This window comes from Syngnathus typhle, linkage group LG6 (assembly GCF_033458585.1).
Source record: "Syngnathus typhle isolate RoL2023-S1 ecotype Sweden linkage group LG6, RoL_Styp_1.0, whole genome shotgun sequence".
NCBI classification, from domain to species: domain Eukaryota; kingdom Metazoa; phylum Chordata; class Actinopteri; order Syngnathiformes; family Syngnathidae; genus Syngnathus; species Syngnathus typhle.
In genome coordinates, this window is record NC_083743.1 from 16,297,564 (window position 1) to 16,358,511 (window position 60,948).

At 42.9% G+C, this 60,948-nt stretch overlaps 1 protein-coding gene across 1 annotated transcript; it reads left to right on the plus strand.

Moving 5' to 3' along the window:
• The first annotated feature begins 13,878 nt into the window (after positions 1–13,878).
• On the plus strand, positions 13,879–60,625 carry efhd1 (EF-hand domain family, member D1). Its single transcript, XM_061281001.1, has 4 exons — positions 13,879–14,275; positions 49,506–49,653; positions 57,333–57,467; positions 59,927–60,625. The coding sequence occupies exons 1-4, from the start codon at positions 13,992–13,994 to the stop codon at positions 60,059–60,061; spliced, it is 702 nt and encodes a 233-aa protein (XP_061136985.1). The 5' UTR covers positions 13,879–13,991; the 3' UTR covers positions 60,062–60,625.
• The last annotated feature ends 323 nt before the right edge of the window (positions 60,626–60,948 follow it).

Genomic DNA, 60,948 nt, shown 5'->3' on the forward strand with positions numbered 1-60,948 from the left:
ACCATGGCAACCTAGCAAAACTGGGGACAAGACATGAGAAGCACACTGACATGATCCACGGACATACGGACAAAACAATGACAACATGGACGTGACCGGGGACGAATCATGACAGCTGGGGGAAGAAGCTGTCTCTGTGTCTGCTGGTTTTGACGTACAGAGCTCTATAACGCCGTCCGGACGGGAGTAGTTCAAACAGACTGTATCCTGGGTGAGAAAGGTCTGTAGAGATGTTACTTGCACGTTTCCTGGTCCTGGACAGGTACAAGTCTTGGACAGATGGGAGGTTGATTCCAATTATCTTTTCTGCAGTCCTGATTGTCCGTTGCAGTCTGTGCTTGTCTTGTTTGGAGGCCGATCCAAACCAGACAGTGATGGAGGTGCAGAGGACAGACTGGATGATGGCAGTGTAGAAGGTCTTCAGCAGCTCCCGCTGTCTCAGGAAGTACAGCCACTGCTGGGCCTTCTTCCGGACAGAGTCTATGTGCCCGGTCCATTTCAGGTCCCGAGAGATTGTGGTTCCCAGGAACTTGAAGGTGTCTGTGGAGAGAATAGTATTACTGCGGATAGTGAGGGGTGAAAGTGGTGAAGGGTCTCGCCTGAAGTCCACTGTCATCTCCACGGTCTTGAGCGGGTTCAGCTCCAGGTGGTTTTGGCTGCATCAGTGGACGAGCCGCTCCACCTCCTGTCTGTACGCAGTCTCATCACCGTCCTGGATCAGTCCGAAATATGTTTTGAGAACTATTTTATTATTATAACAAATTTTCTATAACATGGTACAACACTGTAAATATGTTTTTAGAACTCTTATTATAATAACAATTTATTATAAAAAGGTACAAGTGTACGCACTGCAATTGTATGGGCACTCCTTGCCTTCTGTTGGCGTGTGGGCAAGTTTTGTGCCATAATTCCTCAATTTAGAAGTTTTATTTTGACTTTTACATTTTTTTTTAATTTGGAAAACAAATCCGCACTGTAGTGAAACCGCGCTAAACGAACCGCGATGTAGCGAGGGATTACTGTACTGCAGATTCTTTTACTTTTATTACGGTACTGTTTCATTTTTTTACTATTATCACTGTTTTATTATTGTACTTTTTATTATTGTACTATTATTTTTCATTTGTTATTATTTTACTACGACCAAAATCCGGTTTACATCGCATACATAGGAACAGATCGACGTCGTAAACCAAGGACTCCCTGTACAGCAGTAAGAAATCAGGCACGTGCACTCATAGGAGGCAGGTGAGGCAGTGCCTCACCTTGCCACCAGGGGTAGTAAAGGGCTCAACATGGTTTTCTCAGCTGTCACCATAAGTTGTTAAAAAATGAATAATATAACAAAACAAAATATAATATCTGTCCTGTGGTCTATGCTTTTAATGCAATTTTGGTGTGTTTCCTATACATTTGGATCATTTTCATAGTCAAAATAGCTGTATTTCTTGTTCAAATAACAACGGGAGACGAGAATCATGGAGGCTGAGGCAGTGACAGGTAGTGCCTCTCAGGTCGTGCGTGTGAGAGTGTGCACCACTCACACACTGTACTGAGCGCGTGCAAACGGCGCGTGCTTGCAGTCAGCGGGAAAATACGGGCCTTGATGCAGCCAGTATCTTTGCCTCGAAGATGGGGCGATACTGAGCCTGCCCCTAATAGTTCACGACACGAGTTAATGCGAGAGTAAATTAACAAGAAAAAAAAGAAAAGAAAAACAACCAACAACATTCGGTGCTAACGCGTTGCTATTTGGCTTTATTTCCCCTGACAATGGAGGATATAATCTCGAAAATAAGAATTTTTTCAAAACTTGACTTTCAGTCAAAGCAAGAAACCATAAGTAAGGGAAGACCAACGCCAGATTTGCGAGGATTCATTCAAACTACGGGCCTCCCTGGATGGACTACAACACGTTCGTTTCAAAAGGATTGGTACTCTAAAAAAGACTGGCTTTGTGGTTGTGCTGCCAAAAATCGACTTTATTGCTTTCCCTATCATCGAGATCTTCGTCCAGAAGGACAGGAGAATGGACTTCATTTACAAGTAAAGGTAAGAATACTGCAGTGGTGTGTTTAAATGTACAGTGGTGTGTTTAAAATGTTATTAAATTTAATCAAGAATGGGATAACAACCATGTATGCATGTAAATCTGACTTGTGAGTCAGTGCCTTAGCGTCATACAGTACGTTTGTAAATCTGACTCTGAGTCAGTGCCTCACCAACTCCAACCCTCACCGCTCGTCATTGTAACAAATAAACCGAATAAAAGTTGAAAACAAAGGAAAACAGAAATTTGGCCAGTATAACATGATTTGAATACAGCAATACCTATATAAACTGGAAGTTTGAATAACAATTTATATTAATCGTTTTAAACATGGGTGGCTCGATGGTGCACTGGTTAGCCAGTGTGACCGCCTCACAGTTAGGAGGGTGCGGGTTCGATTCCACCTCCGGCCCTTCTTGTGTGGGGTTCCCATGCTCTCCCCAAGCCCACGTGGATTTTCTCCGGGCACTCCAGGTTTCTCCCACATCCCAAAAACATGCTTGGTAGGGTGATTGTATTGACATACTGCGCCACCCTGTGGAAGCCACAGAACCTGTGTCACGTGTGGTTACTCCAGTTGTATTTCCTACCTGCAGCATGAATACACATAGCGGGACTCGTGTCGTCCTTATCATGCACCACACTTTTTAACATGGTGACAGAAGTCCAAGCAGGACCCAATTATGCCCCAGTTTCAGTCTGTTGTTGAGACAGCGTGCATTTATTTGTTTATTTGAGTTTTAGCAGTTTCAGTTAGCCTGTTAGCTATAGCACCGCCTTGGTAACATTATTACTGTTATATCCTTACTATTTTCCAGGTCCTTAGATAGCAAGAATAGGTCGGACAACGACGTGAAGGATAACTGCTTTATTCCTTACTCACAGTGCGTTTACAGGGCGTACCACGACTACACAGAATGCCCATCCCACTTCCGGGGTTTTTCTACTACGGAATTTGAGTTAGCCCAAAATACACAACATCTCCTTCCCTTTTACAATCAGGGCCGGTTCAAGGAATGCACGTAAGAGGGGGCAGTCAGAAATGTGAAGGGGGCATGTTCTTTTTTTTGTTTGTTTGTTTTTCTTTTTTTTACACATTTTTAACACTGTTAGTGTTTTCTTCACGGCAGTTGTTAGCTGTGTGTCCAGATCTCGACCTGGAGAAGTGGATTGCACTCTGTCAAGCTTCTACACTAAGACCTGTCCAGCTTGGGTGTCCCACCTGAAGATTAAAGCTTCTGTTCAGTGAACAACAGACAGCGCACCCTGACGGTTTCACCATCTTCGCTGGGGATTTTAATCATGCTAACCTGAAGTCTGTTTTTCCGAGGCTTCACCAGCATGTTAATTTTCCTACGCATGGCTACAGCTTCCTGGACCTGGTCTACTCTTTGCATAAAGGAGCTTTCAAAGCCGCCCCCCTCCCCCATATTGGACTTTCTGACCATATCACTGTTATACTTTTGCCCGCATACAGACAAATGGTGAGAACATCCAGACCGGTTCGCAAGTGGATACGGGTGTGACCAGCAGAATCGCGGTAAATTCCCTCAGCAGGTAAAAAGGACGGCACTTAATGATCACAAACTCCGCCAGTGGCGAGCAGTGCTTGCACACCACTACAGAGTCCCGGCACCATTCGTCACGGATGTAGACGCATATTCCACCCCCACGAGATTTTCCCCCTTGTACAATGGCCCGGTCCGCCGGATAGCACGCTAGCCGCTCCAGACGTACAGCAGAGTCCGGAATGTTGACGGTCAACCAAGTCTCAGTGAACACGAGCACACAGCAGTCACGCACTGTCCGGTTTGTAGATCTCACCAAGCGAATGTAATCCATTTTGTTGTCCAGCGATCAAACATTCGCCAGAAGAATGGAAGGCACGAGCTGGGTTGGCCGCCAGCCTGGCCCGGACGCCCCCACGCTTGCCCCCTCTTCAGCCTCCTCGCACACCGCTTTCGACGCCTCCCAACCGGGGGAGGAATAGCAGACGAGTCCGGCGACGCTTCAGGACGTAGCAGTCCGAGCTCCTTTAATGTCCCCGCATCAAAGTCCAGAACTTGACAAAACTCGCTTTCGCCGATGTCGAGCAGAACCTGCCTGCCGTACTTGTAGCACGACTCAGTACGACGAGACGAACACATAAAACTGCCGGACAAACACTAATTTGACGAAGAAAACACCGTACGGGCGGGACAGAGAGAGGTCGCTGCGTATGCACGCGCCGCCATCTTGATTGCCTATAACTTGACATCTTCAAGATCTATCAATAACTACCATTAAACAATTATCATATATGGTCCAGACAATTATGACAATAATGTTCCGATGAAACCTTAACTTTGGGTGAGGGTGGACTACCTCGAATTATACCCATGGGAATATTCTGCATCCCCATAACTCGGGTCATTCACTAACCTATAAATCCAGGCGTGCAGGAGCTCGCCGCTCTCTGGTAGGATATCTTCTATCTGGAGGCACAGTATTAGCCCTATGGTCGTCCAACGGTGAACTCGTTGCAGGGGCTTCTGCAAAGGATGATGTCTCTGTTTTGGTCACATCCTCAGCTGGGACTGTTGGCGCTGGTGCGGTTGAGTCCTGCACTTGTGAGGGTATGTGAACCGGTGTTTTGACATTGGCAGGGCCATCAGGGAAATCTTTGAGGGACAGCTCAGCTGGCACTAACGGAGTCTGTAGGAGTTGATCAACATGTCTCCTCCATACACTATCAGACGTTTGGACAGTATAGGATACTGGTCCAGTTTGCGGAATAACAGTGGCAGGAATCCACTTTGGTTCGCCACGGTAGTTCCTTGCCAGCACAGATTCTCCTGGTTTGAAAACTCTTTCTTTGCCCTTCTGTTCTCTGCACCAAACCTGTTTTCCTTGTTGACATTGGACAATGTCCTTCACTGCTGAGGGCTTCAAAAGGTCAAACGTGGTGCGCAGGTCTCTCTTTAGCATCAGGCTAGCAGGAGATGTCTTGGTGGCTGCATGTGGACTGTTGCGGTAATTTAGTAGAAAGTTGTGCAGTCTCTGATGTAGTGTTCCTTGTCCTTGTGATGTTTTCAAGGCATGTTTCATTGTTTGAACAAACCTCTCAGCAAGCCCATTTGTTGCGGGGTGGTAGGGAGCTGAGTTAATGTGTTGAACACCGTTAGCTTGTAGGAACCCTGCCATTTCCTGTGAGACAAATTGGGGTCCATTCTCAGAGACTAGGTGGGCAGGAGATCCAAACCGACTAAACAGTTCTCCTAACTTTTCGATCGTCTTCTCTGCAGTGGTTAGCCACCTCTGGCCATTTACTGTGTGCATCAACAGCAACAAGGAACATTCTGTCCTCCACTGGTCCCGCAAAATCAATGTACACACGGTGCCATGGTCCTTGTGGGAATTCCCAGGGGTGAAGAGGCGCTAGTGGAGGATTGTTTCTGCACACCATGGACAGCTTTTGGCCAACTCTTCAATCTGTTGATCCATGTTAGCTTCTCGCTATTTCTTTCATTCGTACTATTCCGCTGTGTCCCGAATGCAGTTGCTGCAGCACTTTTCTGCGAAGTGACCGTGGAATGACCACCCTCCTCCCCCACAGCAAACACCCCGACTGGACAGACAGTTCCAATCTCCTCCCGAGGAAAGGCTTCAGGTTTGCATTATCGCCAGCAGGTCGACCCTTGACGACGACGTCCATGACCGCCAATAACTCCGGGTCATTTCGAGTCTCCCTTTTCACCTGCACATCCGAGACAGGTGCTCTCTCCATCTCCCTGAAGTAGAAGAGGTCCACCGCGTCCGACTCCGGCTTTGTGATAGGCAAAGGCAGTCTGGACAAGCCATCCGCATTGCAGTGGAAGTCTGATTTGCGATATCTGATGTCATACGCATGCGCCGACAACAACAGAGCCCACCTCTGCAGCCGAGATGCAGCAAGAGATGGTATCCCAGTGTGTGGATCAAGGATGGTTGTGAGGGGTCGATGGTCCGTCAGGAGCGTAAACTTCCTCCCATACGAGTATTGATGGAATTTCCTCACTCCAAAAACAATGCTCAGTGCTTCTCGTTCCAGCTGAGCATAGTTAGACTCTGCCTTGTTCAATGTCCTTGATGCAAAAGCGATTGGCTGTTCCTCACCACCCGGCAGGACATGAGAGAGAACCGCCCCTACTCCGTAAGGACAGGCGTCACAGGCGAGCTGAAGTGGAAGTGATGGGTTGAAGTGAGTGAGGACCTTGGATGTAGTCAGCAGCACTCCTTTAGCCTTTTCAAAAGCCTCCTGACAGCTAGCTGTCCACTTCCACGTTTTGTCTTGGCGTAGCACTTCGTGCAGCGGTTGAAGCAGTGATGACAGATTGGGGATGAAGCGTCCATAGTAGTTCAACAGTCCTAAGAAGGATCGTAGCTGGCTGATGTTTTGTGGTGGGGGCGCCACGACAGCTGCCACCTTTTATGGTGCAGTGTCCAGCCCTTCTGCATCGATCACATGCCCCAGATATTCCACAGATGGTCCGAAGAAGTCACATTTGTCCTTACGGACTCTCAAGCCGTAGTCCTTCAGCCTTTGAAGGGTAGCATCCAAGTTGCGCAGGTGCTCGTCATCGTTTGATCCAGTGCACAGGATATCGTCAAGGTAGCACTGTACCCCAGGCAACCTGCTAAGGATCTAATCCATTGCTCGCTGAAAAAGTGCCGGGGCTGACGTGATGCCGAACGGCAGTCTGCAGTATCTAAAGAGACCCTTGTGTGTGTTAATGGTCAACATTTCACGTGACTCTTTTTCTACATGCATTTGTAGGTAAGCCTGACTGAGATCTATCTTACTGAATCTTTGTCCCCCACTCAGTCCAGCAAACAAGTCATCAATTACGGGAAGTGGATATTGCTCTGCTGCTAACACAGAGTTAATTTCCCCCATCTTTTTTTGGTCCTGGAACGATGGGCGTGGCCCACTCACTGATGGCAACTGGTTCCAAAACCCCATTCTTGACCAGGGCGTCCAAGTCAGCTTCCACCTTGGATCGGATGGCGTATGGCACTGGTCTAGCTTTCATGAACACAGGCTTGCTATCAGGTTTGACATGTAACTTAATGGTTAGATCTTTCATGCTGCCTAATTCATCACGGAAAACCTCTTTGTGTTTCTCCAGTATTTTCTGTAGCGGAGAGGAACTGCGTGACAGCTTCCTTATCGCTTGCCAGTCCAGCCGGATTCCCTGTAGCCATCTACGCCCCATTATAGCAGGATGATTTCCCTTTGTCACATAAAGGGGGAGCTTTTTGGTTTGCCCGTGGCACTGAACAGTCACATCTATCATCCCTTCCATGTGCACTCGATGTCCCGTATATGCCTTAAACACTGTGTCTGATGGACGGAGTGGGAGGTGCCTCATGTGTTTCCTACAGATCTTGTGTGACACTAGTGATGCCTTTGACCCTGTGTCTATCTGCATTTTCACCACATGTCCCTCCAACTTGGGTTCAGCCCAGTAACCATCTGAGCTCTCACCTACACTCATCACCCGTATCATATTTACAGGCACTTCTTCCTCTGAAGAATCACTATTTCTGTCATTATCATGGCGAATTGTGCGAACATGCCTTTTCTGTTTATATTTCACATTGTCACTTTTGTTTCCAGCCCTTGAGCTTTTGTCTGTGCGTGTTTACTTCTGCATGCCCGCTCTATGTGGCCTTTTTTCCACAGTTACGACAATCCATCTCTTTACACCAGCATGTTGATGCAAGGTGTCCAGACTTGCCGCAGCGAAAACATGGCCCTTGCGTGTTTGGTTTATCGTTGTTGAGTTGGTGCACTCTTCCTGTGGCACTTCGTTGCTGGGCTTCCCGTTTTGCCATTTCCATTGTTACACTGATGTTAATGGCCTTTTCCAAAGTCAAGTTACTTTTTGTGAGTAATCTCTTCTGTGCTGTTTCGTTTCTGAGTCCACATACCAGCCTGTCTGTCAAATTGTCATTTAACACATCTTGGAACTCACAGTGTTCAGCCAGCTTGCGTAGGGCTGCTACAAACTGGGTGACCCACTCACCCTCCTCCTGGCTGCGTCTGTGAAATTGGAATTGTTAGTGTGGTGCTTACTCTAACTTATTTTGCAAGAACCACACTGGAGACAAGTTAGTCGTTTTAGACACCTGCAGTCGGAGAGTTCACTCGTCGCTGTGCTTACAGCGATGGTCGAATGAAGTCTGACTCAGGCCTCATCAGGTGCATATTTATTGAAAGAAACAGAGTGGGGTTGAAAGTGGGGGTGTGGGAACACAGGATGGGGTGAAGCCGCTCCCCTGCTGATCAAAGCATAGCAGGGGGCCTTTTACGACGTTCTGTAAACAAAGCAACTTTGATTGCTTCCTCTGCAGCTAGTCAATAAGTTGAAAAGATCTTAGCACTTTGGTCTACTACTTTTGTTCAGACAGGACAAGCTAGTTAAATTATTACAGGTTACATTCCAACATAATCATACGATAAAGATATTCTGTAAACCCTAACAGGAATCTTTCTGCGATTACCAGGGGTTTCGGTGAAAGATGGTTTGCCAATACATCCACTATTTCTTGGTATGTTTTACTGCCCGGCTTTGCTGGTTGAAGTTGGTCACGTTAAACCTTTTCGGCCCTATTACACTCAAAAAAGTGGGTACTAACTTCTCCTCCTCTATATCATTAGCCATGGCAAAGTAATCAAAACGCTCAGTATATGAGCTCCATTGTTCAATACTTTCGTCAAAGGACCAATTGAGCCAATTATTCCCGCCATTTTAAGGTCCTGTGTGTATGGGGCTGCTTTCCCTTCACAGACGTCTCCCACCAGTAGGCTACTCCCTTTCACTCTTCACCACACTACTCATGACGTTGCCGACAGTCCACCAATCCACTCCTCCCCTCGAGCTGAAGCTGGCCGTCCGGAACAAGCACACCCGACGTGGTCACAGCGACTACTTGCCCACCATCCGCAGCAGCGCGAGGCATCAGCAGGGAAGAGAAATAACTGACACTTTCCACAGACTGGATCAGCAATCTGGTCATAGTGAAAAAGCCGGACAAGTTGAGACTTTGCATTGACCCAAAGCCACCAACCAAGCCCTGAAACGGTCCCACTACCTTATGCCCACTTTAGATGACTTGCTGTACAAGCTGCCAAAGGCACCTATATTCACGCTAGTGGATGCGCGTGATGCATTCCTGCAGTGCCGATTGGATGAGTAGAGCATTCTGGACACCATGGGGCAGAAAACGGTGGCTGAAGCTCCCCTTTGGTGTGTCAGTGTCAGGTCTAAATACCATCAGACATTAAACCACACGGTGGAAGGAAGAGGAGAAGACAACCAGAACAGGTTTACTCGCGAGGAGAACGATAGAGAAAGAAACCTCAGTTACAATCTCCATCAATTCTGAGTCCTTACTCCGCGTGCCCCTCTTTTTAATGTTTTGGTTGCCCTGGTTACAGAGGCGTTGCTACACTAAAGGGAGGCGAGATTGTGGCTGTAGCAACCCTGATTAGCTAAGGAATGTAGTGTGGTGTGAATTAGCACTTCATTGTCGGCCCGTGACCCCCGCAGAGTTTGTCCTCTTTCCTCAACCAGCTGTCTTCCCCCATGGTTGGCTGACTCGTCCTCGACTGTGATCAGATAACTTGAATTGCCGCTTTCCTGTGGAACAATGCAACTAAACCTTTGCTAACTTTATCTACTTGGTAAATTAACACACAATAGTAATGAGTAACTTGTCCTAAACACTTCAACACACATTAAGTAAATGTGAGGTAACTGGTACGCAGTTCCTTAAACAAACATTGATTAAATATGGGATAACTTGTATGCAACTACTTCAAACTGTATATAACACTTAAAGAAAAACAGTTCTGATCAACAACAACCTATGAACCAAACCTACAGTTAACTAAAAGGAATGAAGTTTCTTTGAACCAAACAAAGAACATTTCGCCTATGCAAATAAGGTCTGCTCATTGTTAGTGAAAGCCTCTTACAGGAACAAAAACACACAGACAACATAAGGACAGGAAGGATACATATGGCTGACAGGGATCAAAAGACATCCCTGTCACTAAAGAGGAAGAACCTAGATAAAAGGAAAGTCATAAACTCGTAAAGACAAGGCCTCCAGGTCTGGCAGGCCAAGGCTTTACTTAAATTATTCCAACAGTCAGTTGCTCCGGAACTGTACCAGAGAAAGCAACATGAGCTCCTAGCTGGATTAACAGGGATTGAGCCCATAGCCGATGATATCCTCATAGTCGCCTGCGTGGATACGGACGATGAAGCTAACTGCGACCATGACACAAACCTCATTGCCCTGATGCACAGATGCAGGGAAGTTAAGCTCAGGCTGAGCCTGAAAATGTTGCAGTTCAGTGTGAAGGTGGTCGGCTTTCACGGCCACATACTGTCCGCCAGGGGCCTCAAGGCTGATCCTGAAAAGGTTAGGGCGGTTCTGGACATGCCGAACCCCACAGACGCTAAAGGGGTCCAGCGGTGTGTCGGATTTGTGAACTATCTCTCCAGATTTATGCCCCGCCTGTCAGAGGTATGTGAACCATTAAAGAGGCTGCTGGAAAAAGATGTGCCGTAGCACTGGCTGCCAAAACATGATGCTGCCATGAAGGAAATGAAGACACTGGTCACAGCAGTACTGGTCGTGCGTTATTATGACGCCAACAAGCCAGTCACCATACAGAGCGACTTCAGTCAGACAGGCCTGGGCTGCTGCCTGCTACAGGAAGGGCAGCCTGTCACTTTTGCCTCCCGCGCCCTGACCCAGGCGGAACAAAACTATGCACCGATAGAAAAGGAGTGCCTGAGCATCATGTTCGCCTGTCAACACTTCCACTACTACCTATATGGACGTGGTGATGTGACAGCAGAAACCGACCACCGCCCGTTAGTGTCCATCTTCACTAAGCCCCTCCTCAGCGCGCCTAAGCGCCTACAGAGCATGCTCCTGACACTTCAGAGCTACTGCCTTACGGTGGTGTACAAGCCAGGCCCTGAAATGTACATCAGTGACCCATCACCCTGCCGCGGGAAACAGACACACTGTACCGATGAGAAATGGTCTGCAGCATGCAACAGGAGCAGTGTGATGCAGCGGCCATTCAGCTGGCAGACTACCTCAATGTCAGCAGCCAGCCCCTGGCACAGATCCAAGCACACACAGAGGAGGATGTGTGTCTCCTAACGCTCAAGGCGGTCGTACTGCAGGGATGGCCAGAACACAAAGAGAAGGGCCCCGTGCTCATCAGGGACTACTGGGCCATCAGAGATGAGAAAAGCGCACAGGATGGCGTGCTCTTCAGGAGTCAGCGCGTCATCATTCCGAAAGCTATGCATCCGGAAATGCTGAGGAGGATCCACTACAATCATGTGGGGTCCGCAGCATGCTACAGACATGCCCCCAATACATTGTACTGGCCCAGCATCCAAGGGGAAGTCAAAGACTATGTACAGCAGACCTCTGTGTGTAACGAGTACACGCATGAGCAACAGAAAGAGACCATGATGTCACACCCGCTCCCCACGTGTCCATGGCAGCTGGTAAGCATGGACTTGTACAGCTACACAGCACAGAACTTTATGCTTGTGGTGGACCACTTCTTCGACTTCTGGGAGATTGACCTGCTCCCTGACTTATCGACCGACACCACTATCCGACAAATCAAGGCACAGTTTGCACGTTATGTCGTCCCGGACAGAGCCCTTTCGGATGGGGGGAGCCAGTTTGCGTGCAGTGAGTGACATTTGCGAGGGAGTGGGGCTTCGAACACGTCATGTCCTTACCGCGGCACCCAAAAGCTAATGGCAAAGCAGAGTCAGCAGTAAAAATTGTGAAAGGCCTGTGCAAAAAGGCTGACCGTGCCAAAGAAGACCCCTGGAAGGCCATTCTGCATTGGCGAAACACGCCCACTGAGGGCATGCATTGCAGCACAGCACAGCGGCTCATGTAACGAAGGCTGAGAACCCTTCTTCCGATGGCCGACCAGCTCCTTGCACCTCAGGTCATCACAGGGGTTCCCAACAAGCTGAGGGGGAAGCATCAGGCGGCGAAGTTAGTGTATGACAAATCTGCGAGGGATCTGACGGAGCTGAACATCGGCCAGCCCATCAGGATGAAGCCGCTCCCGGGAGACAGAAAGGTCAGATGGAGGGGTGTGCCTGCAGCATTTGGGACTCCAGTCTTATCTGGTCGACGTGGAGGGGACAACATATCGACGCAACAGAATTGATCTTCGACCAGCCGAGGCGACCCCTGCGCAACCGCCGGCTCGACCAGAATTGACCCCAGAGCAGCCTGCGAATGGAGTCGGCAACGGAGGCGGCTTTGGCGGTGCCGGGGAGTCTCCACTGTCTTCACCTGCCCCAAGGTCACCGCTGTCTTCTCCGCAGGGCAGAGACACACCACGCCGCGTGCTACAGGCCTTCTCCCGGAGTGGGAGGCTGATTAAGCCTCCTGACAGACTTGACCTCTAGGTCACACGTGGACTGTGACACGCACACACACACACACTGACATACACTCGAATAAAACATGCAAGGACTGGGTGCACTCTCAAACACATATGGACTGGGAATTCTGTTGAGTTCAGAAAAACAAAAGAAAAAAGGGAGTGATGTAACAAACAAAAAAAGTGATGTCCTGATTTATTGTAATTTTGATGACAGGTGTGTTCTTATCCTCCTTCTATGTAGTGTCATGTTCTATGGCCATATAGCTGATATTTGATGTTGAACCAGGTATTGCTATCTGAGGTTGAATCTGGTGTTACTAATATGTTGGTCTACAGTTTTGATTTACAGGCAGCATTGTGCCAATGTGGATGGATACTTTACTAAAGGAAGGGAGATGTTACCGGGTGATTGTATTGACATACTGCGCCACCCTGTGGCAGCCACAGAGCACTCACCTATAATATGCTGGTCACGTGTGGTTACTCTAGTTGTATTTCCTACCTGCAGCGTGAATACACGGGACTGAGACATAGCTGGACTTGTGTCTTCCTTATCATGCACCACACTTTATAACAATCGAGCACTCCAAATTGTCCCTAGGTTTGAGTGTGAGTGTGAATAGTTGTTCGTCTCTGTGTGCACTGCGATTGGCTGCCAACCAGTTCACGGTGTCCCCCGCTGCTGCCCGATGACTGCTGGGATAGGCTCCAGCACGCCCGCGACCCCCCGTGGGGACAAGCGGTACAGATGATGGATGGATGGATTTATGGATGTTTTAAACACAGCAATGAGTTACATTTTTTCAAATGTAGTTGGTAAGTGGTTTCGATTCCACCTCCCTGTGTGGAGTTTGCATGTTCTGCCCATGCCTCCGTGGGTTTTCTCCGGGCACTCCGGTTTCCACCCACATCCCAAAAACATGCTTGGTATACCAATTGAGCAGTCCAAATTCTCCACAGGTGTGAGAGCAAGTGCGGATGGTTGTTCATCTTTGTGTGTCCTGCGATGGGATGGAGGATGGATGGATAACAGTAACAGTTTAGTATGCTTCTAATATAAATACAGCATTTAACTGGAAGTTTGCACAACAATTAATATCAGTTTGTGCATTCTGCTTGTCCAAGTGGAACATTTTACAGCCAAAAAAACAACCATTTTGAATAAAATCAAAGTGCCCTAAACTTTCTGAAGGCAGTATGATCGCGGGTGTTTTTAAATCTTTTAAATCTGATAATGAGCGGAGGAGCCTAAACCCGATCACCAAATACTTCGTCCCAATTTCCGCTCATGCAGTTTTGCTGTCTGAACTTTATTTTGAAGCTTATAAACGGAAGCTGCTTGCGTCATGCAGGCGGGAGACACGTAGTTTGACAGTAGCACTACAAGCGGATCCCGAGCTCCACAGTCGTTCGAGGTTGGACAATCTAGTCAGTCCCTGTGAGCAACGTCCCCGAAACAGTATGGCGTCAGAAGAGCTCGCAAAGAAGCTACAGACACGACTGGCCGCGTCGGAGGAGCCCGAGCAGAGGCCGGAGCCGGAGGAGACCATCGTCACGGACAAACAGCAGGAGACCGAGGCAGCTTGTGGCGACACCTCGTCCGAGCTGTCTGCTAAACTAAACCGACGGCTGGACATTAACGAGGGCAACGCTCCCCCCCGGGCTAGCCGCGTCTTCAACCCCTACACGGAATTCAAGGAGTTCTCCCGAAAGCAGATTAAGGAGATGGAGGTGATGTTTAAACGGTAAGAAGGAGACTGATTTAAGTACTGGCCTATAGTCCTATAGTAGACATTTGTCCACGAACACGCCGAAGTGTCGCCGTGTCGTGTGGATTGAAACGAATGAGCCGTGGAAGCTCGTGATGGGATTATGATGGAGATGCTGACGCGCAGCTTCCAGTTGAAAATACTTGGTTGTTTTGATCAAGTTGATTAATTCTTCAATTGCTAGAAGCAGGCCTATACGCACGTGTAGACAACATGAAGCCTTCCCTTCCAGTATGTACTATATGGTTTGGCCAATTGTGTCGCAGTTAACAGACTATTCCACTGATACCGTCTTTTTTCTTTTGTGGTACAATTTAGTTGGGGGGCAAAGTAAAAGTGCCATCTGGAAAAAGAAAAAAAGAAATACATAACAAAAAAAATACCAAGTCATCAAATTAACGAGGCTATTACGTCACACTCTGGGTATACAGTAGGGGGTTGACCAGGAAAATTACAGTTTGGAGATGGGAATCAGTTGAAACAAAGCATTTGACATTTAGACACCCAACATGTCTGTCATTTCCCATTTTTACTCTAAATGGTTAACTTCTAAAGCGGAAGTATATTTCCCTAAGAAGACAAGTGAATAATTATTTTAAAAAAAAACTTGATCACATGAATGGCTCATACTTGTGGTTTGGTCTTGGTTCACTGTGTATTGTGGTTGTGGATACGCGTTTTTATGTTTTTAACATAGACAGACATTTGAATGTCAAATTGTGTTATTAAAATGAAGAAATGACATATTTTAAAAGACAACTGTTTCACACAAACAGATAAACAGACAACTAAGTTAAGAGCTCTTACAGCTGGATGAAAAAAAAAAAGTCGACCAAGTTGACGCTTTTTTTTGCATCAAGGCATTTCTAGGCCATTCACGCAGACATTTTATAGGGCATATAAGTCTCCAGCAGTTGTTCTTACCTGGGTTCGATCAAACCCTAGCAGGGGTGTCAGGATCCTTTCCTCGGGGGCCGAATCCCTATATGTTTTCCAAGTTTCCCTCGTTAAACACACCTGATTCAATTAATCAGGCTCCTGCTGAAAGTGAGGACGAACTGGTCATTTGAATCAGGTGTGTTTAACAAGGGAAACTTGGAAAACATGTAAGGATTCGGCCCCCGAAGAAAGGAGTTTGGCACCCCTGCGCCTAGGGCAGGGGTGGGCAAACTTTTTGAATCGCGGGCCGAACTGGGTTCTAAATTTGGACCGGAGGGCCGGACCAGGAGCAGATGGACGTAGGCGTTGTGTGAAGTCATATAAGCGACCTGTAAAGGTCATTGCATAAAAGATCTTGGCCTTTAGTAGGTAGTAAAGCATGGATATTCCAAACAATTTTTTTGAGAACAAATGCATTTATTAACAGCATTAGAAAAATAATAATTCACTAAAAAACTGCTATCAGTGATTCTCATAAAATACGACACTGTTATTATGAATAACAATTTCCATCACTTCAGTGCCTGCAGGTCAGATTAATGAAAAATGTTTATCTTATGAGATCACATCAAACGGCAAACATTCTGACCAAATATATCATCTTGAAGAATCGGTGAAAGCATACATCCAAATAAAGTAATCAAAACAGCAACACGGTGAGGGGTATCTGAAAATCAGAGCAGAGTTTTAACTCGCAAACACCTGGTAACAGAGGTGAGGAAACGGGAAACACCTCCTTAAAGTAAGCCTTAAGAACTTTACAGGTTAAGATTAGTCGCAAATAGGTGGTGCATCAATGTCCTTGAGCATCCTGCATTGTTTGAAAATGAGAATGGTCGCTAGTTTCAATCCCTGCTATGTGTACAAATCATATTCAAAATGCATTTTTTTACAATAAACTTGAGAGCCTCCCGTTTATTTTCAGTGGGAACAGTGTTGTTGGTCTCCCTTTTTTGCTAGTGCGTCATAGTCTGGAGTAAAATTTGTTGTGGCAATTCTTAGGCGAGATCCGAGGTGTTGGTCCGTTTACCTTGATCTGTGACGGGTTGATGTTGATGTGGCTGAACGTCACGTCGCGTACGTCGAGCCAAATTGGCCACTCTTTTTTAACATTCGGCACTCACTTCTTTTTTTCGGGCCACTCATTTTAATGGAAGGATTCCAGGGGAAGGTTTGTGGGTGGCTTTAGCGCAAAACTGCATCTGAAAGCTCAGCGCGCGAATTATAAGAATGCGGTCGTCAAAGCCCACGCTCTAAATTCGGGACTGATACGAATAGAGCGAGAGTGCGCCAAGTCCGTACTACTACGTACACGCACTTGTGAGTGTGCACCGAGCTTTCTGACACGGCTTCCGGTAGTAAATGCGCAGGCGAGCGCTTCGCCATCTACTGGGAAAACGCAGTCATTGCAGGCAAAATGACCAAAAAAAAAAAAGTTTAATAATACAATTTGTTCAGGGTTGGCGGGCCGGATTAAACGGTCCCGTGGGCCGGATGTGGCCCGCGGGCCGTAGTTTGCCCACCCCTGGCCTAGGGGTTCGGTGAGTCAGTCTCAGGGATTCGGCAGAGCCTCGTCTGAAGAGGACCCAGGGCTCGAAGCTTATTTTTTGCCCAAGTTGCCCTCGGGCAAGTTGGAGAAAATTTTACTTGCCCGAAACAAAATTTTACTTGCCCAAATTTTTTTGGAGTGGATTTTTACTTGCCCGACACATTTTTGCAATAAAAAAGACAACACTATAAGTTTTGCCTTCATATGCCTTCGTATCCGCCAACCGGAAACAAGCTCTGCTGGTGCGCAGGCGCAGAAGAGCCAGGGACGGGTGAGCGAGCATGCATTTAATTACGAAGCGCTTTGCCGTTATCAATGTATTGCAGACTTACACGAGAAACTAACCGCTCCCTAGAAAACAAAATGTCGGACCAGAAGCGGCAGAAGTTGCGAGAAATTATGCACAAAATCGTCTTTTTACAGCTTGAAAACATGGTATTATGGCAGGGCAAGTGAGGAAAAAATTCTACTTGCCCGTCTGCCATCGCTACTTGCCCCGGGCAATCGGGCAATCGTTAGTTTCGAGCCCTGGGACCGAACACCTGATTTATTGTGTAAATTCGTGATGACGCATATCTGAACTGGTCTCGCAAAGGCAACAGCAGAAGTCATGGTGATTTGCAGGTATGTAATTTGTTTTGAGTTCATGCATTGTGTTGGTTTTGTTGAACAAGGGGATGTTCATTAATAGTTCATTTTGTGCACCAGTAAAAACATTGATGTCTTCTATTTGAAAAATATTATTTTATTTTTCACCAAAGAGGGGCTCTGGGAATGCGCATACGAAACTGGTGGGGTTAGGTACCTCCAACAAGGTTAAGAGCCACTGATCTACAGTGTACTTATCTAAACCATGTACATGGTTTTTTTTTTCTTCAGGGTTTTAGCATCCTCTTTTGGTGAAAAGTTGACACTGCACTTGAAGGCAGTAAATTTTTCACAACTGACTTGCCATGATTTTTCACGTGATCACGTCGCAGTTTTTTGCACTCTCAGAAAGATTACCCCTAGCATCCTAAAAATGTGTTTTCTGCATCTACAGGACTGTTTCAGAAAATTAGAATATTGTGATAAAGTTCTTTATTTTCTGTAATATAATTAAAAAAACAAAAATGTCATACATTCTGGATTCATTACAAATCAACTGAAATATTGCAAGCCTTTTATTATTTTAATATTGCTGATTATGGCTTACAGCTTAAGAAAACTCAAAAATCCTATCTCAAAAAATTTGACTATTTCCTCAGACCAAGTAAAAAAAAAAAAAAGATTTATAACAGCAAAACAAAATCAAACATTTGAAAATGTCCATTGATGCACTCAGTACTTGGTTGGGAATCCTTTTGCACGGATTACTGCATCAATGCGGCGTGGCATGAAGGCAATCAGCCTGTGGCATTGCTGAGGTGTTATGGATGCCCAGAATGCTTCAATAGCAACCTTTGCATTGTTGGGTCTGGTGTCTTTCAGCTTCTTCTTCACAATACTCCACAAATTCTCTATGGGGTTCAGGTCAGGGAAATTGGCAGGCCTATCGATGACAGCAATGCCATGGTCAGTAAACCATTTACTGGTGGTTCTGGCACTGTGGGCAGGTGCCAGATCATGCTGGAAAATGAAATAATCTCCATAGAGCTTTTCAGCAAACGGCATGTACTGCTCTAAAATCTCTTGGTACACAGCTGCATTTACCCTGGACTAGAAACACATTGGACCAACGCCAGCAGGTGACATGGCTCCCCAAACCATCGCTGACTGTGGGAACTTCACACTGGATTTCAAGCAACTTGGATTTTGCTTCTCTCCAGCCTTTCTCCAGATTCTGGCGCCTTGACTTCCAAATGAAATACAAAACTTGCTTTCGTCTGAAAAGAGGACTTTAGACCACTCTGCAACTGTCCAGTGCTTTTCCATAGCCCAAGTCAGACGCTTCTTCCGTTGTCTTGAGTTCAGAAGTGGCTTGACCATGGGAATACGGCTATTGTAGCCCATTTCCCGGACACGTCTGTGAACACTGGCTTTTGATACCTGGACTCCAGCTTCAGTCCACTGTCTTTGAATCGATATGTCGTTATATAATCGATATGAGTCTTTTCAGTCTGGTTTTAGAGCTAATCATTCCACCGAGACAGCACTTGCTAAAGTGACTAATGATCTCCTCATTGCTATGGATTCTAACACTTCATTGGTAAGTTATTAGTCGATCTTAGTGCTGCCTTCGACACTGTAGACTTTGATATTTTATTAGAGCATCCTAAAAGCTGTGTTGGTATTTCAGGGTCAGCCCTAGGCTAGTTTTATTCCTATTTATCAGACAAGACGCACCGAGTGGTCCATGGCAATGCGTCCTCTTAGCTCTATAATGTTACATGGACCAATTCTATTTAATATTTATGATTCCGCTTGGGGACATAAGACGTAAATATAATATTAGTTATATTAGTATTATATTACAACACTTATTTAAGGAAACCACTATAGCTATAGATAACTACTATCACTCAGAGCGTTACTGTAACTAATCTCGGGGGAATATACGACTAAACGCTCTCCTTTCAAAAGCACATTAAGAATACAACCTGAATTGCGTTTTTTCACCTTCGTAATATTGCTAAGATTTGTCCGATCCTCTCGACCGGTGATGCGGAAACTATTATACATATGTTTATTACGTCGCGCCTGGACTACTGTAACACATTATTCTCTGGTCTGCTGCGACAAGGCTGCTCTCACGGACAAGAAAATTTGATCACATTACCCCAATATTTGCCAACTTCCATTGGCTCCCGGTCCATTTAAGATGTGACTTCAAGGTTCTTCTATTAACCTATAAATCATTGCGTGGCTTAGCGCCTTCATATCTCGTCGACCTAGTTGTTCCTTACGTTCCGTCTCGTAACTTCCGTTCGCAAAACGCTAGTCTTTTAGTGACCCGAGGGCCAAAAAAATGTCTGCAGGATCTAGAGCATTTTCTATTCGGGCTCCAGAGCTCTGGAATGCCCTACCAATGGATATTAGAACTGCTACGTCAGTAGGAAAATTTAATACACGTTTAAAGACATTTCTCACAATCGAGGGCACCTCCGGCAGTTCTTTATTATGTGCCCTCTTTGCATCCATTGCAGCCTGCTGATCCTGAAAGGGGGATCCTCCCATTTGTGGTCCCTTCCCAAGGTTTTTCATTTTTCCCCTGGTAGGGTTTTTTGGAGATTTTCCTTACCCTTTTGGGAGCTTAAGATCAGGGATGCTTTGAGAATACCGTGTTTTTCCATGCATAATGCGCAAAATTTAACGAATTTATTGTCCTAAAATCTGGGGTGCGCATTATGCATGGGTACAACAATTTTTGAAGAAAATCTCCCTCGAAATCAAACTTGAAATCACACCTTTTTTCTTGTTTGTTGTCAATCACGCATCACATTCAGCCATCCTGCCAACACACTTAGTCAGTAAAATTCATAATTGACGACACATCGTTTAATGCGATGGTGCAATCCTTGATGGTGTGTTATTGTCAAATAGTTTGTTTTTTAATCTCCATTGCAGACCAGGATATCATACGGAGGCCGCCATGCACAGAACGGATGCGCAAGACACGTCAGCTATATAAAGAGCGAGAGTTCAGTTCTCTACCTATTAGTTTCAATTCACAGTTTAATTAGCAGTTTCAATCAGCAAATAACAAAATGCGTATTACAGGTAATATTTTATTTCACAACACTTTGCCTTGTTCCTTTCTTCTCTGCTGTTCACTTCAAACACGCTCCATACGAACACAATGCTCTCGTATCAGACGCTTGCTCGATCACCTGCTCGTCTATGGATATTTGAGCTCTATTGACATAGACAGACTGCTTGAAATGGTCGTATTTTGCTTCCTTTTTCTAAACAATCGACAGCCCCTGAATTTCAAAATGTCTTGTGCAGCAAATAGTTCAAACACTGTTGGTGTTTGAACTAATAACCTCCCAAAAAGGTGCCAAATCTTTTGGGGGGGTACCATTGTGGTTGAGTCGCGAGCTGCACGACTGACGTGACTAATAGAATGTCTATAGAGGGATTTATATGAACATTATTCACACATCCACGCTTTTCACGTTTTTCAGATTAATAAATAAAAGTGCGATTTCCGCACGTTATTATTGTGTTTTTTTATCATGGCTGATCAATTGTAAACATTAAATTCTGCATGTGAATTGTCACATTGCAAAAACATGGATACGTATCAGATCTCTGATGACATGTGATTGTGGATTTTGAAATTTTTTTTAATTGTATTTAAGCAGGTCGCATACGTGGAAAAAAAAATCTGAATTGAGCTGCACTGCGAACGTAGCCTCAGACATAACGTCAATGAAAAGTTATGAATCGCCCAGCCTCAATGTTTACTATAGAATTTAAAACCATTGCTTCTTGTACATTCTGCAACCATAAGAGTAGGAAAGGGGTAAAAGAGGAGTGACAGAAGTTGACAGTGTTTTGACATGTGCAAACACCTGTAATGCTTCGCCAGTACGGTTTAATTATTAATAGTGAACAGTACTGTACTGGGTGTGCTGTTGTATGCTTTGGAAAGCTTCGCTAGTCACATACCAACATGAATCACCTGATGAAAATGTAAGCAATAGACAATGGGAAGAGTATTTATCAATCCATAATTCCGAGCATGTTTTGGATTCCACTTTTTTTTAAATAATCTGGTCTATCGTGATAGAAACATTCAATTGAAAGTGCTGTTCAAAGTTAAAATAATGTCAGTAACCTTTGAACCGTCACATGGCAGTACAATAAAAAAATATAATACTTCGTCTGATAAAACAGGCTATTGTTTGTGCTGAGAAAATTCCTTTGCCTCTAAATTAAGCCATGGTGATGAAACATTGTTGCAAATGAGCAAGAAAACTCCACATTGATCAGTTTGTTAGAACACTTCATGAGTGGTGTAAACAATTACCTAACACAGTGGTTCCCAACCTTTTTTGCGCCACGGACTGGTTATGCATCAAAAATATTTTTGCGGACCGGCCTTTAAATAAATAAATAATACATTTGTATAAATAAATAATACTGTGGTTGCGGACCCCTGAGCTAACAGATACACATAGTGTATGTAGGTGTGGGGTTCAACAAAATGCTTTGCATTACCACATTGATCTACACCAGGGGTGGCTAACCCGCGGCTCGCGAGCCGCATGCCGCTCTTTGGCTGGTTCCATGCGGCTCTTTTACGTTCATATCAACATTTGTGTTTATTTTTTGTGTGTATTTGCTTCGCTTGAGTTCGGTATGGTATTTTGGTCAAACACGCATGCGCGTGAGGTGAAATCCCGGAAAGGAGGAGGGACAAACCCATTTGAGGAGTGGCAATTTTGCTCTCAAAATGGCAAGGATAAAATGCACAGTTAAACGAATATATGACGATGAACACAGGGCAGAGCGATTGGTTTTGCTGGCTTTTTAATGAATGGCGACTGTGACTACAGGGGCCCATTAGGTCCAGAAAAGCTGACAAGACGCTAAGCCAGGGGTGGCCAACCCGGCCAAAATGGCAAGGAAAAAATGCACAGCTAAACGAATATATGACGATGAACACAGGACGTTTTTAACAGAGTTAAAGTTGTTTTTTGTTGAACGCAATGGCAAGCCAGAATGGCAATGGCCTGATATGTCGGACGTCATTAGCGCATTTAAAAGCTTCAAATGTTCAGCGCCACTTCAGCTCAATTCATGCCAATATCGATAAGGACTTTGCAAAAGGGACTGAATTTCGCAAGCACAAGTTTGGACACTTTGGAAAGTCAGGCAGAAAAATAGGTAAAGTTTTTCAAAAAAATTACGAAGCACTCAGACTGTCACACTTGCATTGTTTCAACTGGCTTGGAACATTGCACGGGCTAAAAAGCCATGCAATGAAGTGGAGTTCGTTAAAAGATGCCTCAGTGACATTATTGAAATCTTGTCTCCTGAAAACGACAAACTAAAACGAATGGTCTGTCCCGCCACACATAGTAAGTGAAAAAACTTATGTTTTTGTTTGTGGAATTTGTTGAACTGAGAGTTTGTCTGTGTGAGACAATGCACACAATGTTCATTGTTGAAAATGCGGTCTTTGGTCTGTGGTTTTAGTACTGTAGTAGTCAATTTGTCATTATCATGACATGATAATGTCACACAATAAACTTGGCTGAGCAGAAGTGTGTGTGTGTGTGTGTGTGTGTGTGCGCGTTTGTGCGTGTGAGTGTGTGTGTGTGTGTGGGGGGATGTTCATGTGTATGATGTGTCTCTTTGCGATGACAGTAAAAAATGTGGCTCTTAGTCTCTGACTGGTTGGCCACCCCTGATCTACACAATATTTTGAGGCTATTTTAGAAATGGGGTTAGTGAGATGAACATTTGATCTGGGGATTAAACATTCAGAGTTTAAACCCCAATGTACTGATGCTAATTTGCTTTGCCCTCAAGCTTTACGCTGGTGGTTAGTCAAATGATGATGACTGTTCTTCAGAAGACTGGTTTTATTGTTTTGTTTTCTACTGAATTGCTCTTGCGTTCATAATGAATGAATGAATCCTTATTTCAAACATGATTTAAAGAATGTAGACCATCCAGGGAGTTCTTCATGTTGTAACAGAGTAGGCATAGTCTTCCCACTGCATACAATTTAGTTTCAAAACTTTAAGGTAATTAAGTTACTCTTGTCTTGAATGCATTTAGCGTCACACATTTGGCTGCACTGATCCCAGAAATGGTACACGCACACATTCTCATGGGACAGCCACCACCCAGTGACCTTTTTTTCCTCAACAGTCTGTTTCCTGCGACACGGTGAAGCGCACTGGTTAGCACGTCCGCCTCACATTTCAGAAGTTGCGGATTCGATTCCACCTCAGGCCCTCCTTGTGTGGCGTTTGCATGTTCTCCCCGTGCCTTCGTGAGTTGTCTCCAGGTACTCCGGTTTCCTCCTATATTCCAAATACGTGCATTGTAGGCCGATTGAGCACTCAAAATTGCCCATTGGTGCGAATGGTTGTTCCTCTCCGTGTGCCCTGGGATTGTCTGGCAACCAGTTCAGGGTGGCCTGCTGCCCGATAACTGCTAGGATAGGCTCCAGCACGCCCGCGACCCCTGTGGAGAAAAGCGGTCTGGAAAATGGATGGATGAGTCTGTTTTCCTTTTTGCATTTAGAATTAATCCTTGTACTTGCTAAATGTTTTTTTTTGCTTTTTCCTTCAATTGGGACCTGATTGTGTATAGTTTTAGCAAAACATAAACATTAACTGAACTGGATGATGCTTGCAACAGTGAAATACATTTGCTGAGAAAGAGTGTCATCGTTCCAAAGGCTCAGCCATCTATAATGAGCAAGGACAAAGGAAAACAATGAGTTTCACGACAGCCTCTTCTAGGCAACAGTATACAGTCATAAAAACAATGGCAAAGTAAAGCAAAACAAAACATCAAGACTGTTATCAAGGTAATTAGGCATATTCCTTAAATAAACCCTTTGGTAATAGGCATTTGATGTCACAGGACACTGATGTGTGGTTGTTGGTGGAAGATTGCATGGGAATGTGGGCCCTCTGTGTGCTTTGTAGGCCCTTGGCATCCCTGAGAAGGAAACCAAAAAAAGGGGGTTTTGTGTCTCATGGACATGTCATTCCAAGTGACGGAACCTCTTTGGCTCCATGAAGAGTCTGTAGTTACTAATGATATTAATGCCCCCTTTTTCCTGGCCCCGATTTGAGTTGTGTCTGCTACTATTTTGACCATTTACATGCACGTGAGTTGTATTTCTGTGTGCAATTACGTGTACAGTGGAACACTAATTACCGTTATTTCCGGAGTATTAGCCGCACCTGACTATAAGCCGCACCAGCAAAAAATCGCGAACATTTTTGTTTTTATCATGAATAAGCCGCACCGTACTATATAAGCCGCATGTGCACGCGATTTATTTACAAAGAAAGACGGTACACAGAAAGCCTTTTTAAAGTTTTAATAACATACTTTAACATGTCTTTCTAAACGCCACCTGTGACGCGGCACTAATATCGCAGGAACACGGAAATAACACAGCACTCACGCGGTAACACAGCAGCAACACGGTAGCACAGCACTTACAGGGCTGGTTAAAAAAACATACCAGTAAAAGTAAAAAAGAGCCAGTAAAAGAGTCGTCTTCATCTTCCTCCTGTGCACTGAAACCATCGGAGTCTTCCTCCTTAGTGTCCGATTGGAACAGCGTCAGATATCCTTTGCCACACACTTGGTCAGTCTCTTTCGTTGTCGCTTTTATCCATTTCTTCTAGTATTTTCCATGATGGTCTGTTCATGCTAATTTTAATCATGCATGAAGCGCTAGGTTACATTAAACTAGTGAGCAACACGTATAGCTCCAGAGTAGACTTGACCGGGAAATAAAGAAAGAGTGACGCAACACAATGTCATCAACATAAACTGCCTTCAACTTAAAAGCGGCATCATATGCATTTCTTTTGTCCCCCGACGGTTTGTGTATAAAAGCTTCCTTTCTTCATTAATGTCGGTCTTGATCTCGTTCTGTCTATTCTTTGTGTGAATTATATGGCACTATTTGCCTGGCGGACATGCGATCAACACCATTTTTATCCCCAGTGACCGTGTCACATATGTATCCCTCCGCCTAGCAAGGCGGTTGCCTAGCAAGGCGGTTGCCTAGCAAGGCGGTTGCCTAGCAAGGCGGTTGCCTAGCAAAGCGGTTGCCTAGCAAAGCGGTTGCCGCACAACAGCGGTCCACAGCCTTTTTACGAGTGTATAAAAGTGATCAAGTCATCACGAAAAGATCCATAGATAAGCCGCAGGGTTCAAAACTTGAGCATAGAGTAGTGGCTAATAGTCCAAAATTTACGGTACATACACCCATATATATATATATATATATATATATATATATATATATATATATATATATATATATATATATATATATATATATATATATATATATATATATATATATATATATATATATATATATATATATATATATAACATACTAATTAAATACACCCATGCCCTCGGGTGGCCAACAAAAAACACTACGTGTTGGAAATTTTAATACAGTGGTGTTTAAATTCATAAGCAATACATATACTGTTTCTACTTCGCGGATCTTCGTTTTTTTGCGGGTGGTTCTGGAATGCATCCCCACGATAAACAAAGGATCACTGTTGTTGCATCTTAACAACTTGAGGACTGCGAGGGCCGACCTGTCCCGGGGCATCAAAGAAGCGAAGAGGGCGTTCTCTTGCAAAATTACCGCCCACTTCAAGGACAGCAGGGACGCATGGAGCCTTTGGCAGGGCATTCAGACCATCACGGACTACAAGGCCGCGCCGCAGAGCTGTGACGGCGACGTCCGTCTGCTAAATGATCTTAACCGCTTCTTTGCTCGCTTCGACGCTCAGAACAGCACTTGCCCGCTGAAGGCCACTCCCCCTTCACATGAGCAGCCTCTGTGCCTCTCTGCCGACAGCGTGAGGAGGGCGCTTGCTATCAACATCCGTAAGGCGGCGGGCCCTGACAACATCCCGGGTCGAGCGCTGAAGGACTGCGCTGGGGAGCTGACGGGTGTCTTCACGGACATCTTTAACATTTCCCTGCAGCAGGCCATTGTTCCGTCGTGTTTCAAGGCTGCCACCATCGTACCTGTGCCGAAGAAACCTGCTCCGTCCTGCTTCAACGACTACCGCCCCGTGGCGCTTACGCCCATCATGAAGTGCTTTGAGCGGCTTGTCATGGAGCACATCCGATCCGTTCTCCGCCCCACCATAGACCCCTTCCAGTTTGCGTACCGAGCCAAACGGTCCTCTGAGGATGCCATCTGCTCTGCCCTCCACTCAGCCCTCACCCACCTGGAGAGAAGGGACTCGTATGTGAGATTGCTGTTTGTGGACTTCAGTTCAGCCTTCAACACCATTGTGCCACAACGTCTCATCTGCAAACTCGACAAGCTGGGCCTCAGTACCTACCTCTGCAAGTGGCTACTTGACTTCTTTTGTCAGAGGCCACAGGTGGTACGTGTTGGCGACAAAATCTCCGCCAGCATCACGCTGAGCACAGGGGGGCCCCCCAAGGCTGCGTGCTCAGTCCGCTGCTCTTCATCCTACTGACACATGACTGCACTGCAACCTACAGCGACAGCCGCATTGTGAAGTTTGCTGACGACACGACTTTGGTGGGTCTCATCACCAAGGGAGACGAGACTCAATACAGGTTGGAGGTTGACCTTCTGACCACGTGGTGCAGGCACAACAACCTCCTGCTGAACGTCGACAAGACCAAGGAGATTGTTGTTGACTTACGGAAGGGTCACACCCAACACCTGCCACTGACCATCGACGGTGCTGTGGTGGAGAGAGTGAGCAGCGCCAGGTTCCTGGAGATGCAGATCAGTGAGGATCTCTCCTGGTCCACCAACACCGCATCATTGGCGAAGAAGGCCCAGCGCCGCCTGTACTACCTGCGGAAACTCAGGCGAGCGAGCGCTCCTCCGGCCGTCATGACTACGTTTTACCGTGGCACCATTGAGAGCGTCCTCTCCAGCTGTATTGCTGTTTGGGGTGGCAGCTGCACTGACTACTACTTGAAAGCCCTGCAGCGCATAGTGAACACGGCTGGTAAGATTATTGGTGCTTCACTCCCCTCCTTGAAGGACATTTACACCTCCCATCTCACCCGCAAGGCGACCGCGATTGTGAGTGATGTGAGTCACCCCGCTCACTCTTTGTTCGATCTTCTGCCCTCTGGGAAGAGGTACAGGAGCCTGCGCTCCCGCACCACCAGACTCACCAACAGCTTCATACTCCAGGTTGTTAGGATCCTGAACTCTGTCCCCCTTTCTGCGTAGTGTCCTGTACTTTTGCGCTATGCTTACTGTCTGCTGTATGCCCATTTGCTCCGTTTTTCTCCTCTTATTTATTGGGTTATTTGTTTATTTATTATTTATTCATCACTCTTATTATTTATTGTTTGCCTTCTTGGTTTTATTTTGTGTCGTTTACTTGTATGTCTATCGTGTGCTATGTCTCGTCACCGTGGGATAGAGGAAACGTAATTTCGGTTTCTTTGTGTGTCTTAACATGTGAAGAGATTGACAATAAAGCAGACTTTGACTTTAAAACAGTAAAACGTTTCAATCCTGCTTCACAATGTAGTGGGGTGGGAAGCTTATATAAAAAAAACTGGTCAGTGACAATTTACTGACCCTTGTTTTTGTTTTGCTACTTTGAGCGCTTGACACTTCAAACGGTGTGGAGATGAGAAGTCTCAACATTTCTGATGCGAGTAGACCCTTGTGTTATGTTAAGGGTCAATCTGACCCATTTCAATTTTTGTGTTAACCAAAGTGCAGGTTATCCTTTCTCCTTTTTTTTTTCCATGAAATGTTGACTTTTTCTCCTTTAGGGTAATGAACTGCTATGTAAAATCTGGACCCTTTGATGTGTTTGTATACAAAGATTTTGTTGCGGGTCATTTTGACCCAGACACAAAGTAGCTGTTCAAATCCAAAATAAACATCTCTCTTTGATGTACTTCATTTTGATTGCCTCTGAATAAACATTCAGAAACAGGTGTGTGTGGAAGAAGGACTTTCCCTGTCCTTGTCATTTTTTCCATGCTTGTTCTTGAAGAAATACACCAAAAATGAGCTCCAGATGATTTACAGCTGAAGAAGCTTTATCACTGCTTATGAACTCGGTTAGTGATGTAGAGGAAGAGATTTCAGAGATGGGGGATCCTTCAGAGCCAGAGGACAATGCTATTGATGAGCCAGATTGTCAATTTTTCCATGATGAGGAGGATTCAGAGGACGAGTCTACAGGTGTCCCTTCATCAGATGAAAACCAAGAAAAGCAACAATCGTCATCCAGAGGGGACATGGACATCTAAAGATGGTGAAATAAAATGGTCAACATCAGCACACCAAAGCCGAGCGAGATTGTCATCTTCTAATGTCATCAAAATGACTCCTGGTCCTACAAGATTTGCTGTCACAAGAGTTGATGATATTGAATCAGCATTTCAGCTCTTCATATCCCCACGCATAGAGAAGATAATCCTCGACATGACCAACTTGGAGGGGAGGCGTGTCTTTCAAGAGAAATAGAATCCACTGGATCCAACTGACTTGCATGCTTTGGAATCCTGGTTTTAGCTAGCGTATACAGGTCCAAGGGTGAAGCAACTGCAAGTTTATGGAATGAAGAGAATGGAAGGCCAATCTTCTGAGCCACAATGTCATTTCACTTGATCTCTCGTGTGAGCCGATTTGACAACCATAACATCAGGGCTGATTGATGTGAGAGAGACAAACTTGCAGCAATCAGAGACGTCTGGGGTAAATGGGTCAAAACCCTGCCTTTATTGTATAATCCTGGCCCCTATGTTACTCTCGATGAGCGCCTCGTTCCATTCAGAGGACGCTGTCCATTCCAAACAAGCCTGCGAAATATGGTATCAAAATGTGGGCAGCCTGTGATGCAAAATCCAGTTATGTGTGGAACCTGCAAGTATATACTGGAAAGCCACCTGGAGGAAGACCTGAGAAGAATCAGGGAATACGTGTGGTTTTGGACATGACTGAAGGGCAGCAAGGTCATAACATTACATATGACAACTTCTTTACATCCTACCGTTGGAGATGAGACAGTTGACTATCTTGGGAACAGTCAGGAAAAATAATATAGTGTTGGAATTGTACCGTAATTTTCGTACTAAAAGTCGCTCCGGAGTACAAGTCGCATCAGCCATAAAATGCCCAAAAAAGTGAAAAAAAAACCCGTATACAATTCGCTCCGGAGTACAAGTCTCATTTTGGGGGGCAATTTATTCGACAAAATCCAACACCAAGAACAGACATGAACGAGCAACAACAGGCTAAACCAATGGTTCCCAAACTTTTGCAGGCTGGCGCCCCCTTGACTCCCAAGTGAATTCCTAGCGCACCCCCCACAGACACGTATGGAAACAAACCCCTCTTTCTTGATATTTGGTATGCTGCAATTCGAAAAGAGAGGTTAAACACAAATGTGTATTTCACAAATAAAACCCAATTTAGTAAACCAATTTATTTTTTAGCAGTTTTAACTGTTTCAGCAACATAGAATGGTAAATAAACATTCCACCAGTAACCTGTAGGGGTGTAACGATTCATCGATACACATCGATTAATCGATATAATGCTCTATGATTTATTGGCATCGATGCTAAACGTAAACATTGATTTATATCACCGTGTTTGACTTCGGACATTAGACGTGACTTTATTTTGAAATCCAGTTCATTGTTGCTTACTTCCTCTTTCCGGGAGCAGTGCGCGGCGTTGTTGTGTTGTGAGCAGAGCAGGCACGTGAAAGGGGAGTCGACAACTAGTACGCGGCTCCTGGGCTGGTGCTATGGCTAGTGTCCAAAAAGACGAGGAAATTTGCTCCCCTTTAGGCTTCAAGTCATTCGTTTGGAAGCACTTTGGATTCCAAAGAAAAGATGGCTCAACGGACAAGACACGTGCAGTTTGTAAATCCTGCCATGTGGTGATCAACTATTCAGGGACCACAAATCTCGCCGCACATTTTTTTTTTTTCCAATACACTTTTTATTCACATTTTTTCCATGTACAACATTCATAAACAATTTCACAAAATACGTCTTACATGGTATTTCTTTACAAAAAAATACAAATAATGAAATAATGCAGTAGCAAAATCTAGAATGAGCAAAGCATGTATCCCAAACATTTTGTCTATTATATGTTCAAATTAACTTAAAAGAACAAAACAAAACAGCTTCTCTTTATTTGTAATATTGCAACTGGCAAAATGAGTGTTTCCTGCAGGGGCTCAAAAGTCAACAAGGTTATCAGAAAAGTCCAAGTCTTTTACGAAATCAATAAAAGGCCTCCATTTGTCAAATGTTGTTTGGCTTTACGTATATATGTTATTCTTTCCAATGGAAGACAAGAGAGCATCTGTTTTAGCCACTGGGAGGTGCTCGGTCCAGTAACATTTTTCCAGGTCAGAGCAATACACCTTTTGGCCATTAACGAGCTTATATCAATAAAAATTGAGTCTGTTCTACTGAAGTTGTGTTTCTTTGGATATAGAGCCAGTATAAACAGCGAGGGCTCCAAAGTAAGCTCTTTTGATATTATTTTCTCTATTTGATCCTTTACTTCTAACCAAAAACGTTTTATCTGACTGCATTCCCACATACAATGTATTAACGTTCCTTTTAAGCCACACTTTACACAGATATCCGGAATATCCTTATTGTATTTATTCAATTTAACAGGTGTCGTGTACACTCGCTGTAACCATTTAAATTGTATTACTCTTAGACGGCTATTAATAGATATTTCTTGTGATTTTTTGCAAACTCTTCCCCATTCTTGCTCACTGATTTTAGTATTTAGATCATTGTTCCAGGACAATAATTTACTTCTTGAATTTTCATTTGAATTTGTTTGTAGTAGGATGTAAAATTCTGAGATTATGCCTTTTCGTAATTTATTCTTCAACAGCAAGTTTTCCAGCCGTGTTAATGGGATCCGTCGTAGGTCACCTTGATACCCTTTTACAAAACTTCTCAGTTGCAGGTATTTAAAGTAGTGTTTTTTGTCAAGATTGAACTCAACCTCGAGTTCTCCAAAGGTCATAAAGTCATCAGACTGTGGAGGGTAGAGATTCCCAACTGTCCCCAGCCCCTTAGTCGCCCATATTTTGAAAGTGGCATCCGCTCTCCCAGGAGTAAACAACTGGTTACCCCATATCGGACTTAGTTGCGATAATGTTTGTGTATCTCTGAGATACTTTCTAACATCATACCATACTTGCACCATGTGTTTCAAAATAGGATTTGTTATTTGTTTTAATAATTGTGTTTTTGTGTCAGAATAAAAAAACGTGTGCAGGGGTAATTTTAAATTTTGACCTTCCATTTCCACCCAATGCGGGTTATTGTTATCGTTATTGAAATAGAAAGTCATGGAGCGCAGTTGCGCAGCCCAGTAGTACCACAAGAAATTGGGACATCTTAACCCTCCCCCATCGAATGGCATGTATAAAAGAGAGAGACGAATCCTTGATCTTCCATTGTTCCATATCAAACTCAAAATAATTTTTCTTATCCAGGTAAACAAGTCAGTGGGAGGGGGCAAAGCAATATTTTGAAATAAGTATAACAATTTTGGCAATATAAACATTTTTAAAGTACTTATTCTTCCCATAATCGATAGAGGCAATGACTTCCATCGGTCCACAGATGTTCTGATTTCTTCTTTAAGCCTGCCATAATTAGCTTCAACCATTTTTTCTGTGTTCGGTAATATTAGAATTCCCAGATATTCGAATTGGTCTATCATTTTGAATCTGTAAGCTGTAATTTGGGCATTGGGATGCTTTCTTTCTATTGTGTTTAACAGTAACATTGAAGACTTTGTTTCATTTACTTTATATCCTGAGATAGTCCCAAATAATTTTATTACTTCCAAAACTGCCGGGATTGAGGACGTAAGTTTTGATAGAAATAGTATGACGTCATCGGCAAACAGTGCGATTTTATGTTCATGCTGGCCTATTTTTATTCCTGATATTTGCGGCTGAGAGCGTATTGCCGTTGCAAAAGGCTCTATCGCTAAGGAGAAAAGCAGGGGAGACAGAGGGCAGCCCTGACGACAGCCTCTTTTTATTTGAATTGGTCTTGAAAAATGTCTGTTAGTTAAAATTTCTGCTGTTGGATTTCTGTAAAGTATTTTTATCCACTTTGTAAAATTGCTTCCAAGGCCAAATCTATCTAAAATATTAAAAAGATAGGGCCATTCCACCCTATCGAAGGCCTTTTCTGCGTCAAGAGAAAGGAGTGCACAGTCTTTCTCCTCTTTCTTGTAATGCAGAACATTTATAACCCTCCTCACATTGTGAAAGCCTTGTCTTCCACTTATGAACCCATTTTGATCGTTACTTATTACCGTAGGGAGGATAGTCTGAAGCCGCCTTGCCAATATTTTACAGATTATCTTGAGGTCAGAGTTTAAAAGACTGATAGGTCTCAGGTTTTCACATTTCGTCGGAGGTTTACCGGGTTTTGGCAGTAGAACTATTGACGCTTCATTCAAGGACAGCGGGAGGCAATTTCTTTCAAATGCTTCCGTTATCATATCTAACAAAGGCGCCAGCAGTTTATCTTTAAATTTCCTGTAGATATCAACAGGAATGCCATCCGGGCCCGCTCGTTTACCTAACTTCATTGCGTCAATGGCACTTGCAATATCTTCTTTTGTTATTTCTAATTCCAGTTCGTTTTTTTGTTCATCTGAGATAGTCGGAACATTTAACCTATCCAAGACTTCATCCATGGTCTGAATATTACAGTTTGTTTCTGTGTTGTACAAATTTTGATAGTATTCTTTAAACCAGTGGTTCCCAAACTTTTGCAGGCTGGCGCCCCCTTTGGCTCCCCAGTGAATTCCTAGCGCCCCCCTCCTACCCCCCCTACCCCCCCCAACCTTTTTTGCGCCACGGACCGGTTACATGTCAGAAATATTTTCGCGGGCCGGCATTTATATAAATAAATAATACATTTATATAAATAAATAAATAAATAATACATTTATAATATCATTACCATTACGTTGAATTAGTGGGAGCACTGAGTTTGTTTCTCAGAAACGAGCCGGTCCCATCTAGACGTAATCGGAGACAATGACACCCGAAGTGATTTAAGGTTTGTCTTTTATTGCAGGATGCTTGGTCTCCATGTGTTGAAGCAGTTTTGAATGCTTCACTGCCTGGTTAGTTAGCCTGTCGCCACATATTAGCTTTGCGGGCTCGACTGGGGAAACATGTCACGTGACCGGGACGAGCGTCTTGACCTGAATTAATTGATCGTCGATAAAAAAAAAATTCTGTGCGGCTTGGCGGCCCGGTACCAAGTGACCCACGGACCGGTACCGGGCCGCGGCCCGGTGGGTGGGGACCATTGCCCTAACCAGCTCAACACAACACAACACGGCGCGTTCTGGCGAGTCCCCAATTTCATGTTGACTTGAACTCAAGATGATGTTGACCGCCAGAATGCGGTTTTTATTATAAGATAAAATTCTGAACATTACAAGCTTGAAATTACAAACGTGAGCTTTTGCTTTTGTAGCTATGCTGTCGTATCTGACTGGGCCAGAGCGGCGTGCGTGTTGTGTACAAATCGACTACCGCCCCCCTACCGCCCCCCTACCGCCCCCCTACCGCCCCTTTCTTCCTCACCGCCCCCCCAGAGCTTTCCACCGCCCCCAGGGGGGCGGTACCGCCCACTTTGGGAACCACTGCTTTAAACGCATCATTAATCTCTTTTGGGTTAACTATTGTTTGACCTCTATTTTCTAAAGTAGTAATTGCTGTTTTCGATTCAAGTTGCTTTATTTGCCACGCTAATAGCCTTCCAGCCCTGTCCCCTTGTTCGTAGAATGATTGCTTTAGCCGTAAGAGACTGGATGCAGCCTTAAGGCTGGATTGTTTTTCATATTCTGCTCTCAGGAGTAGAAGTTCTTTTGCCGCCACAGGATCGTTGTTCTGAAATACTCTCTCCTGGGCTTTGTTGATATTATTTTCCAGGAGTTTTAGTTCTTGTTTAGCTTTCTTAGCTTTTCGGCCAGTATAACTAATTATATGTCCTCTGAGGAATGCTTTAAAAGCGTCCCATCTGACTCCTGCAGATGTTTGATTCCCATTAAATAAAAAATACTCATCAATTTGATTTCCTATAAATTGTATGAATTCTTCATCTTGTAACCACTTGTGCTGAAACCTCCATCTCGGTGGATCACAGGTGATATCATCATCTCGATAAACTAGCTTACAAGGCGCATGATCTGATATAGCAATATTATCATATGCACAACTTTCAATTTTTGATACCAAATCTGCTGAAATTAAATAATAATCTATACGTGAATATGTTTGGAATGTTGCAGAATAACATGAATATGATTTACTTTGTGGATTCTGTGTTCTCCAAATATCTGTTAATTTCAGGTCCTTCATGAATTGCTTTATAGTCGATCTACAGTTATTATGAGACTGGTCCACTCCCGTTGAGCGGTCCCACCCTGGTTCTAACGTACAATTGTAGTCCCCTGCTATTATATGATGTCCCGACAGAGATGGAAGCATAAGAAACAAGTCTTCATAGAAAGAAGAGTCATCAATATTAGGACCATACACATTTACTAAATTTATGCTTTCTGTTAATAGCGACCCCTGAATTATTAAGTATCGGCCCCTCTTATCTTTAATAACATTGTTTACCTGGAATGGAACAGTTTCATGAATGAGTATCATTACTCCTCTTGCGCGAGAGGTAAATGCAGATGTATATATATTACCCCGCCACCTTCTTCTGATCCTTTTTTCATCGCCCTCCATTAGATGAGTTTCTTGTAAAAACACCACTTTAGCATCCATATTTTTCAGTTTGCTCATGACCTGCTTAACCTTTTTATAACGTTGGAGCCCCCTGCAGTTCCAAGTTACAAAATTAAGATTTACACCTTGCGCCATGTTAACACTCTAAAGTTAGCCATAAAACAAAAGTATCAGCGCAACCTTCTTGTGAACAGTTGTTGCCAAATTACCAGTAAACATAAATAAGATTTTGAGAGAAGCATAACATTGAACACAACAAACCCGTGTATAACACCCCAAAACAAAATTACACCCCAACCCCCGCGCCCGTGGGCACCCCTCCCCCCTTGATGCAGCCTCCGTCATCGCCTGCGATTGATCCACACTGCGTGAGGAGCAGTCTAACCTTCTTCTTGTCCCAAAAACATATGCAAACCGCTGCTATATGCGCTTCTGTTTGTATTAGTATATCCCAGCTGCTGTCCTTTGGTTGTATTAAATGTAGAGCAGTGATAAAGTAGTCATTCAACTTAAAATAAGTAACCAACCATGACACACTACTTATAAACTTAACAAATACTGATATAAATTACAACCCTACGCTTCTTCACCATTCTGGGTCTTACGTATGAATTTCCAAGCCTCCGCTGGCGTCTTGAAAGCAAAAGTCTTTCCATCTTGGGTCACCAGTAGCTTTGCCGGGTGCACTATTCCATGTCTCAGTCCCAATTTGCGCAACTCTTCTCGGACAGGATCAAACAGTTTGCGTTGCTGGTGTATCTCCGCGGCCAGATCAGGGTAGAAGCGTACTTGTTGCCCCTCGTAGTGAATGTTCCCTTTTGCTCTCGCCGCAGTAACTGTAGCCATCTTATCCCGACAGTTAAGGAATTTCATGATCAGAACACGGGGCAATTCGTTGTTATCTCGTCTCGGGCCAATCCTGTGGGCTCTCTCGATGATAAAGGGAGTAGCATAAATTCCACAACCAAATGTCTCCGGCAGCCATTTTTCCAAAAACTTACAGGGGTCTCGCCCTTCAGATCCTTCTGGCAGAAACGCGAGTCTTAAGTTGTTGCGCCTGGACCGCGATTCCAAGTCCAGCATCTTTTCCTCGAGCACTTTCTGTTTCGCTTCCATAGTAGATGTTTTAGCCCGCAGGATCTCCACTTCGTCTTCCGCATTAGAAATGCGGGTTTCGGCTTCGTTGACTCTTTTGACACAATCCTTTATCTCCTCACGGATATTGTCCAAGTCTGTCTTGATAGTAGTGACAATATCAAGGATTTTATCCACCTTACTGTCCTGAGTTTTTCCCTCCGCGCCTGTAGCCCCAGCTAGCTGCGCAGTATTGCTGCTGTCGCCAGCCTTAGCTTTTACCTGGTCACGAAGAGCGTAGTCCATTAGCTTGGATTGTTTTGTCTTTTCGTTGGCATCCTGCGGAGTTTTTATTGCTTTTGGAGGCATCTTAAAGAGTTAGGAGTGGTAATGAATCACACTTTGCAGCTAAGGAAAACTTTTTGCATCAGAAATTAGCGCAAATAGCGGAGCGGCGAAAAAACACGTCTTCTCACATGGCCGCCATAACCGGAACTCTCGCCGCACATTTAAAGAAAAAACACGACATCAAAGTTCAGTGTTAAAGTAAGCACTTTGTATACTACAATACTCTCGTAATTTCCTAAATAAAGAGTTTCAGTACCTTGTTGATTTTGCGTATGAATTGTTATAAATCAGGATATTCTATATTTTTTATTTAAAAAAATATATATATCGATCGTAGAGCACTATATCGTGATATATCGTGAATGAATCGCAGCAGGCTTTAAGATATCGGCAAATATCGTATCGTAGTTCTTTGTATCGATATGATATCGTATCGTGACAAAACCCGCGATTTACACCCCTAGTGACCTTCATTGTCTCACACTTAATATTAATGGGATGGATTAGGGGTGTAAATCGCGGGTTTTGTCACGATACGATATCATAGCGATACAAAGAACTACGATACGATATTTGCCGATATCTTAAAGCCTGCTGCGATTCATTCACGATATATCACGATATAGTGCTCTACGATCGATGTATATATTTTTTTAAATAAAAAATATAGAACAATATCCTGATTTATAACAATTCATACGCAAAATCAACAAGGTACTGCAAACTCTTTATTTAGGAAATTACAAGAGTATTGTAGTATACAAAGTGCTTATTTTAACACTGAACTTTGATGTCGTGTTTTTTCTTTAAATATAAATATAGAGATTTGTGGTCCCTGAATATTTGATCACCGCATGGCAGGATTTACAAACTGCACGTGTCTTGTCCGTTGAGCAATCTTTTCTTTGGAATCCAAAGTGCTTCCAAACGAATGACTTGAAGCCTAAAGGGGAGCAAATTTCCTCGTCTTTTTGGGCACTAGCCATAGCACCAGTCCAGGAGCCGCGTACTAGTTGTCGACTCCCCTTTCACGTGCCTGCTCTGCTCAACACAAAAACGGCGCGCACTGCTCCCGGAAAGAGGAAGCAAGCAACAATGATCTGGATTTCCAAATAAAGTCGCGTCTAATGTCCGAGGTCAAACACGGCGATATACATCGATGTTTACGTTTAGCATCGATGCCAATAAATCGTAGAGCATTATATCGATTAATCGATGTCTATCGATGAATCGTTACACCCCTAGGATGGATGTGCTTGGTGCAGGGACATAAGCTTCTGCTAAGCTTCGTCCTGCTGCACGTGTTGTGTATAAATCGCCAAACAAACGTTCAAACTTCTGACTTCGACTTTGGACTGCCGCCCCCCTACCGCCCCTTTCTTCCTCACCGCCCCCCTAGATCTTTCCAGGTACCGCCCACTTTGGGAACCACTGGGCTAAACGATAGGTATGCTAACGTGACATAAACACAAACAAAGAGCTGAGAACGGGTCTGATGTAACATTCAGAGTTATTAAAAAAAAAACATTACATAAATAACACTTTTATAAAACCATCTGTGTCACTCCAATTCATTAAATCCATCGATCGTCCTTTGTCAACAATGGGTAACTAGATTGTAGCGTTAACAAAGTACAAGGAAAGACATGGGTTTGGTAAACGGCTCTTTATTTAACAAAACAAACTTCCAGGCGTGTGGCGGAGTGGACTTCTAGCCAATGTTCCCTCTAATTTTTCAAGTGTCTCTGTGCACACTGTGGACCATTGTGTGCAACACCAGATTAAATAAATAAATGAATGGCTGAGGGAATAAATAAATAAATAAATAAATAAATTAAATAAATAAATGTCAAGAAGAACTTTAACATACTCAGGGTCGGAATTTTTGTGTGACAGCTCGTTCCTTTTTTGTCTGTCTTTTGCGCTCTCCCACAATAATGTACCAATCCCCTGTCCCATCTTTAGTCTTTGTACAATTCCAGCAGCTTTCAAATGTCATTTCTGCTAAATGTGACGCTCGAGGTAGCCAAACTTCCATTCAGTCCATATTTTTCCCTCCGTAAACTCGCCCGCCACTTTGGCTTCACTGCATGTTTTGCATAGTAGACCATTCTCACTCAAGCTTCACCGTTTGTTCTTTTATTTGCACACAGTCCGACAACCATCTCATCTTAAAAGAACCGCGGCATGTCTTATTTACAGTACTTTGGCTTGACGAGAGGATGGGTCGCTGCTCGTTCGTTTTGCCATGATAAGGGGTTAGCTAACTTAGCATTTGCATCTCTTGACTCCGCCGCAGTGTTGTTAGCTAGCAAACCTGCACGGGACGGATGGGCAGGACACATTTTCAGGCACTGGCAATGCTATGATTGCCTATGTAACGCAAGTGAACCATATAACATTGGCTGGTCAATCACTGATTTGCACTATAGAAAGGCACAGAAAGAAAGTCATTGGTCCACTTAATTAGATTAGATTACGTCTAACATTGGATACTGAGCAATTAGTGTATGCTGAATTTTATTTTGTGCGCAGCATGGAGTTTGTTGTGCGCAGAGACTTCGCGAGCAGTGGGCAATTGCGCAGCTGCGCAGCTTAGAGGGAACACTGCTTCTAGCCACGGAGGTGGAAGAGAGATCCATAGAATAGGACCGGGCGTGCGTAAAAGCCATGACCGAGGCCCATCCACCGTCCCCGGATAGCCACCCGGCCGAGCGCCGGCCCTCGACTTCCATCCACGGAGGTGAAAGAGAGCTCCCTAGAGTAGGACCGGGCGTGCGTAAAAGCCATAATAGTTTTTCAAACCTTCTGTGTCACTCCAAATTCTTAAATCCTTCAAACTCTTCATCCTCCGTGTCACTTACAAACAAAGCCGCTAATGATGCCGGTAGTACGTGGGGCCCTTCGTCGTCTTCGTCATCCCGTGATCAATCTTTGTCCTTTTTGTAAACAACCGCCGCGCTGCGCTGCTGAGGTGACTTTAAATTCAAATTACAGTAATCCCTTGCTACATCGCGGTTCCACTTCTTTTTGTTTTGAAAACTTTTGAAAAAAAAAACACAAGTCGCTCCTTATTATAAGTCGCCCCCCCACCCAAACTATGAAAAAAACGCGAATTATAGTCCGAAAATTACGGTATATCTCTACTTCCCATCTCTTCTTAATGTTTGTATAATCTAAAATAAAGTTCCGAATGGTTTAACTTCATTTTATGACTGTTTTGAACACAATACGGGTCAAAATGACCCGCAACATAATAACATAAGAACATAAGAAAGTTGGTTGTGTTTTATCACCCCTACTAGTGTTTTACACCTATTTGATAAACATGTACCGTATTATCCGGACTATAAATTGCTCCGGAGTATAAGTCGCTCCAGCCATAAAATGCATAATAAAAAAGAAAGACATATATGTCGCACCGGAGTATAAGTCGCATTTTTTGGGGAAATTTATGTGATCAAATCCAACACCAAGAACAGACATGTCATCTTGAAAAGCAATTTAAAATAAAAATAGAATTGAATTGAGGCAACAACAGGCTGAAGGTATGGTACGCTAACGTTACATAAGTACAACTGAGAACGTGCCTGACCTAACATATTAAGAGTTATTAAAATAACTATAGAATATACAACATGCTAACAAGTTTATCGAACCACCCGCGTCACTCCAAATCATTAAAACCAACGAAATCTTCATCCTTGGTGTCACTTATAAACAACTCTGCTGACTCCCGAAGTAGATGAAGCGCTTCTTCTTCTACGTGGCTTGTGTCAGACTCGTCAGTTTCAGTTCCAATTATTCCACAGGCCGAGAGCGCCCTCATGTGGTTTAGTGTAAAAATAACGTGAAATAATATGTGTTAAGAATTTCACACGCAAGTCGCTCCTGAGTAGAAGTTGCACCCCTGGCCAATCTATGAAAGAAACTGCGATTTAGAGTCCGGAAAATACGGTAATCGTATATGAACAAGAGCAATGAAACTGTACAAAATGCACTGTAAACTGTCCACCTGTGAGAAGAAAGCAGCGACTGTGGTGATGGACCAAAACAAACCTGAATTTAAATGACCATTTATCAGTCCAAAAAAATATCGTCCATATTTTGTCATTGGATGATGACTTAATATACCGTATTTTCCGCACTGTTAGGCGCACCGGATTATAAGGCGCACCTTCAATGAACGGCCCATTTTAAAACTTTGTCCATATGTAAGGCGCACCGGATTATAAGGCGCATAAAATAGAAGCTATACTGCAACAAACTGAGGTTGACTAGGGTTGCGGTATGCATCCAATAGCCAATAACCAACGAGCCCTCTGTAAACAATCGCGTTTCTCAAACGATCTCCTATAAAATGATCGGAACTGACTAAAGTTCGATCTAACGCATTGGTACTACTTACCTATGTTTCCCTTCCATATCGATCCGTAGATTTACTCGAAACATTAACAGAGCAGCCTATTTTGACATGAAATAGGCTGGTGCGTATAGCAGCTATCGTTATAGCATTAGCCATCCGCAAATTCCCATGAGCCTCAGCTCGCAATCTCCCATGAGCCTCAGCAAAGTGTAAACAATCGCGTTTCTCAAACGAGCTCCTATAAAATGATCGGAACTGACTAAAGTTCAATCTAACGCATTGGTACTACTTACCTATGTTTCCCTTCCGTATCGATCCGTAGATTTACTCGAAACATTAACAGAGCAGCCTATTTTGACATGAAATAGCCTGATGCGTATAGCAGCTATCGTTATAGCATTAGCCATCCGCAAATTCCCATGAGCCTCAGCAAAGTGTAAACAATCGCGTTTCTCAAACGATCTCCTATAAAATGATTGGAACTGACTAAAGTTCGATCTAACGCATTGGTACTACTTACCTATGTTTCCCTTCCATATCGATCCGTAGATTTACTCGAAACATTAACGGAGCAGCCTATTTTGAAATGAAATAGCCTCGCGGGTCCAACAGCTATTCGGTGACGCCCCCTGACTACAGTTGCCGTAATGTTGGGAAGTGATGCGACCTTGTAATTTACTAGTCGTACTAAAACGTACTGAAACATTTTTCCAGAGCACTGTGTACAACCAGTATGGATCAACAAATTCATCAATTGATCCATATATAAGGCGCTCTGCATTCTAAGGCGCACAGTGTTTTTTTTTAGTAAAATGTAAGTTTTTAGCTGCGCCTAATTGTGCGGAAAATACGGTAATTACAGGCCTATGTGATGATATTGTAACAAACTACTTTCTAAACGCATCATGTGACTCGCGCAATGGCAGTGCTGGAAAATAGAATCAAGAAATAGGAGTTGGGCTCTGTGTGTGTACACGAGACTGACCGGGTCAAAGATTAGATCTCCTAGACCAGTGGTTCTTAACCTGGGTTTGATCGAACCCTAGGGGTTCGGTGAGTCGATCTCAGGGGTTCCGCAGAGCTCCTTAGTATGGCAGTTGTTTTGACAAATGTTGAATTGTAACAAGCCAACAGATACAGCTCCTATCAAAGATTACAGTGGATAGCTGAATCTGGTATGAGCCAAAACGCGAGAAGGCCATACTGATTGTTTTCCATCTGACGTTTCTAGTATGAGAAAAACGCCCTCGTGGACATTTAATAGGCCTCGAATGAAACAATGACATGTTTTCTGGTGGCAGCTGATAGGTCTCCAAGGTCAACAAGCCAAATCAGTACACATGCGTGCTGAACAGTTGCTGAAAGCTTCTAAAAATACATGTATTATCAGATATGAGGCTCATGGCTTACCCGATTGGTGAAAACAGTTGTCTGCTTGGCTCTACTTTGTAATATCAAGTTTGAATTTGTTTGGGCAACAATCCTATTCCAGTTAAGGTTTATTTTGCTGTGACTTAATGAAGCACACACACCGTAATTTTCGGACTATAAGTCGCGTTTTTTTTCATAGTTTGGGTGGGGGGGGCGACTTATACTCAGGAGCGATTTATATATGTTTTTTATTCACAAATTTTTACTTGATCATTAACACATCACTTACTTACAAGTATAGTTGACCACTTCACATGTTATTTTTAGTATAGTTGATCACTTCACATGCTTTGATATCGTTATCTTGAACATATTCAAAACATGAAAAATAGAGAGAAAAAATCAAATAAAGTAATTAACACTTTAAAGCACCATATCCTCTGGACATGTCCTCTGTCACCGGGATGACATAAAGGACGAGAAATTTGATCGATTGATTTAATGATTTGGAGTGACACAAATGGTTTGATAATATTGTTGTTTATTTGATAGTTATTTAAAATATAGTTTATATGGGCCTGTGGAATAATTTGAACTGCGGCGCGGCACACGGCATTGTTGACAAAGGACGATCGATGGATTTAATGAATTGGAGTGACACAGATGGTTTTATAAACGTGTTATTTATGTGATAATTTTTTTTAAATAACTGAATGTTACGTCAGGCCCGTTCTCAGCTCCTCGTTTGTGTTTGTCACGTTAGCATATTGTATCGTTTAGCCTGTTGTTGCTCGTTCATGTCTGTTCTTGGTGTTGGATTTTTTCGAATAAATTGCCCCCCAAAATGCGACCTATACTCCGGAGCGACTTATATATGTTTTTTCTCACATTTTTGGGCATTTTATGGCTGGTGCAACTTACACTCCGGTGCGACTTATAGTCCAAAAATTACGGAACATGAAATGTGAACTTCCCCTTGAGGAATTACAGATTGTGGCAGATGTGCAACCACGAGACTTTACACAGATCTGATTGCATTTTACAGACTCTGTTGTCATGTTACCAGTTTTTTTAGCATACCGTTTTTTTCCGTGTATAGTGCGCAAATTTAACTAATTTATTGTCCTAAAATCTGGGGTGCGCATTATACATGGGTACAAAAATCTTTTAATTTTTTTTTTTTAATTTTTTTTATTTTTTATTTTTTTTTTAAGTCCCAATGACCGTCACACACGCAGGGAGGCAATGGGTCCCATTTTTATAGTCTTTGGTATGGTCTTAACTAGGCTGGATGTAATTTTGTATAGGGTACATTGTGACAGACAGCAAACGAGCAGGTGATCGAGCAAGCGTCTGATACGAGAGCATTGCGGTCGCATGGAGCGTGTTTGAAGTGAACAGCAGAGAAGAAAGGAACAAGGCAAAGTGTTGTGAAATAAAATATTACCTGTAATACGGATTTAGGTAGAGAACTGAACTCTCGCTCTTTATATAGCTGACGTGTCTTGCGCATCCGTTCTGCGCATCTGTAATGGCGGCCTCCGTATGATATCCGGTTTGCGTGTGTGCGAGAGCGAGAGAGAGCGAGAGAGAGAGTGCGAGAGAGAACGCTCAACCGTAGCGCGCCGCCGACCGCCCAACTGCACCGCGCTGGTCGCATTATTGTGACAGAGCCGTCGCTGAAATTTAGAAGATATTTTTAAAGTCCTGATGTACTTTCTAAAATTTAAGTGGACCTCAGTGCGCACTGCGCAGGGAGCTTAATTTGGTGCGGTCGCGCAACCGCAGCGCGCCGGGCGCTCACTGTCGCATTGCTTAAAGAGCGCCTTTGTGTTTTAGGATGAACAGCAGAGACCAAAGGAACAAGGCAAAGTCTTGTGAAATAAAATATTACCTGTAATACGCATTTTGTTATTTGCTGATTGAAACTGCTAATTAAACTGTGAATTGAAACTAATAGGTGGAGAACTGAACTCTCACGCTTTATATAGCTGACGTGTCTTGCGCAACCGTTCTGCGCATCTGTAATGGCGGCCTCCGTATGACGTCCGGTCCGCGATGGAGATTAAAAAACAAACAGTATTTGACAATAACACACCATCAAGGATTGCACCATCACATCAAACGATGTGTCGTCAATTATGGATTTTACTAAGTGTGTTGGACAGGATGGCTGAATGCGATGCGCGATTGACAACAAACAAGAAGAAAGGTGATTTCAAGTTTTATTTCGAGGGAGATTTGTCACGTCTCGTCCCCAGTTTTGCTATGTGTCTAGGTTGCCATAGTTTCTGTTCGCGTCGCCCCTCTCTTCCTGTGTCACCTCAATCGATGTAACGTGTTTTGTATTTAAGTCCTGTCTGCCCCTCGCTCACCGTCGGATCATTGCATGTTACTGTAATGATGTCTGTTTGGTTTCTGTTCCTGTCTTTGGTAATGTCACCCTGTCTTTTTGTTCCACGACTTTGTCGGTCAGTCCTGTTGTTGGTTTTGTTGTACCATGACTTTCTTAAAAAAAAAAATAAATAAAAAAAATAAAAAAATAAAAATTAAAAAAAATTGTACCCATGTGTAATGCGCACCCCAGATTTTAGGACAATAAATTAGTTAAATTTTGCGCACTATACACGGAAAAAAACGGTAAATAATGGGTTAAAAAAATATTGAGAATATTTTAAATCAGACAAAAATATTTTAATGGATAAAATAACATCACAAATTATTTAATTATTTTAATCACATTGGCCATAAGAATTTCCTGATCCAACAAATAAACATGAAACCAGTAAATGTATAAAGATTAACCCCATATCACAGGCGTGTCAAACTCAGTTTGGCTCTGGGGCCGGATCCAGACTTTCTGTTCTCAGGTGGGCCGGATCAGTAAAAGTGTCAACTCCAACTATTTAGCTTTGTTTTCCAGTACTATGCTTTATCATTCAGCCTACATTTGTAGCCTACCCTACATATTATAATCACGGATGACAAGGGATCTTTTCTAAGCACAACACATTTATTCACAAACAATGGAGAGAAAAAATGATTTTCATGTTTGGCATTGAATGTGTTAACAACTGGTTTATTTTAACAGTTGAGTGAATGCAGTTTTACACCTGAACCAACTCACCACACTAAACAAACTCAAGTGGGAGCTATGAAAAAAAATGTTTTGCCTTAATTGTCATACTGCTTTGAAATAATAATAAATAAAGATACAAAATAAAAGTTTTAGCAGTGCATGGGCAATAAGATTAGACTACATCAGCTCAAACTACTAGGCTGGGCCTACTGAAGCTGAGAATATACTGCACAATATTAATTGTCTTTAATATGAAACCAGATTAATCTTATTTTTAATGATCTGTATTCATGAGTGCAAACAAATGTCGTGTCATCACACTTTTTTCTCTCTCTCACTGCAGTCAACTTGCTGCTGTGGCTCCTGAAACTTGGCATCTTTTTGCCTTTACAAGTGCGTCGATATCAGGTGTCAAATCCTGAGTAGCAGCACATTTAACAATGTCATTCAAGTGTTCATTTGTTAACCTTGAGCGCTGCTTTGTTTTATTATTGTTCATCACGGAGAACACCTGTTCACAAAGATAAGTAGTCCCAAACATGGAGAGAACCTTTGCAGCCAGCTGTTAATTTGGGGTAACCTGGCACAAAATACTGATAAAACGTATCCAATCCCACGGACCCAAATTTATCCTTCATAGCGGAATCGCATTGCAAGTCAATAAGCTCGAGCTGAATGTCAGCTGGCACATCAGAAGGCTTCACTGTAAATGGCGAGCGAAAAAAGCCGAACTTGTTCTCAAGTTCACTGAAAACCTGAAACCTCCGCTCAAACTCTCGCAGCAAATCTGTTATGTTGTCTTTATATTTATCCAAATCGGGAGGATCCGGTGCCTTCGGACGCACAGCTGTGAGACATGAGAAGTGTGTGATGTCACCGCTGGATAGCTGCGTCTCCCACAGTGACAGTTTCATCTTGAACGCACTTTGTTTATTTCCTGGTACTAAGTCGTGTCAGTGCCGCATGCTGGACGTGAGCTCTTTTACACATTTACTGCCCTCTAGCGGCCGGAGGGAGCATTTGAGTTGTATTTATTTTAAAGAATCATAACTTTTGATAGAAATGAGCTAGTGACTCACTTCTTTTTTTGACATACTCAGAAATTTATGACGGGCCGGATTAAATCATCCAACGGGCCGGGTCCGGCCCGCGGCCCGTATGTTTGACATGCCTGCCATATCATGTTCCTCATGGCTGTAAATAAAACTGAAATATTAAATATTGTGTAAATATTAAAACATAAAAAGTCCAATGACTGCTTTAACATCGCTATGATACTAAAAAAAACATTATAGAATATATAGTCCAACCGTTTACACACATTTGCAACCAATCTTTCAAAACTAGTACCGTTTCTTTCCGTGTATAGTGCGCAAAATTTAACTAATTTATTGTCCTAAAATCTGGGGTGCGCATTATACATGGGTACAAAAAAAATTGTAATTTTTTTTTTTTAAATTTCTTTTTTAAGTCCCAATGATCGTCACACACGCAGGGAGGCAATGGGTCCCATTTTTATAGTCTTTGGTATGGTCTTAACTAGGCTGGATGTAATTTTTTTTGTTGGTGTTGATTTCTCCGACTGCCCGTGAAGGCACCACCGCGCTCAGTGCGCACATTTGAAAAAGGCGTGCGGACGTGAAGAAGGCGGCTCAGTATGGGAGAGACGTTGAAGAGGAATAAAAACACCCTTGGAAACCAAAACTTGCCCCTCGTCGTGACTCGGAGCCGCAACAAATGTTTCGGATTTGTGTAGGGTACATTGTGACAGACAGCAAATGAGCAGGTGATCGAGCAAGCGTCTGATACGAGAGCATTGCGGTCGTATGGAGCGTGTTTGAAGTGAACAGCAGAGACGAAAGGAACAAGGCAAAGTGTTGTGAAATAAAATATTACCTGTAATACGCATTTTGTTATTTGCTGATTAAAACTGCTAATTAAACTGTGAATTGAAACTGATAGGAAGAAAACAACTCTCGCTCTTTATATAGCTGACGTGTCTTGCGCATCCGTTCTGCGCATCTGTAATGGCGGCCTCCGTATGATATCCGGTTTGCGATGGAGATTAAAAAACAAACAATATTTGACAATAACACACCATCAAGGATTGCACCATCGCATCAAACGATGTGTCGTCAATTATGAATTTTACTGAGTAAGTGTGTTGGGCAGGATGGCTGAATGCGATGCGTGATTGACAACAAACAAGAAGAAAGGTGATTTCAAGTTTTATTTCGAGGGAGATTTGTCATGTCTCGTCCCCAGTTTTGCTATGTGTCTAGGTTGCTATAGTTTCTGTTCGCGTCGCCCCTCTCTCCCTGTGTCACCTCAATCGATGTAACGTATTTTGTATTTAAGTCCTGTCTGCCCCTCGCTCACCGTCGGATCATTGCATGTGTTACTGTCATGATGTCTGTTTGGTTTCTGTTCCTGTCTTTGGTAATGTCACCCTGTCTTTTTGTTCCACGACTTTGTCGGTCAGTCCTGTTGTTGGTTTTGTTGTACCATGACTTTCTTAAAAAAAAAATAATAATAATTTTTAAAAAATTAAAAAAAAAATAATAATAATTTGTACCCATGTATAATGCGCACCCCAGATTTTAGGACAATAAATTAGTTAAATTTTGCGCATTATACACGGAAAAAAACGGTAGGTGCAATTCAACAGGATAAAGAAATGACTTGGAAGCAGCTCAAAATGAAACATAAAAACATTAGTCAAAGAGGTAAGGCATGTTTTGCTAGGCTGTGATTGCACCTCACTTTGATTTTAATTATTCTAAATGCACTCACGCTGTTAAAGCAGGGCAGTATTACTTTAAATTAAAATATAAATTCAGTGCCTACTTCAAATAGTTTAAACCCCCAAAAAAATGTTTTCTAACATCCTCTCAGTTAATTCTACACTTTGTGGATTAATACTTGACACAAATGCAATTATTTTTTATACCTATTGTAGTCATTTAAAATGTGACTCTGTAGCCAACACCAACACTCATTAAAATACTATTTTAAAACAAACGCCAAGTTCTGCTCAGCCAACAGAAAAAAAGTAATGCTCTGCATCCCCGATATTATAAAGAAAATGCCAATTGCAAAAAAAGATAGTAGTGCTCGTTCGAGGTGTGTGGGAATCGAACTCATGATGCCCACACACCATCAGGTATCCCACGGCCAGCGAAGGTTATTGAGGGAAATTATACTGTTCAAAGAAAGCAGTAGCGTTCGAAAAGATATTCTTCTAGAAATGATGAAACATCTAATCTGGATGAGACAATTCTGTCGCGACATAAAGTGTTTCGAATTATTACGATTTCCATGTCGATCGGATTTTGAATTAACGGCCAATCCATGATTAACTGCTTTCTTTGTGTGGAAGGGAGATTGAAACTCTGGGTCTCTTATAGTAAACTTGCCAGCGAGCAGGTTATGTTCACAGAGTACCGTAATTTTCGAACTATAAGTCGCACCGGAGTATAAGTCGCACCAGCCATAAAATGCCCAAAAAAGCGAAAAAAAACCATATATGTATATAAGTCGCTCCTGAGTATAAGTCGCCCCCCCACCCAAACTATGAAAGAAAACGCGATTTATAGTCCGAAAATTACGGTAAATTACCACAGGAACTGACCCAGAGTTCAAGTTAGCTCTCTTTCTGGAACGGAAGACCCTCATTTCCTCATTTCCAGGGTAACTTACTCAGAGTTTTCACATAACTTGCTTTCTGCAATACCCCCGGTCCTACAAGTTTCTACACTTACCTTGACACCAACAAGTCTGTAACCTTGGTCATCCCCAGTCTCACACACACCTTTTCTTTGCCTTCCAAATCACTAAAAAGCTTCATCTTCAGAATAATTCTCTCATTTTAGGTTGAACCGTTGTATGGAATGACTCACAAGCAATTTGTGTCCAAAATTGATAACCATTCGACCAATTTCATTTGTGTAGTTTGTATTGTTTCTGTCAAATTTTGTACTGGACTTCAAGTTCAGCTTCACAAACAAAACTGACTTGTGCTTTCCCAGGTATGACACTGGTAAAGATGGATTTATCGACCTAATGGAGCTCAAGCTGATGATGGAGAAGCTTGGTGCTCCACAGACTCACCTGGGCCTTAAGAACATGATCAAAGAGGTGGATGAGGACTTTGATGGTAAACTGAGCTTTCGAGAGGTGAGCATGCTTGTACACATGGATATTTGTATTTGCTTTGACATCGAGTCACACCCTAAAACATGTTTCATGAACAAAATACAGGTTTTTTAGAGGTGTAACAAAAACCCAATTGGAATTGGAAAAGGTCTGACTTTACGAATCTACAGTCAAACCTCTACATATGAATTTGATTACTTCCGGGACCTACCGTTTTTTTCCGTGTATAGTGCGCAAAATGTAACGAATTTATTGTCCTAAAATCTGGGGTGCGCATTATACATGGGTACAAAAAAATTTTTTTTTTTTAAATTTTTTTTTTTTTTAATTTTTTTTTTTTTTTTAGAAAACAAAACCAACAACAGGACTGACCGACAAAGTCGTGGAACAAAAAGACAGGGTGACATTACCAAAGACAGGAACAGAAAGCAAACAGACATCATGACAGTAACACATGCAGTGATCCGACGGTGAGCGAGGGGCAGACAGGACTTAAATACAAAACACGTTACATCGATTGAGGTGACACAGGAAGAGAGGGGCGACGCAAACAGAAACTATGGCAACCTAGACACATAGCAAAACTGGGGACGAGACGTGACAAATGTCCCTCGAAATGAAACTTGAAATCACCAAGTTTTGGTTTCCAGGGTTTTTTTTATTCCTCTTCAACGTCTCTCCCATACAGAGCCGCCTTTTTCACGTCCGCACGCCACTTTCCTGTGCGCGCACGGAGCGCGGTGGTGCGTTTATGGGCAGTCGGAGAAATCAACGCCAACAAAAAAAATTACATCCAGCCTAGTTAAGACCATACCAAAGACTATAAAAATGGGACCCATTGCCTCCCTGCGTGTGTGACAATCATTGGGACTTAAAAAAAAAAAAAAAAATTCATAAAAAAAAAAATTCATAAAAATTGGGTGCGTATTATACATGGGTACAGGCTTTTTTCCAGCATCAGCATGCCATTTTTAGGGTGCGTATTATACATGGGGGCGCACTATACACGGAAAAAAACGGTACTTCGTATGTTGAAATAGTTGTATGTTGGATCAAATATTTCTGTAAGAATACACTGTGATTCATTTAATTTGTTCCACAGCCCAAAAAAAACAATGATAACTCCTTAATAAATACTGCAAATAATTACACAATGCAATAAAACAAATGCATTATATCAGAGAGATTTAAAAAGAAATAAATTAGGTTTTTTTTTTGTCACTGTAAAAAGACAAGACATACCGTATTTTCCGCCCTATAAGGCGCACCTAAAAACCTAATTTTAAATCAAAAGTCAACAGTGCGCCTTATAGTCCGGTGCGCCTTATATATGGATCAAGTGATGAATTTGTTGATCCATACTGGTTGTACACAGTGCTCTGCCAAAATGTTTTTGCGGATGGCTAATGCTATAACGATAGCTGCTATACGCGCGAGGCTATTTCATGTCAAAATAGGCTGCTCTGTTCATGTTTCGAGTAAATCTACGGATCGACCAGCTCAGTGGACCTAGTGGTAGAGTGTCCGCCCTGAGACTGGAAGGTTGTGGGTTCAAACCCCGGCCGGGTCATACCAAAGACTATAAAAATGGGACCCATTGCCTCCCTGCTTGGCACTCAGCATTAAGGGTTGGAATTGGGGGGTTAGATCACCAAATGATACCCGAGCGCGGCACCGCTGCTGCTCACTGCTCCCCTCTCCCCCAGGGGATGGATCAAAATCATATGGGGATGGGTTAAATGCAGAGGACAAATTTCACCACACCCAGATGTGTGTGTGACGATCATTGGAACTTTAACTTTAACTTTTGATATGGAAGGGAAACATAGGTAAGTAGTACCAATGCGTTAGATCGAACTTTAGTCAGTTCTGATCATTTTATAGGAGCTCGTTTGAGAAACGCGATTGTTTACACTTTGCTGAGGCTCATGGGAGATTGCGAGCTGAGGGTCATGGGTTTTTGCGGATGGCTAATGCTATAACGATAGCTGCTATACGCGCGAGGCTATTTCATGTCAAAATAGGCTGCTCTGTTCATGTTTCGAGTAAATCTACGGATCGATATGGAAGGGAAAGATAGGTAAGTAGTACCAATGCGTTAGATCGAACTTTAGTCAGTTCTGATCATTTTATAGGAGCTCGTTTGAGAAATGCGATTGTTTACACTTTGCTGAGGCTCATGGGAGATTGCGAGCTGAGGGTCATGGGTTTTTGCGGATGGCTAATGCTATAACGATAGCTGTTATACGCGCGAGGCTATTTCATGTCAAAATAGGCTGCTCTGTTCATGTTTCGAGTAAATCTACGGATCGATATGGAAGGGAAACATAGGTAAGTAGTACCAATGCGTTAGATCGAACTTTAGTCAGTTCTGATCATTTTATAGGAGCTCGTTTGAGAAACGCGATTGTTTACACTTTGCTGAGGCTCATGGGAGATTGCGAGCTGAGGGTCATGGGTTTTTGCGGATGGCTAATGCTATAACGATAGCTGTTATACGCGCGAGGCTATTTCATGTCAAAATAGGCTGCTCTGTTCATGTTTCGAGTAAATCTACAGATCGATATGGAAGGGAAACATAGGTAAGTAGTACCAATGCGTTAGATCAAACTTTAGTCACTTCTGATCATTTTATAGGTGCTCGTTTGAGAAACGCGATTGTTTACACTTTGCTGAGGCTCATGGGAGATTGCGAGCTGAGGGTCATGGATTTTTGCGGATGGCTAATGCTATAACGATAGCTGCTATACGCGCGAGGCTATTTCATGTCAAAATAGGCTGCTCTTTTCATGTTTCGAGTAAATCTACGGATCGATATGGAAGGGAAACGTAGGTAAGTAGTACCAATGCGTTAGATTGAACTTTAGTCAGTTCCAATCATTTAATAGGAGATCGTTTGAGAAACGCGATTGTTTACAGAGGGCTCGTTGGTTATTGGCTACTGGGTGCATACCGCAACCCTAGTCAACCTCAGTTTGTTGCAGTAAAGCTTCTATTTTATGCGCCTTATAGTCCGGTGCGCCTTATATATGGACAAAGTTTTAAAATGGGCCGTTCATTGAAGGTGCGCCTTATACCCCGGTGCGCCTAATAGGGCGGAAAATACGGTACTTAACTTACAGTATGTGAACTTACACTTAACAGCTTTTTTATTTATTTTTATATTTCATACATTTTTTTCTATTTTTAATTTTTTATTATAGTTCAATTTACATAACGTTAACAAAACACAATATATGCCGTTTTCTTTCTCACATATGATCGTTTCAGTGATCATTTCGCCAGCAATCTTATACAATACAAAGCATACTACAAGCAAAAGGCGTTCCATCTTTTAAAAAGGTAGGGCTGCGACGTTTAGAGATGATGATGAGCCCCTTGGATGGCTTGACAGCTTTGAGGGCTTCCTTCTGCTTAATGATCACACACGCACTCTGGGCTCATGTTTTCTGAGCTCTTGTTTCAATTGTAAGGAAATCATCACCTTCTTCCTTTTTTCACCCCTTCTACTCATTGCGTTAGCCTTCTTGGGACGCTGACGTGCTGCCGTCTAGCGGGCTAACCATGATGACGTCGTATGTTGGGAATTACTTCGGATGAGTCAAATTTCACATCGTATGTTTAAAAAACTCTTACCGTTTTTTTCCGTGTATAGTGCGCCCCCATGTATAGTACGCACCCCTAAAAATGGCATGCTGATGCTGGAAAAAAGCTTGTACCCATGTATAATACGCACCCAATTTTTATGAATTTTTTAAAAAAAAAATGTAAATTTTTTTTTTTTTAAGTCCCAATGATCGTCACACACGCAGGGAGGCAATGGGTCCCATTTTTATAGTCTTTGGTATGGTCTTAACTAGGCTGGATGTAATTTTTTTTGTTGGCGTTGATTTCTCCGACTGCCCGTAAACGCACCACCGCGCTCCGTGCGCGCACGGGACAGCAAACGAGCAGGTGATCGAGCAAGCCTTGTCTGATACGAAAGCATTGCGGTCGCATGGAGCGTGTTTGAAGTGAACAGCAGAGAAGAAAGGAACAAGGCAAAGTGTTGTGAAATAAAATATTACCTGTAATACGGATTTAAGTAGAGAACTGAACTCTCGCTCTTTATATAGCTGACGTGTCTTGCGCATCCGTTCTGCGCATCTGTAATGGCGGCCTCCGTATGATATCCGGTTTGCGTGTGTGCGCGTGTGCGTGTGTGCGAGAGCGAGAGAGAGAACGCTCAACCGTAGCGCGCCGCCGACCGCCCAACTGCACCGCGCTGGTCGCATTAGTGAGACAGAGCCGTCGCTGAAATTTATAAGATATTTTTAAAGTCCTGATGTACCGTTTTTTTCCGTGTATAGTGCGCCCCCATGTATAGTACGCACCCCTAAAAATGGCATGCTGATGCTGGAAAAAAGCTTGTACCCATGTATAATACGCACCCAATTTTTATGAATTTTTAAAAAAAAAAAATTTAATTATTATTATTATTTTTTTTTTATTAAGTCCCAATGATCGTCACACACGCAGGGAGGCAATGGGTCCCATTTTTATAGTCTTTGGTATGGTCTTAACTAGGCTGGATGTAATTTTTTTTGTTGGCGTTGATTTCTCCGACTGCCCATAAACGCACCACCGCGCTCCGTGCGCATGGAGCGTGTTTGAAGTGAACAGCAGAGAAGAAAGGAACAAGGCAAAGTGTTGTGAAATAAAATATTACCTGTAATACGGATTTAGGTAGAGAACTGAACTCTCGCTCTTTATATAGCTGACGTGTCTTGCTCATCCGTTCTGCGCATCTGTAATGGCGGCCTCCGTATGATATCCGGTTTGCGTGTGTGCGAGAGCGAGAGAGAGCGAGAGAGAAAGCGTGCGAGAGAACGCTCAACCGTAGCGCGCCGCCGACCGCCCAACTGCACCGGGCTGGTCGATTAGTGTGACAGAGCCGTCGCTGAAATTTAGAAGATATTTTTAAAGTCCTGATGTACTTTCTAAAATTTAAGTGGACCTCAGTGCGCACTGCGCAGGGAGCTTAATTTGGTGCGGTCGCGCAACCGCAGCGCGCCGGGCGCTCACTGTCGCATTGCTTAAAGAGCGCCTTTGTGTTTTAGGATGAACAGCAGAGACCAAAGGAACAAGGCAAAGTGTTGTGAAATAAAATATTACCTGTAATACGCATTTTGTTATTTGCTGATTGAAACTGCTAATTAAACTGTGAATTGAAACTAATAGGAAGAAAACAACTCTCGCTCTTTATATAGCTGACGTGTCTTGCGCATCCGTTCTGTGCATTTTATTTCACAACACTTTGCCTTGTTCCTTTCTTCTCTGCTGTTCACTTCAAACACGCTCTATGCGACCGCAATGCTCTCGTATCAGACGCTTGCTCGATCACCTGCTCGTTTGCTGTCCCGTGCGCGCACGGAGCGCGGTGGTGCGTTTACGGGCAGTCGGAGAAATCAACGCCAACAAAAAAAATTACATCCAGCCTAGTTAAGACCATACCAAAGACTATAAAAATGGGACCCATTGCCTCCCTACGTGTGTGACGATCATTGGGACTTAAAAAAAAAGAAAAAAATAATAAAAAATAAAAAAATTAAACATTTTTTTGTACCCATGTATAATGCGCACCCCAGATTTTAGGACAATAAATTAGTTAAATTTTGCGCACTATACACGGAAAAAAACGGTACGTTCAATCGTATATCCACACAAGACGCACGCGTCAGTGACGTGCGGTGAGGTTTATGACTGGGGAGGCACTGACGTCGAGCGCCAGCCCCCTACTTCCATCCACGGAGGTGAAAGAGAGCTCCGTAGAGTAGCCGTAATAGTTTTTCTGTGTCACTCCAAATCATTAAATCCTTCAAACTCTTCGTCCTCCGTGTCACTTACAAACAAAGCTGCTAATGATGCCGGTAGTACGTGGGGTCCTTCGTCATCCTGTGATCGAATCCTTTGTCCTTTATTTAAACATCCGCCGCGCCGCTGACGTCACTTGCAGTTCAAATGACAGTAATCCCTTGCTACATCGCGGTTCGTTTATCGCGGTTTCACTTTTTTTGGGGGGAATTAAAAAAAATTTGTGAAAAAAATTCACGTATAAGTCGCCCCCACCCCCCCACCCAAACTATGAAAAAAACACGCGATTTATAGTCTGAAAAATACGATAATTAAAATCTCATAACAGCAGTCTTCACACATAAAAACACTCAATAAAGCACATGGAATAAAAAAACTTGTTTTCGATCGTGCGTACCACTCCGTTTGGTAAGACATGCTCCTAAGTCCCGTTGTCCGAATCAAACCATTTAACTCCGGAGTTGCTCTTCCTTCACTGATGACCTCCTGCTTCGACCAAATATCCATCGTTGAAAATCGTTTGGATATGTAATCCTCCATTGTAAAACGAAATGTAAAAACGGAAAAAAAAACAAAAAACGTATGTAAAACGAAACAAATGGACTGCTCCTCAGTTGTTCACTGTAAATTTGAACTGGAGATCTCTTATTCTACAGGTAGGCGCATGAATCATCCCAGGATCACTAGCACCCCCTGCCATAAGGCTGGAGAACTTTTTTTCGCGTGCGTGCGTATCTGTATGTATATACAGAGAGTCCTCGGTATACGACGGTCTTGAATTGCGTTGTTTCATGTTTACGACACGCGTCTCACTGACAGTATTTAAAGCCTTTTTTCGACGTAAGCGGTTTTGCGTCGTAGACCCTATATTTAACGGAGAGCGTGGACACCCTGCGTGAGGAAGCTCATTTTGGCCGCTTGTATCCGGGATCTTGTTCTTTCAGTCACGACCCATAGCTTGTGAGCATACTAAGTGAGGGCAGGAGTGTAGATCGACCAGATCTTTTGGCTCAGCTCCCTCTTCACCACAACGGATTGGTACAGAGTCCGCATCACAGCAAATGCTGCACTGCTCCAATCTGCCCTGGCTCGTGAACAAGACTTCAAGATACTTGAACTCCTCCACTTGGGCCAGGACGTCATCCCCAACCCGGAGAGGGTGTCCACCCTTTTCCGACTGAGCACCATGGTCTCAGATTTGGAACCACTACGAACCGCTCTAGTGAGAGTTGAAGATCACGGCTTGAAGAAGCCAACAGGACATGGATGGGTGTTTCAGAAATGTTTTGAATTGATTGATTGAACATTTATTGATCCCCGGGGGTGGGGAAATTCAGGCCCCAGCAGTATCCATACCACAGAGCGAGTATACAAAAGACACACAGATGCCATGAGCGCAACTCAATAGGCTCCCATATAGGCTCAGTATAGAGAAGGATTCGCCGAAAGACTTTGTTTCGTTGATGGTTCAGTTCCTTAAATCTATCGAAATGACAAACACAGTAAAGCAGTAAGCTTGAGATGAAAAATAAAATAAACTGTATTTCACTTTAATATTGCGTGTATGCACTCGTTTTCATAGCATTAGTGTCAGTCTTTCTGCTGATTTTTAGCACTGTGCGCTCTGTTTTCAATTGTTGTAGGGGTATTTTGAGTAGTTGTATCAGATGAATTGCATCAAAGGTGCTGTGTTATTCTTGGGGAACACAATAATGTGTTAAATGCATTTGTTAGCTTCTCGCTAAAGCTAACATTAGCTTACTGGTTAACTTGACATTTTGAAGAACGACAACCGAGATTTACCATAGGCTACACCAAAACTGAAACTTTGTTCATCCCCCTCCCAGTTTTTGTTGATCTTTCGAAGAGCAGCAGCGGGGGAGCTGCAAGAAGAGAGTGGTCTTATGGCACTGGCCAGACTGTCTGAAATCAATGTCTCCACAGAGGGAGTGAGTGGGGCCAAAGACTTTTTTGAAGCTAAGGTACGTTGTTTCGTGCTCTGCCAGGTAAGTCATGTGTAATGCAAATTAAGTAATTATTATTATTATTATTAAGTAATTATTATGGGTATATTCTCCATAAGGATAATCACGTTCCATGCTCAAATGCTGACTCGCGTGTCATTGTTTTCTTCCTTTTACGACTATTGTCGGAGTTCACTGCCTTCAGTATTGCAGACTTACTGCAGAGAGAATCGTTTGTGTGTGAATATATGAGTGGTGAAAAACGGCCGTCGCAACCTCTTCCTGTTCGTGTCATAGCAACACACCCATTCAATTAAGACCTCTTGCTAGTAGAGGTCGACCGATAATGGGTTTTTCTATAACCGATGCCGATATTTGGAGGTCAGGGTCAACCGATGACCGACAGTTAACGTTAGACATGTTTAATAAGGAAAATTGTGATGTCTATGTGATGTTATTGGTCAAACACATCACTTTATTACGCTAATTAAGAATACTTTTACCCACAATGCACAATAGATTCTTGAGCTGAATTTTTATTTATGCAAATAAGTTGGATGGAAACCTGGCGCACGGTGCTGTGTGTATGAGCGAGTGCAGCGTTTGACTCATGAAAAATAAAACAACATAACATTGGGGCTAATGACGTTATGTAAAGCAAGCAGTCTCCTGATAGCTTTCGACTACAGTCCTTCAAGTTAACTGCAAGTTAGCAAATCTTAAACCAGCTGTCGCTGCCAGTTCCAGATGGTTTTAGACTATTCGTTATTTTTCTTTCACTAACTGAAGTAACACTTAATAGTTTACTAGTAACATACAGTAAATGTATGACCATAGGACTTTGAAATATTATAATGTAAGCCTTAACTTTCTCCCAGAACTGTTGTTGAGTACGTAACTGTTGTTGAGTACGTATTCCAAACATTTTGGTTTGTGGTCGTTCACCAACTCAGCCGGCAACATCAGTGGAACATGCACCATTTACATGGGGCTGCCCGCTGATGTGCCTGGCTTTAAATCAGCGCTACAAAACACAAATATCGCAGATGTTGATTAATTAAAGGTATAACTGCCATTTGGCAACAGACTGGGACCTCTAGTGTTAAAAAATACCAAATATCGACTGATATATTGGTCGACTACTACTTGCTAGTCTTAAAATCCATCAGTTCTTGCCAAAAACTGCCAAAATGTTAATGCAACCTTTATTGAGTCTAACACTATCAAAATTATCACAATAAATTGCCATAAGGTATTACTCACTATCTAGTATCCACACCTGATTTTTAAAGCCGATGAGTATGTTGAGCCGCAAATACCAAGTACAATTTGTTCTCTGAAAAGTAAGCTGTGTCAAGTTTGAAGACCTTTTTTAATTGGTAACGAACGAAAAATAAAATATGTAGATAAAATATTTCATGGTATCTGCACGGTATCTATTTCCTTTGTGTAGCCTTTACCGTTTAAACAGTTCAACTGCTGGGATAGCTAAAGTATACATACTGTAAATATGTTTTTAGAACTCTTATTAGAACAACTTTTTTATAACAAGGTACAAGTGTACATACTGTAAATATGTTTTATTACTCTTTTGTTATTTAATTCTTATAACAAGGTACAATACTGTAAATGTGTTTTATTTTATTTTATTTTTGTTATAACAGCTTTTTCTAATAACAAGGTACAAGTGTACGTACTGCAATTGTGTGGGCACTCTCTGCCTTCTGCTGGCGTGCTGGCAACTTTCGTGCCATAATTCCTCAATTTAGAATGTTTTCTTTTGAATTTTTTTATTTTTTGCGGTGGGGGGGGCGTAGCCGCGATGTACTGAAGCTGCGATAAATGAACCGCGATGTAGCGAGGGATTACTGTACTTGTTACACGTAATAAATATAACTTCAAAATCCGAGAATGTAGGCTGTGACAGTAACAAAGTAAACTATATATTTTTCAGAGCACACTGGAAGAAGGTTTGATTTAAAGCATAGATCATTCAGACCTGGTGTTGAAAAAGTTTATTTTTCAGTTCTCATGTCACACTTCAAGACCATCCTTTCAGAGAAGCCACCCTTATCTATTCAATATGTGCTACCAACTATTACAAACTGGGGATATTTTAAGAGCTACTGAGGATTTTCTGATCCTGCCATATTTTCCTTTTGACCCTCTTAAGCACTCTCACACCTCATCTTATGCCCTTCTATGGAAATAGGCAAGGATCTTATGCTTCTGCCGACGAGGTGGATTGCACTAAGATTATTTGTAAAGAACATGTGGGACTAGTATTTCAACCACATACATAGAAATAAATCATTATTACCAATTTTTTAAAACTTCTTCACCAATAGCAGGGCAGGGTAATAATGTACAGTACTGGGCAAAATCTTAGGACATCGTGAGCTTTAGATGCTTTGCACAGAAGGCTGGCAATAATTACAATTATGTAAAGAAGTTTTTGTGCTTGTGTGTGTCACCAGATGCAGGCATTGTCTGTGGGCAGCAAGTTTGAGGCTGAGATCCGCGAGGAGAAGGAAGAACGCAAGAAACAGGAAATGGAAAAAAAAGAGAGGAGAGCCGCTTTCAAAGAGCTGCAGTCGGCTTTTTGCTCATGACGCTGTACAGGAAGGCAATCCTGAAAACGCACATTCTGTTAGTCAGATTTTCAAAGTACATTTACATTACTTATATTCTTAAATGATAATGCTCAGAATTTGGCACTTTATCCCAAAGTTAGGTAAACACTCAGTATTATTATGATAAATTGTGTTTAACAATGATAAATTGCGTTTAAATGGACTACATCAAACAGGAAAATCAGTAGGGACCAGGAACCAGTCCAAATGTCTGTGTGTGTCCACGTGCCATTGCATTACATTTTCACCCTAAAGTCCAAATATTAATTTTGTGGTGTAATCTGTAAACCCTGTATAGCATCGTGCATCTCCTCATTGGCTTCAATGTACTCTTGATTCGACTGAGTCTGTCAAGTTTGATGTTCCAGGATGGTTGTTTCACACTCACTTTTTTGTTTAAAATACCATTCAAATCTGTGTATTTTAGAGAGACAATTGGTGTGCGTGTTTGTGTGACTAATATATTTCATACATAATTGCATGACAATATTGCCTCATTGGGCTGGTAGAGGGAAAAATTCATGGATAAAACCTCAAACAAAACTACCCTGGCCTGAGTCATTATTTGACATAAATCACTTTTTTGCCTAAATCATCTCATGACACTGACCTCCTCTGCTCAAAGCGCCTACTACATCATGCCATTCCACCCATGACATAAATTTATTAATATTTTCCATATTTAGTTCAGTGTTTTCTAAGAAAACTAATAAAAAAAATAATGACTCAGGAGGTTATTTTAAGAAGGTGACTATAAATGAAAATAGCCAGAAGCAGCTGTGAAGAATTAGTCCAAATTATACTGTTTGGCTAATGTGAGAAGTATTTTTGTTTTGTACCTTCCATACTGATCTAAAGATTCAGAT

Bases quoted from the DNA above. Each gene is read 5' to 3' on its own strand.
- efhd1 (XM_061281001.1), top strand. From the start codon at position 13,992: ATGGCGTCAGAAGAGCTCGCAAAGAAGCTACAGACACGACTGGCCGCG. The intron at 14,276-49,505 runs GTAAGAAGGAGA...GTGCTTTCCCAG, and splicing joins ATGGAGGTGATGTTTAAACG to GTATGACACTGGTAAAGATG. The intron at 49,654-57,332 runs GTGAGCATGCTT...TCCCCCTCCCAG, and splicing joins GTAAACTGAGCTTTCGAGAG to TTTTTGTTGATCTTTCGAAG.